The sequence below is a fragment of the Pelophylax lessonae genome, assembly GCF_965119305.1.
Source record: "Pelophylax lessonae genome assembly, chromosome: 7".
Classification (NCBI taxonomy): Eukaryota; Metazoa; Chordata; class Amphibia; order Anura; family Ranidae; genus Pelophylax; species Pelophylax lessonae.
This window is the reverse complement of record NC_138774.1, coordinates 94,862,203-94,934,291: the sequence shown is the minus strand read 5'-3', so window position 1 is coordinate 94,934,291 and position 72,089 is coordinate 94,862,203. Positions and strand designations below refer to the sequence as shown.

The following is a 72,089-nucleotide window of genomic DNA, read 5'->3' as shown; positions in this document are numbered from 1 at the left end:
AAAAACAGTATAGTGAATACAGGGGATCCTGTCTAGGAGCCTGACCTGAGGGGGGCCACCCTGGTGGAGGACGGGTGTCAGCAGGTTGAGTGAAAGGGGTACTAAGTGTGTATCCTGAATATAATTCATCCTAACAAGTCATCTGCATAGAGGCTTAACCCTAAAGTCATCTAAGTGGCAAGGTGAATCAGCAGCCTGGCTGCATGTTCAGACAGGAGTCCTCATCTATTGTGAATAGTTCAAGTTGGAGTATCCCACTCTTCCCTTCTCCCATCCCTAATTTAAAAAAAAAAACACAAAAACAACTACATCCCCTAGACTTTTCATTGACTGAGCCAGAGAGTAAAGAGTTAAATTGTGCATGCTGCTTTTGCTATCGGTAACCCAGGGGGATCCCAAGGTGAATAATCCAGCATTTCTCAAGGGGGCAGTGCTACACCTAATTGAATGAAAGTTTTTATATAGTGTCATAAACAAATGACATTTCTTTAAAAAAAGGTTGTACCTTCTATATTCTTTGTGAGAGGCAAGATGGTGGCACTGTTTGGAGAAATACTTAATAATAGACTGAAACTTAATTTTACTTATGTTTTCGTAAATTATTTATAATCTGCACAGTTTATATTTGGCAATGATTTTTTTTTTAAAATTTGGCAAAGAAAGAGCTGAAGGTAAATTAAAATGGTAGTCTACTTAAGATTTATACATTTTATGGTCATATGTTTGAGGACAACTAGCCATCAAACCTGTATAAGCTTGTTGGATATTTCATTCCAAAACCATCGATATTAATGTGAAGTTGCACCCCACCCTCTTATGGGAAGGCTTTCCATAAGATTTTGGAGTTTGTCTGTGGGGATTTATGCTCATTCTACCAAAAAAGCATTTGCAAGGTCAGGTACTGATGCTGAACAAGAAGACTTGGCTTGCAATTGACTTTGCATTTTACCTTAAAAATATTCAGTAGGATTGAGATCAAGGCTCTGTTCAGGCCACTTGAGTTTTTCCACAAAAAAACTTTTAAACCTAGTTTTGTTCACCCAAGCTCATTTTGTTGGAGGAGTATCTGCATAGTTTTGTCTAAATAGCACATTTCCATGTTGGTTTGATGCTAGAAGTTTCCTACATTTCTCTGAGATTATATTTTAGCAAGTTCTCTGCTTTGAGTTTCCAGGTCTGCACACTTCTTGTGGCCATTTAGTGGCCATCCTTCTTGTTGAATTTTTGTATATAAATTATATTATGGAGAATGTAACAGAAGGAGTTAGAACACAAAAAGGTGGGCAGGAACAACCAAAACTTCCAGGTAGACAGGAACAGAGCCAGGGACACTATCTGAAAAGTTGGTCAATTAAATGCTCTGCCTTAAAATAATAGATCCACCGGCAAGGAGGTTTTCAGTGTCAGGGTGATAATAAGAACCTGCTGCTTGATTCTCCAAGCCACATATGAAGCCAAGGACTGACTCATCCAACACATGTTCAGTTGGTTACAATATATAGCCAGGGATAAACTGTGTAGCACCCTACAGTTAGGTGCTAGGTAAAGTATAGTGGGCCTTGACTGCCTAACAGCAGGGCCAGGATTTCGGCTGGCTGTCATGTCTCTCAGGTGTGTCTGCTGAAAGGGTAGTCACCCCACTGGCTCCATGAGAGGATTCTCATTTGGCAGTGGAGGAAACCCAATCAGAGACACACTCAGGCCTGTATCTACCCCAGAAGGCAGATTCTGCCGCAGAGGATTCTGGGAGTGGGTATACGTTCTGAAGGAACGCATGACACAGCGTCTTTGGCGGGAAGCAGAGTCCCAGGAGGGAGAGCACGGCTGTGTCTCCTGTTAGAGGAAGCGGGTGTCCCGGGGGGCGGCCTGGGAATCCAAAGAGAGTGAAGCTGAGCTGCTGAGGGGATCCGGTGTGCTCAGAACCAGTGGAGAAAGAGAGGGGTCCAGTCCCAGGAAAGCCTACAAAAGTTGTGAGTACTGTGGATTGCCCCTGGGCGTCTGCCTAGAGTCAGAGAGGACAACCCCGGAGAAGGTTCTAGGGATCCAGGAGTCAGCTAACTGTTAAAAGGGATGGCTAGTCAGAGGACACTGAAGCATTAGAGGGGGTACCTAGTCAGAGGACCCTGAAGTATTAGAGGGGGTACCTGCAATTTGGGCCCTGAAGAGTCAGTGTACAGTGTGAAGTGTACAAAGTTGAGAGTTGCAGCAGCACAAGTAGTGACAAGGAGCTACCTCAGCCAGTGAAGGGTTAGAGGGAGCTGTTCAGTGACTTTTGAGCTACACTAAGTAACAGGAGTCAAGAGTTCCACAATCCTGGAGCCTCTAAACTTACAATCCAAGTTAAAAGCGAGGTTTCAGCACTAAGTCAGTCAAGCAGCATTTGAAGCGTCAGCAGGTGCTGGTCGGCATTCAGCTGGCACCAAGACAGCGTTCATGAGCATTTTTTGTATAAAGTCCCAGTTAAGCCTAGAAGAGCCAGAGGAGTATCCCACTCATTCCCTTCTCCCATCCCCTAAATACATTAAAACAACCCACCTCAGGCCCCAGGCCTGGAAATATTGCTACAACTGTAATCATTCGCTATTTGAAAATAGATTCTTCAGCTTGGTAATTGGCTTTATAAACTAGTATTTAAATGGTGACAATATTCCTTTAAACATTTTTTCCTTCATTAACTGAATGGCATGGCATTGTATAGGATGTGAACACAAGATAAAAGTGGAGGACATTTAGAGGATGTATGACCAGATAAAAAAGCTCTTTATTCTGCTTCAATCATGCTGAAAGAATGTCCCAGCTGGAATATGTGCACCAAAACCCTCACTTTATCTACACAGCACAGTTCAGATAAGCGCTGCGCTGCTTATTACAATGACATGTCAAGGAGGATTTCATGGTTAAAGAAACAGATTGCACAGCGGCGCATACAGAAGCAAACATAAAAAGCAAAAGACAAATAATGAAGTATATTAGAGCTAAACTACAGAATATAAATATGTATATACAACATACTTCATGTATCTGCTCTTCCCTCTAGTAAGAAAATTGAAATTGTTGACTGATATCACTGTACAAAGCCGTAGAGGCTTAACTGGGCCAAATTGCTGGCCCTTCCTCTCCCAGTTTTTATGTTATTGTGCAGACAGGGAATTAAAAAAAAGCTGAGAATAAATTCGGAACAGTCCCTTATATTACTGACATGGCTGCCTTTATAATTTGTATCAAAACCGAGAGCTGAAGAGTCTGGCGGGAATACATTGTTGGAACAGGAGGAAGACAAGACACTAGGGCTGATGGAGTGGTGAGTATTTTCTATTGCAGGTTGCTAGAATTTGAAACATTTTTAACAGACTGATAGGGTCACAGATCTCTCCCCCCCCCCCCCCCCCCCCCACACCAAATCATTTCTGCCACTGGATATCTTCAGTCTTCCAGGTTGAATGATGGCCAGCTTCATTCAACCGACTTCCTCTTAGCCAATGCTATCATTACCATACCCCTTTGGGGTGCATTAATACACCGACCTGGACTCAGAATACTTACACATCATTACAAGTGCTCCTAACGCTACTGCTGGAGGAGAAGAGGAAGGACCTTAAATGTCACCAAATCACTGAAAACTCTCAAAATAAAAACTTATACAATATTTTGTAAGCTAGTCTAGAATAGCAAAAGGTTTTCCTGCTATTCCACCTTTTCTACTGTTAAAACATCTCTTCCTCATGTCCCACCACCACCCTATTTTCCTGCTAAAGCAATGTGGAAAGGACCTGTCTTGGTAATGGCGCAGTCTAGCTTCACATCTATGCGGTTGATGCGTTTTTCAGTCACGTTTTGCATCGCATGCTGGGGTGGTGATGTCGCAAGGGGGCAAGCCTACCAGATGATGTCTTCTGGTAGCCCCGCCCCTTATCTATTTAAGAACTGTCAGACGGAGGATCATGCAGCCGGCGGTTAGCCTTCAACAAGGGCGGAACATTTATTTTTTTTTTTTGGTCTGGCCGTCCGGCGGGCGGCGTGATTGATGATGGATCTACATGGGGGGACATTATTTTTGGATTTTTAATAAAGGAATTGTCAAAAACTGTGTTTGTGTTTTTTTTTCTATGTGACACTTTTTTAGGTAAATGGATAGGGGTATAATATACCCCATACTCATTCACATAGGGGGGGCAGGATCTGAGGACCCCTTTGTTAAAGGGGTTTTCCAGACTCTTATAAGCCCCCTGCCCGCAGACCCCCACAAGCACAGCCCAGGGTTATGGGGAAGAGGTCCTTGTCCCCATCAACATGGAACACTATTGTGGAACACTAACTATGGACACTATTGTGACACAAAAAATTTAAATGTTAGAAATATTTCCAATGCAACACGTCACTTTAGGAAATGCCATCAGGGTTATCTTTCCTCATTTCATTTTAGAGGAATAGAATGGCTGTCTCACTGTAATGTTCTGGTACCTCTGGTACCCTTATTTCCACATTTCTCTCTTAATATTGCGTCCCATCTTGCTATCCAAATGGAACGCATACACCTTTAAGGGCAATGACGTCTTCACCGGGCGCCGCTATGAGCGGCTATTTCAATTGCCGGCTTTCTCTCACTCATTGCTCGTTCAAACCACATGTTGCCTTGTCTTGTCCAATGCTGCCGGAGCTTCAAGCTATTCCCCTTGCCTGAACAAGACCGGAACCTCGCTACCGATCCAGTATCTCGCTACCGGATTACTCCATTACTCTTGGACCTTGCTACTACTAACCCATCTAGTGATAAGTACCCCGCAGGGGATTCCTTCCTCAACCTAACTTTCACTATCTACTACTGCATACTAAAGGGACTATTACTATCTAAGCTATTTCTATCATCTGCATAGATTGCTAGCTCTTGGGACTACCATCACCTATCATTGCACTAGGTTACTCTCTCTTGCATACTTCATCTGCTGTCCCCTACCACCTGTTACTATACATGATTGCTAAAACCTATCTGCATACTATCATCACCTACCACTCTCCTGAATACTACTACTAAGTGCTCACCATTCTATTGCCTGTCTCTCACCTCTATTCTATCATATACATTCTATCACTCCAGGAACATCATATTGAGTGTATGTATATTTGCATAACAGGCTGTACACAGTGATGAAGTCCTGAGAGTTGGATATGTTGTTCAACACATTCTCTACATGACTACTGAGTGTAATAATTCTGCAGCTGCAAATCCATTCACTAACAAAAAATGCATGAGCGTTACAGATTGAACGAGCCCGAAAAAATATGGATTCAGCAGAATTACCCACTCAAGTAATGCAATTAAAACAACAAGTAGATGCATTGATACTTGCTCTTACAGAGGTAAAAAACGAAAATCAGGCTTTAAGACAGCAGGTTGGCCGTCTTGCGCAGCTCTCTGCTGCTCAGCCCCGTGAGCCTAAGATAAACCCTCCTCTAGTGTTTACTGGTGATCGGAGTAAATTTCGTGAATTTAAAAACGCATGTCGATTGCTATTCTTGTTGAAACCTCATACCTACCCCACTGACCAAATCAAAGTCTGTACCACTATTTCCTATCTGACGGGTGATCCCCGGGCCTGGGCAGACTCTCTTTTTGAGAAAGATGACCCACTTCTTAACTCCTATCCTTTATTCCTAGCGCAACTCGCTAGTTTATATGAAGACCCCAATAGGCAGAGTACTGCTGATACCCAATTGAGGGCTTTAAAACAAGGAAGGAGACCTGTTGAGGACTTCGTGGCAGATTTCAAAAGATAGTCCCTTGATTCAGGGTGGAATGACACATCCTTGCGAACGCAGTTCAGACTCGGCCTATCAGAAGCCGTTAAAGACGAGCTCGCCCGAGCGGATTTACCTGACACCTTGGATGGCCTGATACAGACCAGTATCAATATTGACAGACGACTGTGAGAAAGAAAGGCTGAGAAGATGGGATTGCCATTATCCAGTCCTTCTCGGATGTCGCCTGTTGACCCTACTCCTATGGAGGTAGGAATGATACGCCCACCTTTGACCTTTTCCGAACGTGCCAGGAGGAAAACCGAACATCTCTGCATGTACTGCGCATCCCCGGATCATTTGATAAATGGCTGTCCCCTTGTCCGCAAAAAAGAGGGTGAGTGTTCAAATGTCTTGCTAGGGGGACTAACAACTTCATTTTCTAATCCTTATCTTTTTATCCTCTCCTGCAATAGTTTGGGATGCCTTCAAGGCCTTCACCAGAGGTCATTATATTTCCGCTTTTAAGGTGGTCAAAGTGAATCAAACTGCAACCACTGTAATGTTGGAAAAAAATTAATTAGGATGGCCTAATGGTCAGATCCATCAGTTTCCAATTTTGACATGCTGCAAGCATCCAAGCGTAACCTGCATCTCCACTTAATGGAGGTTACGAGACTGGAACTCTATACTACAAAGCAACAGTTCTTTGAGCAAGGGGACAGGAATGCCAGGTTGCTGGCAATGATGTCCCATCAAGACACCCCCCTTACTCTGATCTCTGAACTTACCTATTCCACGGGTGGGGCCATCTCTTCCCTGGAGGCTATCCTGCGGGAATTTCAGTGTTTTTACCAAAACTTGTATACCACTACCTTACCATCTGGCTTATTCCCTGAAGTGCTGACATCTTTCCTATACCCGATAGCCCTTGGTTGGCTCTCTGATGAGGAATGGTCCCACTGAGTTCGTTCAATTTCCTCCAAGGAGGTCCTTGCAGTAATTCATTTCCTTTCCACAGGTAAGGCCCCACGTCCCGATGGCTTGACACTCCAATTTTATAATTATAATTGGCCCCCCTAGCGGCTTCCATATATACCCATTACCTAGAGGAAGGCACTCTTCCCTCTTCCATGGCAGAGGCACATTTCATCCTTATTTACAAACCCACTAAAGACCTAAAGATGTGTGCTTCATACAGACCTATCGCACTTCTTAAAAATGACCTAAAAATACTAACTAAACTTCTCACCATTAAACATAATCCCCTACTGCCCTCCATTATAGACTCAGACCAAACTGGATTCATGGTCCACAAATCTATGGATATCAATTTTTGTAGAATCTTTACCAATCTGCATGCAAATCACGATAACCAGGGCACCAGAGTGGTCACCTCTCTCGATATTGAGAAGGCATTTGATAAACAGCATTTCCTGTGGAAGATTCTTCAGAGGATGGGATTTCCTTTGGTATTTACCAAGTGGTTACAAACAATTTATCATTTACCAAAAGCTGCTATTCGTTTAGGGGGTCACCTTTCTCATAATTTTATGCTTTCAAGGGGTACTCGGCAGGGTTGCCCTCTCTTCCTGGTGCTTTTTGCCATAGCTTTGGAACCTGTGGCTGAGGCGCTTTGTGTCTCACCTCATATTAGAGGGTTCAGACTGGCCTGGCTGCAGGAAAGGGTAGCCCTATACGCGGACGATCTCTTGATCTTTCTGAATGACTCTGACTGGTTCAGCTAGATGGACTTGTCTTTTTTCAACCTGACCAACTATGTAACTATGTAACTATGACTCCTTCCTGCAAGGAGCATTACTTGTCCTAAATGAGTTTTCGAATGTAACAGGGCTTAAGGTCAACTGATCCAAGTCCCAGTTGCTTGCTATTGATCCAGGGGCACAAACGTGTAGCTCCACCGGTTCTCAGGCTGCAATGGGTGGATGCGCTCACTTATTTAGGGGTGCGTGTCTCAAGGGATTCTGCAGGTTTTATTCTATTGAATCTGTATCCGATTGTTAACACTGTCAAGGCAAAGTTTTAAGCATGGGAGAAACTTCCTTGTCCCTCTTAGGCGTATGAACCTTATTAAATTAAGATCCTCCCTAAATTCTACTATTAGAATTAGAGAACAACTATTTGTTCCGTAACTCCCCACAATGGATTCCCTGGATGTTTTTTTTCTTATTCAATTGAATAAGATTTTTTCTTCCTTTCTTTGGGCTTGCGCTCACCTAGATACAAATTGTCCACACTAATGCATCCCACGTCGCAGGGGGGCCTGGCATTTCCAGACTGCCATAAATATTTAATTGCAGCCCAGTTAGTCACTGCGGTTTGGTGGCTAAGTCAAGATAAGTCCAACCCTGCTATGATATTTGAAGCTGCGGTGTTACACTCTGTGGAAGCAATGTCAAACCTGCCTCTGTGGGCCCAAAGCTCCTTATGATCTGACCCCTTCCATGCTTACAACTCTTCAGGCCTAGAAAGCAGGGCTAACATATGAAAAATATTAACGGACTGCAATCTCCCCAAATGCCCCCTACGGAGTACACAAAATTTTTTAAAACTCCCTGAACCCATAATATGGGCCAAATACAACATTAAATTGATTTCGGAAGTCTCCTCAGATCTTTTAGTATACTCCTTTGACCATCTAATGTCTCAACATCATGTCTCTCACACCTCTTTAGATATTTACAGTTGTCCCATGGTTTCAGAGGTCAGCTCAGCTCCCTTCTAGTGAGACAAAATTAGTGCAACCAGACCTGGAGAGGATTTTGCGTTATGAATGTTTGGAGAAATCTACTTCTGTCATTTATGTACATCTCCTTTGGGTCTCTTCCCTGGAATTATTTATGCTCTGCCAGTGCTGGCTCCATGATAACCTGGACCTTGACTCCAAAGGTTAGGAGGACATATGAGATTTTACATTTAAAATTCTTGTCTCCCTAAGAGATTACCTCATATAATACAAGATTGTTCACAGGGCATATCTTACCCCTTACCGGTTGCATATTGGGGACCTCCCTTTCCTCGTAGTGCTGCTGCTGTGACCATGACCCGGGAGATTTTATTAATATATTTTGGTCTTGTCCTGTAATCGGTGTCTATTGGACTATTGGTAATTTCTGTGGTGAATGAAATACTAAGCATCTCCATAGTTCCATCTTCTCAAATCTGCCTGCTGGGATTGGTGGAGGAGTTGGTACCCAGGGTGGCTGAAAGAACCTGGCTGATTGGCCTCCTTTTGTGTTATGCTAGGAAATCGATTACCTTGTGTTGGAAGAGACAGGCTCCGCCCTCCCTTTTCCTTTGGAAAAAGCATGTAAATGATGTGTTACCATTCTATAAGGAAACTTATCTGCACAAAGGCTGCCCAAAAAAATATGATAGAGTCTGGGCTAAATGGTTAGCGTAACCTTCTACCGCAACGGCTCACTAAGAAGCCCACCAGGTTTCCTGTGTATTCCCTTTTAAAGCCAATCCCAAGGTATTTTCTGTGGTGAATGAAATGCTAGGCATCTCCATAATTCCAAACCAAACAACAAAATAATGCAGCGCCAAAGATAAATAAATAATGGCTAATAACACTTGATTCCCAATAATCAGGTGTAAAACAGTGATGATACCAAAAAATTGCTAACAATAGTAAACGTGCAAAAGATAAATAAATCTGTGTACATAAATAAATATTTATATAAAAATATTAAATATGTAAAAAGTCTGTAGTGAAAATAGATGTAAAACTTGTCAAATAAATAATTCTTCCGTTCCGTGCAAATATTAAATATAAAGTGCTGGTGCTCCAACCCACACACAAGTGCTCCGTGTGCTTCAATACGTGCTCAATAGCAGCTCACCTCATTCTCTGACTCATATATTCCAATGAGTCAGATAAGCTGTTACACTCAATGGTGCTTATAAGTGTAATGGGATGACCTTCTCCTCCTTCCTCCTTTGGATCTCAGGAAGTGCAGACGTGAATACCGTTTGGTATGTGAAGGCAAAAAAAGAGATACTCCTAGTGCTCTCTGAATTCCGTTTATTAAAAAAATATTGTAATAGTAATAAACTCACAGTTCCAGGCACTTAAGCAGTGTTGCTTTCACAGGCTCAAACACTGATACCCGGATACGGCATCTGTGTGCAGGCTCCGCCCCCCGTGCACGTTGCGTCACTCAATCGACTTCGTCAGCAGGGGGTTCCATAGTTCCATCTCCTCAAATCTGCCTGCTGGTATTGGTGGAGAAGTTGGTACCCAGGGTGGCTGAAAGAACCCTGATTGGCCTCCTTTTAGTTTATGCTAGGAAAACGATTACCTTGTGTTGAAAGAAACAGGCTCCGCCCTCCTTTTCACTTTGTAAAAAGCATGTAAATGATGTGTTGCTTCTCTATAAAAATACACTTCTGCACAGAGGCTGCCTGAAAAAATATGATAGATTCTGGGCTAAATGCTTGGCAGAACCTTCTATTGCAACCGCTAACTAAGAAGCCCACCAGGTTTCCCGTGTCTTCCTCTTTAAGGCCAATTTTTGGTTAACCCTTCTTGTGTCATATTTCTCAATGAGGACTTTCGCACCAATTACTTTTAAAGCATAAGCCATATCGTTGTTTCACCTTGCCACAACACCTGTGTGTTCCTTGAAGTTTTCTTGCGCTGTAATGCCTTCTGAGCCCCTGCGTGTGTCTACTGTCTGGAGTTGTGTCAAAACTGTAATTTGTAAGTTTGTGTACTTTTGTATGTTTCCATATACAAATAAACAGATTAAAAAAAATAAAAAATAATGAACAGCTTGTTAAAATTTAAAATAACAAAACCAGCTTTTGTTACAGTGGTGATTCAAGAGATTTCCCATACAGTACTTTTTTCTGCCATTAGATGTCCTCAGTTTGATCTCAACCCTGGTCATCTTGGATCTGGCACATCATGTGCCTGGACTGTGAATGGAGAAGCAGAACAGTGATAAACTAATTTCTCTGTCACTCTCTACCTATCAGCATGCTCCTTGTCAGCACATGAACGGATTGGCTTCTTGTGCTGGTTTTACCCCTCATGCTCCAGCTCTGCTATACAGGAACTGCGAAAGGCTGATAAAAGGTCATATTCAGACACTTAACACTGTTTATGTTTAAAAAAAAAATACATTTAATGATGTGTTGTTGATTACAGAGCTTCATTAATTAGAACTTTGTACGAAAAAGCTTTAGCATCACAATCATATATATAGAAAAAATACCAAAATATTTTTTGAATAACATATGTTTCTACAATAGACTAAATTAACATATTGTTTAAAAAAAAAAAAAAAAAAGAATATAAACTACTTAATTTATGGAACCCCTTGTGTTCATGAGTATAGTCTACATGGGCTTGCATATTGCAAGTCTCCACAAACTGATGCTAGTGAACTTGTCACTAGTCACAATCTATATGCTGTCAAATAGAGGGCTTTTGGTCCCCTATGTGATATCAATAAAGTTATGTAAAAAAAAAAAAGTAAAAAATGAAAGACAATAAAAATAAAACAAAAACATTTTTAATGCCTCCTATGTGACCATATATATGTGAACACAAGAATCGGAGTGCCTGTGTAGAAAAATTAAGAGGGTACTACATATGTTATATACTGATAATCAAAGAAAGTGCAGCGCTAAACCAAATCGCAAAATAGATATCCCATAAAAACATTATGAAGAAATGCCGTATATTAAATAACAACTATAATAAAATGACAGTGCAGTCCAAGAGCATAAAGTCCACAGAATAGAAAACATATACTCCAGTGCAGTGAATAATCGCAGAATAGGGTCGTGCCACCTTCCGTGGTCCAATCCTCAATGTAAAAACCTTCCACCACTTGTAAAAATGACTGCTTACCAGAACATATGGACTCAGTTACCCATACAGGTACTTGATCAACTACGTTTTGAATGTGTCCAGAAGTGGTACTAGAAGACTCCAAATGTTTCCACATGTAACAACGCGACGAATCTGCTCTACATAGATTGGTGTCAAAACAGTGCGTTGGACCATAAAGATAGAGAAACGATCATTCCCCATAAACAAGCGCTTGTAACATCATCCAGTATACAGGATCATAGTGCAATGGCCTGAATGATAAAAAAAACCAACGCGTTTCATCTTCAAAGACATCATCTGGGGTCCCTGTATGAGTAACTGAGTCCATTTGTTCTTGTAAGCAGTCATTTTTACAAGCGGTGGAAGGTTATCACATTGAGGATTGGAGCACAGAAGGTGGCACGACCCTGTTCTGCGATTATTCACTGCACTGGGATATATGTTTTCTATTCCCTTGGACTGCACTGTCATTTTATTATTGTTGTTATATATATATATTTCTCCACATTTTTTTGTTCAGTTTATTATGGAATATCTATTTTGCAATTTGGTTTAGCGCTGTACTTTCTTTGATTATCTGTTTATTGCAATGACATGTCCATTGTAGTGCAAGCAGCTAGAGATAAATTGGAATTAGAGCAGTTTCTGCACATTTCACACATGTTATAAACTGCCTTGCATGCTGGAGGGATAGCAGTAATTTTAGGGCCACTAGTCACAGTTAACTCTAAAATGATGACCTGTAAGGGCTTTAAAGTAAAAATTTGCTTTGCATTGTTTGGTATTTCTTTACTTAACACAACCTCCTCTTTTACAATGAACTTGGAGCGCCACTCAAAGCACTACAAAGCCTCCCCCCAACAGTCCAAAGCACAGATCGGGTGTTGGTGTTCAAACAAGCTCATCCAGGCTAGCCGAAGCAAATTGGAAGACGTAAGTTGGAAGCGCCACACACCTGGAACCCAGCCACTATACAAAAAGGTGAAGATACGGCTTCAACCTGAGCTTCTCCTGACTACACCCCTCTGACATGTTTGCCCCACCCATGGGGCTTAAATCATAGAGAGCCTCATCGTTTACCAAAAACTGGATAATATAATGCTTTTGTCTGCACTAAAAATAAATGTATTTTAACTGAAAATTTGCATTTGATAAATCATTAGATATTGGAACAACCACAATTTTATTTCCTGGGACTCTACTTTCAAACAATACAGTGCCTTGCGAAAGTATTCGGCCCCCTTGAACTTTGAGACCTTTTGCCACATTTCAGGTTTCAAACATAAAGATATAAAACTGTAATTTTTTGTGAAGAATCAACAAGTGGGACACAATCATGAAGTGGAACGAAATTTATTGGATATATCAAACTTTGTTAACAAATAAAAAACTGAAAAATTGGGCGTGCAAAATTATTCAGCCCCTTTACTTTCAGTGCAGCAAACTCTCTCCAGAAGTTCAGTGAGGATCTCTGAATGATCCAATGTTGACCTAAATGACTAATGATGATAAAAAGAATCCACCTGTGTGTAATTAAGTCTCCGTATAAATGCACCTGCACTGTGATAGTCTCAGATGTCCGTTTAAAGCGCAGAGAGCATCATGAAGAACAAGGAACACACCAGGCAGGTCCGAGATACATTTGTGGAGAAGTTTAAAGCCAGATTTGGATACAAAAAGATTTCCCAAGCTTTAAACATCCCAAGGAGCACTGTGCAAGAGATAATATTGAAATGGAAGGAGTATCAGACCACTGCAAATCTACGAAGACCTGGCCGTCCCTTTAAACTTTCAGCTCATACAAGGAGAAGACTGATCAGAGATGTAGCCAAGAGGCCCATGATCACTCTGGATAAACTGCAGAGATCTACAGCTGAGGTGGGAGACTGTCCATAGGACAACAATCAGTCGTATACTGCACAAATCTGGCCTTTATGGAAGAGTGGCAAGAAGAAAGCCATTTCTTAAAGATATCCATAAAAAGTGTCTTTTAAAGTTTGGCACAAGCCACCTGGGAGACACACCAAACACGTGGAAGAAGGTGCTCTGGTCAGATGAAACCAAAATCAAACTTTTTGGCAACAATGCAAAACGTTATGTTTGGCGTAAAAGCAACACAGCTCATCACCCTGAACACACCATCCCCACTGTCAAACATGGTGGTGGCAGCATCATGGTTTGGGCCTGCTTTTCTTCAGCAGGGACAGGGAAGATGGTTAAAATTGATGGGAAGATGGATGGAGCCAAATACAGGACCATTCTGGAAGAAAACCTGATGGAGTCTGCAAAAGACCTGAGACTGAGACGGAGATTTGTCTTCCAACAAGACAATGATCCAAAACATAAAGAAAAATCTACAATGGAATGGTTCACAAATAAACATATCCAGGTGTTAGAATGGCCAAGTCAAAGTCCAGTTCTGAATCCAATCGAGAATCTGTGGAAAGAACTGAAAACTGCTGTTCACAAACGCTCTCCATCCAACCTCACTGAGCTCGAGCTGTTTTGCAAGGAGGAATGTTCAAAAATTTCAGTCTTTCCATGTGCAAAACTGATAGAGACATACCCCAAGCGACTTACAGCTGTAATCGCAGGAAAAGGTGGCGCTACAAAGTATTAACTTAAGGGGGCTGAATAATTTTGTACGCCCAATTTTTCCGTTTTTTATTTGTTAAAAAAGTTTGAAATATCCAATAAATTTCGTTCCACTTCATGATTGTGTCCCACTTGTTGTTGATTCTTAACAAAAAATTACAGTTTTATATCTTTATGTTTGAAGCCTGAAATGTGGCAAAAGGTCGCAAAGTTCAAGGGGGCCGAATACTTTCGCAAGGCACTGTATATACTGTTTTGAGTTTTAACTAATATTTAAACCAAAAAATTTTTATTTTATCATGCAAAAAAAAAAAAAAAACATCTTTGGTAGAGAAAGGGTAAAAGCATTAGTTGCTCAGAGAATAGAAACTTTACTTCCCATATACTTGCATTAATATGTGTCTTTTATATCTGTCTAAAGTACAGCTTTACCAATTTTTGTAGCAATTTATTTGAGCAGGTACTACACCAAAACTACAAAAACATGCTGTATGGTATGGCATATACAGACTTACCTTAATTAGATTTTGTTTCTACAAAATATAAAAGGCAACAAAACATATAAAGCCATGGATATTTTGCTATTTTTGTTGGAAAAAAAAACATTTAGGGAAAAATGTATAAATTCGATTAAGCAATTCGGTTTTCCATGATAATTTCGTGCTTAAGGAAATAAAAATGTGTGTACTACACAATAAAAGCTTCAGATATATAAAACGTTTGTAGGAACATAATTAGTTATTTGATTGTGAGGCATTGGAATATGTTTGCATTGTTGTATGTGGCAGCTGGAGTCTTTGATGTCTCTGGTATTTGTTAAAGATATTATATATTCTAGTGATCTGTAAAGAGATATAAGAGAAATCATACGTGCAGAATATAATACACACAAAACACATAAACTGAGAATGATTTAGTCTGTGCTCCAAAATCTTAGAATGTGTTGATCTTAGGGCAGTGATCACTTAACGGTGTTGTCAAGGGGCTGTACAAGTACTTTTCAAATCTACAGGTTAGAAACCAATAAAGCCCCTTTCACACATGTGGACCATTCAGATCCGCCTGTCAGTTTTTCAGGCGGATCTGAACGGATGCCCCATGCATCTCTATGGGGCAGCAGATGTCAGCGGAGACATGTCCGATCCGATCCTGTCTGTCAATTCCGGACAGATGGAAACCCTATTTTCCATCCATTGGAGGATCGGATCGGATGAGAACGGACAGGCGGTCCGTTCTCATCCGATCTCCCCATAGAGGAGAGCGGGGATCTGACACCTCTGTCCCTGCACACAGAGTGGAGATGGAGCTGTCATCCGCCTGCTCAGCGGGGATCAGCGGATCGATCCCTCGCTGAGCAGAAAACGGAACGGACAGGATCGGACATGTGTGAAAGCGGCCTAAGGGTTATCTAAGTATTAGGGGTTAGGTTAATGTGCATTGAGGTTTTAGGGTTAGGGTCGAGGATTTAAAGGGACAGCACACCTAAACCTGATATTTCAGCTTTTGGTAGAGGCTTGACAGGTAAACCACTTGGCAATTTCCTTTTTTTCCCTCCCTTTGGGAAACTGTCTGATACATCAGCACTTGGGTTTCCAGATCTGCACGCATGCTGTCATTACTAAGTGCCGGTTCACACTGGGGCGACCTGTGAGGCGACCTGGTCGCCTCACAGGTCGCCGCAGGTCGCCTCCCATAGGGAAGCTGCGGACCCGTTCTAATAGGAGCGACACAAGTCGCTCCGACCTAGAAAAAGAGTCCGGAGCTTCTTTGGGGCGACCAGGAGGCGACCGCCATAGACTTCAATGTTATGAAGTCCGTGGCGGCCGCTCCGAGGTCGCGGCGCGCTGCTCGCACCGCGATCTCGGAGGTCGCCCCTGCAAGTAGCGTCGCGGTAATGTGAACCGGCGCTTAAAGAATCCTACTGTTCCTGTTGTAATTTATTTATTTTTTATTTATGAAGAATGCAACAGCAGGAACACAGAGAACACCTAAACCCGCAGATAGACAGGAACAGAATTTGAAAAATAGGGAGATTTTTTGGCAGAGGTTTTTTGGATATATAAAAAGACGGTAGCTGGCCAAGCCCACCAGGCTAAACCTGCAAAAAAAAAAAAGACACTTTTAAGTGGTCCAGACCCACTAAGATAAAGGCTCCATACACACTAGCTTAAAAAAAAAAAAAAAAAACTCCTAGCAGCAGCTTTTGAGCATTTTCTTTTCTGCTTCTAGAAGCAAATAGTGTTATCTTATTTGTTTATGCACACTATTTTAGTCTACAAGCATTTTTGAAGCTTCATTTTCTAGGAGCAGAAAAAAATACTTTTTTTTTTTTGCATTTTTGGGAGCATTTTGCCAGCAGAAAAAACAGTTGACAAATCCTAAACGCTCATAATTGTCCTAAACTCTGCAAAATGCTGCTAAGTGCCGGTGGTCAGTGTTTGTTTTTCTAAGCGGGAGGCTCCTGGCATCCTTAACCAGTTCTGGACCGGAAGAATTTGCCCCCTTAATGACTAGGCCATTTTTTGCGATTGGGCACTGCGTTACTTTAACAAAAAATTGCGTGGTCGTGCGATGCTGTACCAAAATAAAATTGATGTTCTTTTTTTTCCCCACAAATAGAGCTTTCTTTTGGTGGTATTTGATCACCTGTGCGATTTTTATTTTTTGCGCTAAAAACAAAAAAAGAGCGACATTTTTGAAAAAAAAAAAAAAAAATTACATTCTGCTATATAAGATATAGCATAAACATATAACATATACCAAAAAAAAAAAAAAAAAAATCAAAATATTTCATCCTCTTGGGCCAATGTGTATTCTGCTACATATTTTTGGTAAAAAAAAAAAAAATCACAATAATCGTATTTTGATTTGTTTGCGCAAAAGTTATCGCTTCTACAAACTAGGGGAAAGATTTTGGTCATTTTTATTTATTTATTTTTTTTACTAGTAATGGCGGCGATCAGCGATTTTTAGCGGGACTGCGACATTGTGGCGGACAGATCGGACCCCTAACTGACATTTTTGACACTTTTGGGGGGACCAATGGCATGACTACAGTAATCAGTGCTAAAAATATGCACTGTTACTGTAATAATGACATTGGCAGGTAAGGGGTTAACCTAGGGGTGATCAAAGGGTTACGTGTGAGCCTAGGGGAGTGTTTACTAACTGTGGGGGAGGGGGGTGGGCTTGTGAAATGATCATAGAGACCTGTGTTTCTATATAGAAGGATCACAGGCGCTCTGTGATCATTTCAGAGAGAAGAACGGTCAGCTGTGTTTACAACAGCCAACCAACCTTCTCTCTCAGCGGGGAACGATCGCGGGGTTCCCGGCGGCAATCCCGGCCGCCGCCCCCGTGCATCTGCATCCCCGACGCCCCCCAGCACCACTCGCGCGACTGACATGGGGCTACAACAATTCACGCAGGAGAGGCAGCCTGCCGCAGTAAATGGAAGGCGGACGGTCTTAATGTGGTTAAAGTAATTGTAAAGTCTTGGTTTTTTTTTTTTTTTTTAAATAACAAACATGTTATACTCTGTGCAGTTGGTTTTACACAGAGCAGCCTGGATCCTCCTCTTCTCTGGTCCCTCATTGCTACTCCTGGCCCCTCCCTCCTGTCAAGTGCCCCCACAGCAAGCGGCTTGCTATGGGGCACCTGAACCGAGCTGAGGCTCCATGTGTCTATTCAGACATTTAGACAGCTGCCATTCGACCCCGCCCCCTCTCTCTTCTGATTTGCTGACTGACTTTGATTGACAGCAGGTGGAGCCAATGTGTGGGACTTGTGGACATCGCTGGATAGAGATGGGCTCAGGTGTGTATTAGGGGGTGCTGGGGAGGCTGCTACACACAGAAGGCTTTTTATCCTAATGCATAGAATGCATTAAGATAAAAAAAAAAAACCTTCTGACTTTACAACTCCATAACAACTGATTAATTAGAAGAATGAGCACTTCTGGGCAGTTGGGTAATTCTGCTCACCAGCATCCATCCATGTTTTTGGGTGAACCAACCCTTTAAAAAGGTCAATACGTAGCAAAAATACAGTGTGATAGTGAGAATGGTTTGCATTCTTCTTCTAAAACTTACATCAAGGGGCCACTGGGCAATCAATTGAGGAGAAATAATGGAAGCAGCATCAGTGTGATTATTCCCAACGGTCCTCTGTGATCTGTGGAAAAAATAGAATCATTGTCCTGTTAGTCAATACATAATCAAAAATTAAACATGGTTTAAAGTGATTCTAAAGCCCTAAGTTTTTATTTTTTTGTTTAACTCTAATTCAATGCATTAAGGTAAAAAAAAATCCTGTGCGAGAGGATTCAACCTAGCTCCCCCCCCTTATACTTACCTGAGCTTATCTTGATCCAGCACTCGGCTATCTTCCTCCTCACTGGGCATATTTATGAAACCGGGAGTCATTGGCTCCCACTGCTGTCAATCAAATCCTGTGATGAGGGAGTGAGGGCGTGGCCAAGCTGCACCGTCTGTGTCTAAAGACGCAGGCAGGGCAGCTTGGGAGCAAGCCTGCATGAGCCTGCATGAGTGCCCCAATAGACTTTCAATGGGGGCACTCGCTAAAGAGGAGGAGCCGAGGTCACCAGTGGGGGTTTCTCAAACAGGAGGATCTGGGTTGCTCTGTAGAATACCAGTGCACAGAGCAGGTAAGTATGTCATGTTTAATATTTTAATTTAAAAAATTGTAAGCTTTACAATCACTTTAATGATTATCCCCATTCCCGCCAGTATTAACCCTAAGCTGAATTGTAAATAGATTAGCAGATGTGTGCATGTTTATGAATAGAGACATTTTGGGAGTGGATGCTGAGTGTTGAGGGTTAGAAAGCTGAGATACTTGGAGTTCAGAATGTGTACAGGGTGATCGAAACTAGTGGTGTAGGAGAGGGTGGAGCATGGAGGATGTAAATGTAGATGAGCTGCTGATGGGTCACTGTTAGTTATGACAGACTCATCTAGTAACTCAAAGCGTCTCTGTATTCAAAGTGGGCCATAAAAAGTGAATACTTGCTATATTAGAGAGAACATCTACAAATGTTGACTGAGTGTAGGCAGGTGCAGGTTGTTGTTGAACGTGGTTCCTCTATGGTTTCCTGAGTCACTGGGGCAGCGATCCAATTGGATGGTGGCAGCCAATGTGACTCTGGCGCCCATCTTGAGTGTGGCAGAGTCTATTTAAGACCCTGGCCCCTGGGTTTAGCGCGCATTCCCGTTTGGGTAGTGTAGGGACAGGTCATGTATGTCAGGGACAATATTAGTGGCAGGGAAAGGGCAAATGTTCCAGATGACTAGGGAAAGCTTAGGGCTCTGCAATCTCCTCGGACATCTTCACGTTTGGGCTCGGAACAGCCAGGCCACGCCCTGCCCTTCCAGACGGATGCGGTCAGTTCAGCTAATACCTGCTCCGCTACAATCTGTGAGTGTTCCAGATTGGACCTCCTCCCACTGGGTTTGTTGTGAACTGTTTTAGCTTTACTTCAATACAGTTATACTGTTTGGACCTGGACTGGGAGTATGTTATTGCCCCCACACCAAGCTGCACCAAGCTGCACCCACCCACATGTGCCAAAGTGGTACCCTGAAAGATTTCATTTGTTTTAAATTCCTCAATATATATAGACGTGCACTCCAGTGCTTACAGGCTGATAGTTCTATCTGTATATTATTCTACATATGTGATGTTTCACTGGACACTTGCTGATTTGAATTATTGGGGTATTAACCTTCTTGGTTTTGCACATGTGTTGCACAATAATATTTATTATTCACTTGTTTAATTAATATATATTTGTTGGGTGGGAGGATATAATTTTTTTCTCCAAACGCCTTTAGGGATAAGATATTCATATTTATATTTATAGATTTGCACACTACTTGTTTGCGCTGTGTTTTGAGTTGTTTGTGATAGTTCTATCTGCACTGTGAGATCATCTACATCACTGCTGCCTCTGCTTGCAAGCGTCACAGATTTGTTGTGCAGAAAGCTGTACCTGAGGACCTACGGTGCAAGCATCTACTTGCTTCTGCTTCATCCATTATGTGCTTACTGGATTTCTCCTGTTAATTCTTGACTATATTACCAGGCATCGGAGGGGAAAGGAGGTTGGACAACTTTAAGGCCCCTTTCAGATGTGCAGACTCCAGCAGCGGATCCGCCTGCTCAGCGGGGAATCTGACCCCGCTGAGCAGGCCGATGACAGGTCCGCGTCTACTCCCCTGATGCAGAGCAGACACAGACACAGCCTGTCCATTTCCATTCGACTGTCATCAGATCCGATCCGCCAGACGGATGGGGAACAGATCCTCCATCTGTCTGTGTGTATAGGATTGAATGTCGAGTGTCTACGAACATCCACTGCTCCATAAAGAGCAATGGACTGTCCGATTGGGTCAGCCTAAAAAACTGACAGGCGAACCTGATTGGTCCTCCCATGTGAAAGGGGCCTTATATGATGAAGGAAAGCCCTACTTCTATAAAGAGGGCAGCATTCCCACACATACGCAGTGCAGAACAAAGCACAGTAGGTCAGTAATTGGAACATAACAGTTGCTGGAAGCTTACAGACAATACTGGTGTCTACTTTTTTGACCTCTACTCTCCATGTTTTTGGGCACAGTTTACACAGTGCAGGTCCTCTTTAACAGCAAGCTTTTCCACAACATAGTAACTACCTTGTAATAGTAGCTGTGACATTATCAGTGTGCTGCAGTTTGTCTGTGCAGAGAGAAGAGCTATGGGCGGGCCCCAGCAGCCCATATGGAAGAAAAATATATTTCCAATATATTTAGGGAAAAAATGTTAGAAATATATTGAATATGGTCAAAATTGTAGCATTTCAAATATATTTCCAATATATTTTGGAAAAATAAATTAAAAATGTTTTTTTAAAATATATTTTAAATATATTTTTCTTCCAAGTGGGAGTCTCCACCCACTACAGATTGCCTGCAAAAAACTACAGGAGGGGGCGGAGACAAGACCAGCCACCCTGAACAAAGAGAGAGAGCAGCAGTGACCGGTCTTTATTACAGGAAGCTCCTGCACAATGGCCAAGTTTCATACTTGATTACTGCACAGGTCTGGTAATACACAATGTACAACTAGATTGAAGTAAGAATACGCATGCCTCTTGTATATAGACAACATTTGTTATCCTGGTATTAGATTTACTTTCCCTTTAACATTTTTTCACTTACACAGTGCAGGTTGTCCCGATCCCGAATGCCCACCATTCATTCCTCCATTAGGCAATGTAACAGTGGTGGAAGCTATGAGCTGAATGTTAACATTTGAAGAGTTTCCCCTTTTACTTAGGGATTCTTGTTCGTAATTGTCAGCATAAGAGTAATCTAAATATAGTAAAGCCTGGCCTTCTTCTGCATTTATGTCTTGGGGGAAAATAGCAATACGGCTGCCAAAAAGAATTTCTAGTCGAAGTCCGCCAGTGACTGTCGTAGAATTGTTGTATGTCTTATCATTGTAGCTTGTGTTTGCGAACACTGTGACCAGCAGCTCTGGATCAGGACAAGGGTTGATGGAAAGCTCCATGCACCTGGTTTCATTCTTCTCGGCTGTAATAGCAAACCGAAGTGGGACATCTCTGGTACTGAGCAGCGGACTTGACACAATCTGTGTGGTTTCCAGCTGGGATGGGGCCACAGAGACCTGGGTGTACACATTCATTCGCTGCACAGTCGTGGTTGTTGCGGTCTGAGCTGTGGGAAAATGTAATGACATTAACATGTTTCTTATAATGGAACTCCACTGTTGAAGTACATTTTCGGAGATGTTTACAGTATATACACAAGAGCTTCTAGCAATAAGATTATTGTGTGTCCCTCATCTGCTGCTCCTGTTGGTTGTATGTAACATGATATCAAAGTAGTCTAGAGAAAAAATATCTCACATGGATATATCCTGTGAGCATAGGGGGATTTTTCAGGCACAACATGAGGCATATCCACAATTTAATTATGTAAAATAATTAAGTTTATTTGAACAACACTTTAAAACAGATACAAAAGCATAAAAACGGTTAGGCTAAGGAAGCCCTAACCTATTAGGGGAGAAAGGAATCACCCCTATGATATGTATACTCCACAACTAGAAATTGGACAAGAGTGATAATTATGTCACCGATTGCTGATACATATCATCCGGGTGCTCTTGTCCCACCAGTGGTCAATGCGTTTCGCTATACAATAGCTTCTTCAGGACCATTCAATTGTGAGGGTACAGACACATTTATCTTAGCACAAACAAACAAACAAACAATGTGTTAGAGTCTTTATATACAAAACGATCAATATTTGTATACACTATTGTAGGTATAGTCATATGGGTTACATGGCGGTGCTTATCCTATCCCTGACATGTAAACATCTGGGGGTTGGACATAGGGGCTCAAGTAGGACCCCCCAGGGACAGGACATAGGGGACTACATGAGTCTGTACCCTCAAAATCTAATGGTCCTGAAGAAGCTGATGTATAGCGAAACGCGTTGATCGCTGGTGGGACAAGAGCACCTGGATGATATGTATCAGGAATTGGTGACATAATTATCACTGTTGTCCAGTTTCTAGTTGTGGGGTACACATATCATAGAGGTGATTCCTTTCTCCCTAATAGGTAAGGTCTTCCTTAGGCTAACCTTTTTTATAATTTTTGTATCTGTTTTAAAGTGTTATTTAAATAAACTTAATTATTTTACATAATAAAAATTGTGGAGATGTCTCATGTTGTGCCTGAAAAGTCCACCTATGCTCACAGGATATATCCATGAGAGATATCTTTTCTCTAGACTAATTAGGATGTTGGCATGCTCTAGAAAGCTGAGTTTATCCATAATATCAAAGTAAGCATCCCAGGATCCCATTTAATCTTTGCCTGGTTCCTGACACATAGCTGAAGCCATGTGCTGTGTACAGTCATAATGCTGGGGCAACAATGATGTTCAGCTACCTATTAGCAACCAATGAGAGTTGAGCTTTTCAGTTTGGAGTAATCAGGAACAAGGAGGTTATTAAGGGTTGCCACCTCATCCATTTAAACCTGAACACATATTAATTACAAAGGTTCTGTGGCTGATTAAAGCGGAGTTCCACCCCAAAAAAATATTGTACCTAAAAATACCCCCGGGACAGTCAGGGCTAGTGCATTTAAGCAATGATAGCCTCTGAACTGTCCCCTGTTTCACTTACCTGTAAGAAGAAATACTTACCTTAAAAATGTCTTGTCCAGCGCTGCCATCTCAGGTGTGGGCAGCTGAAGCCGGAGCGTCCTCTTCGGTGTCCTCTTCGGTGATGTCTGAGTCCCAGAATGCCCTGCTCCTCACTTCCGGGGCAGGCACGTCACCCCTGAACAGCTTCTGGGCATGCCCGGAGCTGTTCAGCAGGGAATGACGTGCCTGAAACGGAAGTGACGAGTGACTCCGGTGCAGGCGCATTGACTCCTGGGATCGATGACTCTCATCTCCCAGAAATCAATGCAAGTAGGAAGTGACGTCGGGCGCCGTGTCATCAGAGGGAGGAAGAGGAAGGAAGGTAAGTATATTTTCATAAAAAACAAGGTAAGTGAAAAAAAAAATGTAATTTTCCAATTCTTTTTCAGGTTTTTTAAAGCAAGCAGACTACATAGTTGAAGGTAAATCTAAAGGAAATCGAACAACAAAAGTTGTATAGTGCGTATCCAACTTAAAGCTTTTACTGTTTATAAATGGGAACTCTTGGGGTAAGGGCTTTTTACTTAGTGATCACCTGCGCTTGCCTTTCCCCTCTCGACTCACTATTGGCCTATCACCTGATCTTTCAACTTTCTGCGATGGAAAAGAGGGACAACTTTTAGAATAAAGTAGGCAAAGGTCACATTTCCAGTTCTCAGGACCGTGAATAATTAACCGCATAATGACCGCCCGCTGCAGTTTAAAGCTGGATACACACTATACAACTTTTGTTGGTAGATTTCTTTTAGATTTACCTTCAACTATGTTGTGCAAGGGCCTGCCTGATTGCATAAAAGTTGAAAGTGTTTAGGTCTGACCTCATATTATATGGTTTTGGTAAGTCTAAAGGAAAAAAAATCAAAATTATATTGTATAGTGTGTATCCAGCTTTACTGTGGCAGGCAGCCCCTCCTGCGCGAACCGACATAGATATACATTGGTCGCGCGCCTGCAGCTAGGAGGCGAACGAGCGCTGCCCGTGGCGCGCTCCCACCCCCCATTTCACAGTGGAGACTCCGATGCATGGGGCCGACGGCTCCGATTGCCGTCGGCCACCCACGATCGCTCCCCACTGAGAGAGAAGAACGGTCAGCTGTTGTAAACAAAGCTGACTGTTCTTCTCTTTGGAATGATCACAGAGCCCCTGTGATCCTTCTATATAGGATCACAGGTCTCTATGGTCATTTCAAAAGCCCAACCCCCATACAGTTAAAACCACTCCCATAGGCTTACATTTAACCCCTTGTCAACCACTGTGTTAACCCCTTCACTGCCGGTGCCATTATTACAGTAACAGTGCATATTTTTAGCACTGATTACTGTAGTAATGTCACTGATCCCCCCAAAAGTGTCAAAAAGGTCAGTTAGGGGTCCGATCTGTCCGCCGCAATGTCACAGTCCCGCTAAAAATTGCAGATCGCTGCCATTACTAGTAAAAAAAAAAAAAACAAACAATAAAAATTACATAAATCATAAATCTTTCCCGTAGTTAGTAGACGCGATAATTTTTGCGCAAACCAATTAAAATACGCTTATTGCATTTTTTTTTTACCAAAAATATGTAGCAGAAAACAAATTGGCCTAGAATGTTAAAAAATTTTTTTGTTTTTTTTCAGAACTGTCGCTCTTTTTTTTGTTTATAGCGCGAAAAATAAAAATTGCAGAGGTGATCAAATACCACCAAAAGAAAGCTCTATTTGTGGGAAAAAAAGCATTGCACGACCGCGCAATTTTCCGGTAAAGTAACGCAGTGCTGAATCGCAAAAAATGGCCTGGTCATTAAGGGGGCAAATCCTTCCGATTCAGAAGCGGTTAATACACAAAAAAATGATTGAATGAACCCACTAGTCCATGTATTACCACATTCAAAAAATAACAGAAATCCCACATCTCAAAACATTTAGTATATTTACAGATACAAAAAGCTGAATTTAGATACAAATCTTGACTTTTCCTGTAGAAGTTATAGTGACACTAAATGATATCCGTAAATAAGGAATACACATCCACTATTTAATGGCCCTGTAATCTATTTTTAATAAAATCTGTTCTTACTGTGTTTTTCTGTCTTCTTGTAATGTAATCTGTGAGCTCCCAAACCTCTCTTTTCCCCCCACACTTTTGTTTGTTTGGAATAAGCAGTACACATTAGTTTCAGTCGTGTGTTCTGCTCCATGCACACTACAAATACCATAACCCATAGCCCCTCTTGGGAGTGAACAAGAGAGGGTGGCTTCATTCCTACATACTTTGGGATCATGAAGAATGAAATGCTGAGGTTTGTTGTAGGTTTTCTTTACTTGCTTGCGGACTGTCCACCGTAGATATACTGCGGCAGGGCAGCCTAGTACGTGATACGTCAGCTGCACTTGAGAAAGGAGCGCACACGCCCTGTGAGGCTACTGCGCATGCTCGGAAACGCCTTGTGCGATTGGCTGCTGGATCTGTCATGCTGGGCTCCCCTATCTGTCGGCGCCGGATGTACTGAGGAGCAGGGCGCCCTTCTGAAGCCGCCAGCCATCCTACCTAACAGTCTTTCGGCTCACCAGGTATCTCCCTGAGGAACAGAACACCTTCCTGAAGCTGCTGGCCATCCTACTATCTGGTCTCTTGGCTCTCCAGACATCTCCCTCCTTCACCATCCCCTGCACCACCTCTTGGAGCCACAAACATCCAGCCGTGGACCCCTGTGTTCCTGCAGACCACCTAACAGATGAGCTATTTTATACTGTTTTAACCACTTGCCGACTGCCTAACGACGATTTACGACGGCAGTCAGCCCCTCACAGGCAAATCGACGTAGTACTACGTCGCTAGCCTGTGAGGCTCTGGGGAGCGAGCTTCCGCCGCCGGATGCACGCTCCCGCTCGGTCACGGACCCCCCCGCGCGTGTGCCCGGCTGACCCGATGTCTGCCACCCACTCGCGATCATCCGTTACACCGGGAGAAAGGCAGGCGGCTAATGTAAACAAAGCCGCCTGTCATTCTCCCCTGTGTAAGAATGGAGATCATACGGTTCTGCTATGTAGGACCGTTGATCACTGTTCTTACACCTCAAGCCACAACCAATCACAGTTAGAAGCACGCCCCTAGGGACACACTTAACCCCTCCCTCTAAAAAAAAGTTAACCCCTTCAATGCCAGTGTCATTTTTACAGTAACAGTGCATATGTATAGCACTGATTACTGTAGTAATGTCACTGGTACCCCCAAAAGTGTCAAAAATGTCAGTCAAGAGTCCGATCTGTCCGCCGCAATGTCGCAGTCCCGCAAAAAAAATCACAGATCGCCGCCATTACGCGTTAAAAAAAAACAACAAAAATTACAAAAATCTTTCCCTTAGTTAGTAAACGCAATAACTTTTGCGCAAACCAATCAAAATACGCTTTTTGCAATTTTTTTTACCAAAAATATGTAGCATAAAACAAATTGGCCTAAAATGTTAAAAAATTTAGATTTTTACATTTTTTTGGGGGGGGGGGGGGGGGATTTCATATAAAAAATTTGAAAAATTTTGTTATTTTTGCAAAATTTACGCTCTTTTTTTGTTTATAGCGCATGATCAAAAAATCGCACAGGTTATCAAATGCCACCAAAAGAAAGCCCTATTTGTGGGGAAAAAAAGGACATCAAATTCGTTTGGGTACAGCGTCGCACGACCGCGCAATTGTCCGTTAAAGTAACGCAGTGCCGAATCGCAAAATAGGCCCTGGTCAGGAAGGGGGTAAAATCTTCCGGGGCTTAAGTGGTTAAATGTGAGCAGTTTTCCTGTACCTGCCTTACACTTTTAATTAAACTGATAACACTTAGCGGTGCTCTGCTTTTTGTTTTTAGTACGTGATCCGTGGGCCGGGGTAGTGGGCGCCCCCGCCGCCCCGGCTGTGCTGTGATATGCTGCAATCAGCAGGTTCCTGGCTACCTGATCGCTTCGTTAATTACCAAAGAGAGCCCTGTGTATGTAACCAGACACAGGGCTCTCTTCTGACAGCACCAATGTGCTGTTTTTTTTCCTCTGCAAAACAGAAAATTGCTTAGTAAAAACAGCACACAGCACACACATTAACACATGTTGGGGCACATATTTAACCCTTTGATCGCCCTAGGTGTTAACCCCTTCCCTGCCAGTGTCATTAGTACAGTGACAGTGCGAATTTTTAGCACTGATCACTGTATTAGTGTCACTGGTTCCCAAAAAAGTGTCAAAAGTGTCAGGTAGTGTCCGATTGTCCGCCACAATCCCGCTATAAGCTGCTGATCGCCACCATTACTAGTAAAAAATAAATAAATAAAAACTCCATAAATAATTCCCATGGTTTGTAGATGCTATAACTTTTGCACAAACCAGTCATCAATCAATATACGCTTATTGGGATTTTTTTTTTACTAAAAATATGTATCAGAACACATATTGGCCAAAATTGATAAAGGAGTTTTATTTTTTTTACATTTTTTTTTATCGGATATGTTTATAATAGAAAGTAAAAAATGCCTTTTTTTTTTCAAAATTGTTGGTAATTTTTTTGTTTATAGATAAAAAATAATTTATAATAAATAATAATAAATAAAATACACAGAGGTAATCAAATACCACAAAAAAAGTTCAGATTGTTGGAAAAAAAGGACGTAAATTTTATTTGGGTACAGCATCACACGACCGCGCAATTGTCAGTTAAAGGAACGCAGTGCCATATCACAAAAAATGGTCTGGTCATAAAGGGGGGTAAATCTTCTGGAGGGCAAGTGGTTAAGGGATTTTTTAGTCAGTTAAAAATTGGATTTCCAAGGAATAAACCATGCTGATGTGTATTTATGACTAAAGTGATATTAAACCTAATAAAAATGTTACATATTTCAGCTCAGCAATCCTTAAGGCTCCTTTCACAACACCGTTCCAATCAGGTCCACCTGTCAGTTTTTCATGCGGACCTGATCAGATGGTCCATTTATCCATACTGACTGGAAGGTGTCAATGGACTTGTGTCCATTGACACCCGCCTACCTCCGATCTGATCCAGATTGCTAAAAACAAATGAAAGGGGATTGGTTCTCCTCCATGATTGGATCAGAGGTAGAACAGTACACCCGGATGCCCACAGAGCAGAGTGTGCTCTGTCCATGTCCACTCTGCATCAACTGAGCAGACACTGACCTTTCATCTACCCTAAATGTGGTGGCTGCATTACTTTTTTTTCCCCTTTATTTTCACCTGATGATGATCTGTCCAATAAACACTCCCTGTCTCAGGAAGTGACACAGTGCCATCCTCATTTTCCTAAAAATGCACAAATCAGTGACAAAACTGGTCAAATTTAAATTTTATTTTTGAGCAGCCATGTAAGGTGACATGTTGAACAAAAATCATTCCAGTTTAAAGCACGCTTTACATAAAACAGCCCAAGTTAGAAGCAAAACAGAGATGTTATAAAATCTCCATTAGCAGGATCTCCAAAAGACTCCTAAAGGAGTTATGTTGTAAATGTCCAGTGCCAAATAGTTGGGAGAATAGTTTGAGGAATAGACATCTGTCAGACTGGGGGTAGTGACTTATACTGTCATACAAATGAAATGTGTCGGGATGAGTTTTATACAATCTCCATAATTCTTACTGTGATGGAGTTGCTTTCATAAAAAGTTGTTACACTAATGTATGAGAAGATGACTATCACTAACACCAAACACAAATATTACTGGGTCCAGGAGGCTAAAGGAACTAACTAGATCACCTACACAAGAAATGCTTCTGATTTAAATTTTAATATTTGATCTCTAACAATTCTAATTCAATTTTTTGCATTATTGTGTTGGTTGCTTGATTGCAAAAACTTGCCAGATGCAAATATCACTGTATTCCAGATAGTTGGCAATAGGGCTGTGTCTGCTGAAGTATAATAAACCCCTTCAGCAGTCCTACATCACACCCCTCATACCTTTTGATTGGATGGGCGTTGGCTCAGCAACAACCTCTGGAAGGTCAACAAAAACTGCTGCAGTTTGCAACTGCACTTTTTTTACCATCAAAATTATAAAGGAATGCTAAGGGTCATTTTTGAGGGCCAGTGACTCTGCCATATCAGACTAGACTCTAACCGAATTTAAATCTGCAAAGTTTTCACTTTGAGTCCCATTTACGTGTTGATTTTGTCTATTTTGCAAAATTGTGTCTGTAAATATTTTCTTGCACTATTTTCTTGCACCATTTTCTCTTTATTAAAACAGTATTTATAAATCATTAAGTGCCGGTTCACACTATAGTGATGTCAGACATCGCATGTTGATTCGCACCGCACTTCTATGCAAATCACATGTGATGTCTGTGCGATGTGAATTCAGCCATACAGATTGCATGGCTGAATTTGCATCGCATTCGGCCCAAAGTTGTGCAGGACCCTTTTTTGGTCCACACCAGAATTGGATTGCATAGGTGTTCACACCCAGGCGATCTGATTCCTGTCTGAATTGACAGTTCGCACTTTGATATGAGAACTGATCTGGGGGTGTCAGTAACTTTGTATTGACACTCCCAGCAGTTGGCATATGGCAGTGTGAACTGTCTGTGAGTCGGGTGCGATGTGGAAACCAGCAGTGGATTCGCAGGAATCCCGCATTGCACCAATGTGAACCGGGATTAAGCACCATTTTTCTCTTCATTAAAACAGTATTTATAAATCGTTAAGCTGAATCTCTGAATGCTGTAATAAAAAAAAAATTAAAGAGCATTTGCCTCTATAGGGAACATCTGTATTTTAAACTGTTACATTCCTGTCTAGGCATGGCAGTGAGTGGCACAAACATTTATCTTAAGAGGTCAGAAATGCAGGAGCAGATGCTGTAAATAGTGTGTGTTTCTCTTAAAGTGATTGTAAAGTCTCGTGTTTTTTTTTTTTTTTAATAACAAACATGTTATACTTACCTCCTCTGTGCCGTTGGTTTTGCATAGGGCAGTCCGGATCCTCCTCTTCTCAGGTCCCTCTTCTCTGCTCCTGGCTCCTCCCTCCTGTCGAGTGCCCCCACAGAAATCAGCTTGCTATGGTGGACCCAAGCCGAGCCACAGCTCCGTGTGTCCATTCAGACACAGTGCTACCGTTCGGCCCCACCCCCTCTCTCTCCTGATTGGCTAACTGACATTGACTGACAGCAGTGGAAGCCAATGGCACCGCTGCTGTGTCTCAGCCAATCAGGAGGGAGAGTCCCGGGTGGCTGAGGGACTCATGGACATCGCTGGACACCATAGTTACAAGCTTTGAAAATCTCATGGAGCACTGTTCAATCCATCATCCATAAATGGAAATAGTATGGCACAATTGCAAACCTACTGAGACATGGCTGTCCACCTAAACTGACAGGCCAGACAAGGAGACCATTATTCAGAGAAGCAGCCAAGAGGCCCATGGTAACTCTGGAGGAGCTGCAGAGATCCACAGCTCAGGTGGGAGAATCTGTCCACAGTTTGCGAGAAGCCATGTGGGGGACACAGCAAACATGTGGAAGAAGGTGCTCTGGTCAGATGAGACCAAAATTGTACTTTTTGGCCTGAAAGCAAAACGCTATGTGTGGTGGAAAACTAACACTGCACATCACCCTGAACACACAATTCCCACCGTGAAACATGGTGGTGGCAGCATCATGTTCTGAGGATGCATTTCTTCAGCAGGGAGAGGGAAGCTGGTCAGAGTTGATGGGAAGATGGATGGAGCCAAATACAGGGCAATCTTAGAAGAAAACCTGTTAGAGTTTGCAAAAGACTTGAGACTGGGGCGCTCTACATCCAATCTGACAGAGCTTGAGCTATTTTGCAAAGAAGAATGGGCAAAAATTTCACTCACGAAATGTGCAAAGCAGGTAGAGACATACCCAACAAGACTTAGAGCTGTAATTGCAGTGAAAGGTAGTTCTACAGAGTATTGACTCGAGGGTTGGGGGATTGGTGAATTCAAATGCATGCCACACTTTTTAGATATTTAGTTGAAAACCATTTATCATTTTCCTTCCACTTCACAATTATGTGCCACTTTGTGTTGGTCTATCACAAAATCCCCATGAAATACATTTACCTTTTTGGATGTAACATGACAAAATGTGGAAAACTGCAAGCGGTATGAATACTTTTTCAAGGCAGTGTATACCAGTGAAGTTCACTGGCATAAGCAATCATAATGTGTAAAAAAATCACTATGATAACACTCTATTGCTCTGGTCACAGTGTGTTAAAAGAAAAATAAGATGAAAAAATGTAATAAAGAAAAAAATAATAAATTAAAAATAATATATTAAAACCACCACACCAGTTATATGATGAAGCTGTACTACCCTGGTGACGGGTATGTCTGAAAAAAAAAAAAAAAAAAAATAATTGTAAACAAAAACTTTTTTTTTTTTTTTTTTAATTTCTTCCTCTTATACAATACTGTCTACTGTCTTCTGTAAAACTGTCTACTTTCCAAAAAGGGGTAATTTAGGGGATATTTTTATTGTCCAGATGTTTTCAGGCCTCAAGAAATGAGACAGGCCATCAGTACATCAGGTTTGATCAATTTTCAGATACACAATATATACCATAGTTTGTGGATGATTATTTATTTTCAAAATTGTATAACAGAAACAAAGAAAAATGCATTTTTTTTTCAAAAATTTTGGCCTTTTTTTACTTATAGCAAGGAATAAAAAACCAGTAGTTATTAAATACCACCAAGACAAAAATGATAAATATTTCATATAGGTACAGTGTTGCATGACCGCACAATTGTTATTCAAAGTGTGACAGCTCTGAAAGCTAAAAATTGGCCGAGGCAGAAAGGGGACGAAAGTGCCGCAGAAAGGGGGTGAAAGTGCCCAGTATTGAAGTGGTTAACATAACAGCCAGACAACTAGCATCTCCAGAAGGAGAGGTCAGCAGTGACATCCTAAAGCATGGGCTCATAAAGTTATCTAAAATAGGCTGCAATAAATTATTTTAAATTGGAATTCAATAGGAGATAAATGGCAACAAATACTGAGAGCAGAAATAAGCTGTATGAAAATACAAACAAAATAGCTAATATAATTAGAACCTTTATAAATATCCACATCTAGAATCATGATGAAAAAAACAGTTCCAATTTAATCCAACTAATCCTATTGTTTTGCAGAAGCCTTATGATGAGATTTTACCATAGAGGAATAATAGGGTGGAGGTGGAGAATTCTACACTGTCAGGTGTTTATATTAAAATGACTTTTGTTATATGCACACATACAAATTTACATATTTTCTAAGGTGAATAAAAATATTTTAAACAAGGTTAAATGCTGCATTAATACAATACTGTATATATTGTTGACGTTATTGGTAAAATTGAAATAATTAATGAATACAAACATTTTTTAATGTTCAGTTATTCGATGTCTCTTACCAGCTACACCCAGACTTAGAAGAATGAAGACTTTCAGCCCTCGGTCCATGGTTGAAAGTGTGTCTGGGAATATCTTTTTCAGAATGTCTTAGCAGGACAATGCGATTTTCCTAAATACACATACTAACACGGACCCTCCCCCAACCTGTCCTCTAACAGAAGTCTTGCCATAATGGTCATTCTGAAAGCTTGTTTAGAAATATTCAGTGTTAAGCAACATGTTGGATGTGGCTCATTTGGCAGTTTTTATTTTGTAATATTCTGTTTTGATTTCCTGTTTTTAATCATTGTTTAACAAATCAATTGCCCAAACTAATGGGCCATACACACTATAAGATTTTCTGAAGACTTTTTCCTTTAGATTTACCAAAACCAGATAATATGAGGTCAAACCTAAACACTTTCAATTTGTATGCAATCTGGCAGGCCCTTGCACTACATAGAAAAGGTAAATCTGAAGGAAAAAGTCTTCAGAAAATCTTATAGTGTGTATGGCCCTTAAGTTTCAACTGAAAATTTGAAGATCCCCTGTGTGAACCAATGTGTCTGTTCTTATCTGTTCCTATCAGTTTAATATCTGATACGTCCCCTATCTGGGGACCATATATTAAATGGATTTTTAGAACAGGGAGATGGAAGAAGAGCTTGATCTGTCCACTCCACGCATCGACCTGGTATTGCAGTACCTCCAGGACCGGTGCACCAAAAAAAAAAAAAAAAAAAAAAGGAAGCAGTGATTGGAGTCCTTTGGATGCCATAAAAGTTCATGGCTCTAATGAGCAGTGCCCTCTGAATTCTACTGTATTAAAGTGTATTGTATTTGTACTGTCTACCCTCAAGTTGTAAAGCGCTGCATAAACTGTTGGCGCTATATAAATTCTATATAATAATAATAATGTCTATGCTTATGGGGCCCCAGTGGGCCACTGGTTTCTTTCAAGTATGCTGCTTCCTTGCATGGATAATTGCATTATAATAAGTGATAATGGTAAAGATTCCCACCCTTGTCAGTAATGTAAGTTGGAAATCTCCAGTGGTTTTCTCACTCCAGATGTAACTTGAAGTCAAGAGCACACTTACAGGCAACAGGAGCATGAGAGTGAACTGGCAAGGGGTCCAAAGCACCTTTCATCAGTTTATGTTCAGGAGTAGGGGGTGAAAATCAGTTCAACCAGTGGATAGGAAAATTTCCATGTGTTCAATAATTTGAGTCAAAACTTGAGTCAAAACTTACTGCACATACTGACTCTCCACTCTGGTCTGCCCCAATCTCTGCAGAACTGCCCGGGAAAAGTTCTGTCTCTCCATCTCTGTGATGCAAAGTCTCATGCCCCTCGTAGTCCACAGCCCATTCATCACCATTCACTGTGTTGTGCAGCTCTTCTTTAGGAACTACAGTTCTGTGTTCCTTGTGTGGCTGCATAAAAAGCTTGCTCACCTCATTGACTCACTGCTGCTGTTACCAGGAGGAGGGGAGGACTAGGTTATTCTCACAGAGCCAATCCGGTCAGCAGCTGCCGGCCCACAGCCAGCAGCGGGGAGATTGTGAGCGGGTAAGAGAATACAGCCATTGGCACCTAGTTACACACACACCTGCCAGAGAACCTTTGGTCCCCCAAAGAAGGGGCTAAGTCCAGCAATGAAAAAAAATGTTCATAACATGGTAGATGATTTGCATATACAATAGGAAGAAAAACTGGGTTAGTAGTCACATGAAAGCAAACAATTAGCATTCAAGTGGGCATAGTAGAAAGCACATTTTCTACTAAACATGTGGGGGCCTTTCACCAAGGTGTGTCAGGGGGTGGGCTAGAGTCGCTTTCTATCAAAACTGGAATGGAAATAATTGGCTTCCCTTGAGGCCTTTGTGCAGCAAAGATGGTCCCTTCTGAACTCTCACCCGGTGTGTCATAAGCAAGTCTCTTGTGTGGGCGAATGGCCCTTTTTGGTCTTAGCTCTTTTGGCTCTGATGGCCTTTCTTCTGTGGATTCTTTACCAGCTTCTGGGGGCGATTGGACAGTCTCTATGTCTGGGACACTCAGTAAGGTAAGGGTAGTCTTCCTGGCCTTCTGGTTGATAACCCTGAGGCACAAACTTTGAGACCTCACTTCTGAGAGTACTTGAGTCAATCCCTGCAGAAGAAGTGGCATCCGTAGATGTAGAGGGTCACAGTCCTTTCATGGAAACATCTTCCTCCTCACTTATGTCTCTCTTATCTTCATCTTGTGGTGAAGGTCAGGGCCGTCTTACCACATGGGCATGCTGGGAAGTTGCCCGGGGGCCCCACTTGCCCGGGGGGCCCCACCTGCCTAGCGACCCAGCCAAGCATTAGTCCTGACTCCTGTGTGCATCCCACCGCCGAACTTAGCAGGTGGCAACAGACATCCTAGGTCTCCCACAAGTGCTGTGCGATATCCTGGCTGTCTGTATCAGCTGTCAGAACTGAGCCAATGCTTCCTGTATAGTTCCGGCTCCATCCTGTCACAGGCGGAGTGATATCAAATGCTCTCCGCCTGTGAGGAGACCGAGAGACACAGGAATCATCGGCTCTGCATGCTTCCCCCAGCGCCACTCCTCACACTCTTCGCCAGCATTTTCCCCCAGCAGTACCCACAGCAGTACCAGCCAGCAGTACCCACAGCAGTACCCACCAGCAGTACCAGCCAGCAGTACCCACGTCAGTAACCACAGCAGTACCAGACAGCAGTACCCACCAGCAGTACCCACCAGCAGTACCCACCAGCAGTACCAACCAGCAGTACCTACAGCAGTACCAGCCAGCAGTAACCACCAACAGTAGCCACCAGCTGTAGCCACCAACAGTACCAGCTAGCAGTACCAGCCAGCAGTACCCACCAGCAGTACCATCAAGCAGTACCAGCTAGCAGTACCAGCAAGCAGTACCCACCAGCAGTACCAGCCATCAGTAACCCCCAGCAGTACCCACCAGCAGTACAATCCAGCAGTACCCACCAGCATTACCCACCAGCAGTACCAGCTAGCAGTACCAGCCAGCAGTAACCACCAGAAGTACCAGCCAGCAGTACCCACCAGCACTTACCTCTAGCAGTAACCACCAGCAGTACCAGCCAGAAGTACTCGCCAGCAGTACCAGCCAGCAGTATCCACCAATAATACCAGCCAGCAGTAACCACCAGCAGTACCAGCCAACAGTACCCACCAGCAGTACCAGCCAGCGGTACCCACCAGCAGTACCTGCCAGCAGTAAGTCACATGTGCTAGGGGTGCAACAAGCCCCCAGCACATAATTGTAAATATCCCATGTGCAGGGTTTCTGACTCCTACCACCATGACCATGTGGTCATGGTGGTTAGAGTGTTCCTTTATTATCTCTCAGAAGAAGTAAACCTCTATATACTGATTGCATTTAATTTGATCATCCTCTAGTTGTGTTAAATTGGTGGGGGGGAGGGGGGGCGGAGTGCCACCTCCCTGAAATAAGTTTGCCACCTCGCTAAAATTAATTTTTGCAGGTTGGTATGTCTGTGGCAAGCACCTGTCGGCCCTGCACTGCTGTGAGGCCACTTGGGCCTTAGAGAGGGAGCCCACAGCTGCAGGAATGCCTGCCCACCTCCACGGAAACAGGCACACACAGGACAGTGGAGTCACTCCGTCTGTGTGTGTGCTCACTGGACCCAGCCACCGAACTTGGAAGCTGTCATTAGCCTGGCACTGCTGTCAGGCTAATCGGCCCATGGAGAGGTGCCCACAGCAACAGGAGTGCCTGCCTGCTTCCAAGGTCCGCCGGGAGACAGGCACACACCAGGACAGCCACAACGCAAGCCGCAAGGGCGGGGGCACTGTTGTAGAAGCCTAAAGTGGAGCCTAAAGTGGAAGCCAGCATGGCAGAAAGGAAAGAAAGACAGAAAGGGTAAGTACTAACTTTTTTTTTATGTGCAGAAATTAATATTGCCTTTGTATGTTCAGAAAGCCAAAACATCTGCATGTTACTTTAGTTTTGTATACAATTGATGCCCAAATTAATAAGGATATCAGTGCATTTTATTTTTTTCACTTTTTTAAAAATTATTTTTTAATTTCTTTTTTTAGCCTTTTTTTTTTTAATGATTTAAATTAAATGATTTATTATTTATTAATTTAATGTTTAAACACTGATTTTGCTGGAGGCACCAATAAATATAGCCTTATTGATAATCTGCATTTTTATTCTTGTGGGTGATTGTGTAGGCAGGGCCCCAGTGCACTGCATTGCCTGGGGGCCTATACTGCTCTTAAGATGGCACTGTTGAAGGTTTGCGACCTGGTGACTAGAACTCATCTGGAAAAGGATGGGTTAAGAAATGGTGTCTCGGTGCTTGCAGGTACCCTGACAGCTTCACTCAGAGCCAGTGAATGATTCTGATGCCAAGTCTTCAGATGCCCTGTCCTTCTATCAGGATGGACTTGGTAAACAGGAAGAAGGAACAGCCATTATACACTTAGAGTTGGCACCATTTGTCTACAAGGAATGAGTAGGTAAAGGGGTAGCTGTTATGATGTGCTTAAAGCAGTGTAATTCAGTTATAATGAGCTTTCTAGTACAGGCCCAAGTTTTCATTAGCATTATTGTAACCAGTTTGTTCTTTCAGCTAGGAAGTAAAGTAATTTATTACTCATCAAAAATACACATTTTATTTTGTGGTTTATGGGATAAAACATTTTTCTAACAAAATCACACATTTTAAAAAAAGCTTATAGGACAGTAAGAAAATAAAATTTAAAGAGGAAGTAAAGTCACTTAAAAAAAAACGAGAAAAAAAAAGCCCTGTAAAGAGAAAGGCATAATGAGCTAGTATGCATCGCATACTACCTCATTATGAAGTACTTACCTCAAAACGAAGCCCCCGCCGTGCCACCCCCTCAGCGACAGGACGGCCGACATGTCTGGCCGTCCTGCTTCCTGGTTCGCATCCTCCGGCCATCTGATTGGCCGGAGGCGCGATTACATCACTCCCGCGTGTGCGCGCGGGAGCTGCCGTTCACGGCACTGGGCTCGGAAGGAACGGCACGGGTGTCCATTCCTTCAGTGCGCATGCGCCGATGACTTCATTGACAGTATGCACTCTAAATATCTCCTAAACGGTGCATGTTTAGGAGATATTTATAGCACCTATAGGTAAGCCTTAAAGCGGAGTTCCGGCCCCATCCGCTTGCTTATGGTCACCTGAAACAGAAATGGATAATTACGATTTTTTTTTTTTTTTACTTACCTTGTAATTGCAGGAAAATATACTCACCTTTCTTCCACTTCCTCCCTCAGCGGCCGCGGCCCGTGCCGCCACTTCCTCTTTGCAATGATTCCTGGGAGCTGAACGTCATGTTCAATGCGCCGACGTCAGTTCCGGTGCCGGCACGTCATACCTTGCTAAACAGCTTCTGGGCATGCCCAGAAGCTGTGCAGGGATGACGCTGCACCCCTGGAAGTGACAGCGGGGCCGGCGCAGTGCATCGTGGGACCGAAGAGGACGGAAGAGGACGCAGAAGAGGATCGCGCTGGCTTCAGCTGCCCACACCTGAGATGGCAGCGCTGGAGAAGAAATTTTCAAAGTAAGTATTTCTTCTAATAGGTAAGTGCGAACCGGGACAGATCAGAGGCTATCCATTGTGGAATGTACTAGCCCTGACTGTCCCGGGGGTATTTTCATTGAAATTTTTTTTTGGTGGCTGGAACTCCGCTTTAATATAGGCTTACCTATAGGTAAGAGTTTGTGAAGGGGGTTTACAACCTCTTTAAGTGCATTTGCTTTAAAAATTTTTTTAATAAAACAGTTTTACGCTATGGAGGCTCTCCTTTTCCTTCCCTTATGATATGTTTGTCACCCCTGTGGAGATTTTGTTAGTAATTGGGTTTCAAGGTATATTGTTTGATAGACGTACTAAGTACCAGGAATACCTTACCTAGGAGATCCTTTAAGTGCAGTTTGACTCTGTTAATAACGCAAGGGATCAATTACATCTGGTGAGTGCGGGCAGAGACTGCAGGCATTTCTTTGGCCCTGTACCATGTAATCACTATGACCTATTACAGCGGGCACACATGAAACACAGGCTGCAACACTGCTGCCTGTAAAGTCTCTCCTCCAGTGGCAACTCTAGGAACAATATATAGGGGGTGCACATAGGATACCACAGTCAAACTGGGGGGGGGGGGGGTAGGGACACATAATTTTCAACACTAAATCATACCACTGAAAAAAATGAAATAAGTATTGTGAGGGATTAGCTCGGTGGCGGGTGTGGATGACCCCTTTGGGGTTTGTTACACAGGGAGATAGCCGAGAAGTGGTTGCAAACAACAGTGTATGGTTTTATTCTTGCAACTTTCTTCACACAAGCATCAAAAACAGCATAATTCAAAAATAAACATAAACAAAAAAAATCCTTGCCACTGTGGGCGGCTACCTTCTCACACACAGGAACCTACCTTAGGAGTCTGTCCCCAACCTACTGTTGGGCAGACTTTGCTGATCCTACAGCAGACCATCAATAGTCCATTTATTTTCTCTTCACACAGAAAATGTCCCTTTTCTCTTCTCTACCTTTTTATTGCACTAACTTAACACTTAAAAGACAAACTTTCAAGAGTTTTCCTTTCTTACTCAGGTATTGCTTCAGACATGGGAAAGAGGCAAACTCTCAAAAGCTTTTCTTTATAGTTTAAAGCAATTTGAGAATACAGTTTATGCAGTAATAGCCCCTAGTATTGGTGCCAGTTTATGCAGTAATAGCCCCTTGTATTGGTGCCGGTTTACGCAGTAATCGCCCCTAGTATTGGTGCGAGTTTACGCAGTAATAACCCCTAGTATTGGTGCAAGTTTACACAGAAATAGCCCCTAGTATTAGTGCAAGTTTACGCAGTAATAACCCCTAGTTTTGGTGCCAGATTATGCAGTAATAGCCCCTAGTTTTGGTGCCAGTTTATGCAGTAATAGACCCTAGTATTGGGGCCAGTTTACGCAGTAATAAAGCCTAGTATTGGTGCCAGTTTACGCAGTATTAACCCCTAGTATTGGTGCCATTTTACGCAGTAATAACCCCTAGTATTGGTGCCAATTTAGGCAGTAATAACCCCTAGTATTGGTGCCGGTTTATGCAGTAATAAAGCCTAGTTTTGGTGCCAGTTTATGCAGTAATAGCCCCTAGTTTTGTTGCCAGTTTATGCAGTAATAGCCCCTAGTATTGGGGCCAGTTTACGCAGTAATAAAGCCTAGTATTGGTGCCAGTTTACACAGTAATAACCCCTAGTATTGGTGCCAGTTTAGGCAGTAATAACCCCTAGTATTGGTGCCAGTTTATGCAGTAATAAAGCCTAGTATTGATATCATGCTCTCAGCGCAGAGGAGGTAGGGAAGCATAGTGAGACCTGCCAACCATAGTGATGAAATGGTTAAAGCCAGCCGCAACAGAGGCGGTGGTCTTAACACTTTTATTAACTTCATGGAAGATCTTTATGATTTCCTCACGGGTCTCCTGATGCGCTACAGTATAGCACACCTCTTCCTCCGGGACTTCTTCCCTCCGCCACACACCATGGTGAAACTAAGTGGAAGGCTGCTACAAAGCACCTCGCCATCCGGGATTCTGCTGGCTGGTACTGCTGGTGGGTACTGCTGGCTGGTACTGCTGGTTGGTACTGCTGGTGGGTACTGCTGACTGGTACTGCTGGTGGGTACTGCTGGCTGGTACTGCTGGTGGGTACTGCTGGTGCATACTGCTGGCTGGTAGTGCTGGCAAGTACTGCTGGATGGTACTGCTGGTGGGTACTGCTGGCTGGTATTGTTGGCAGGTACAGCTCGTGGGTACTGCTGGCTGGTACTGCTGGTGGGTACTGCTGGTGGGTACTGATGGTGGGTACTGCTGGTGAGTACTGTTGGTGGGTTCTTCTGGTGGGTACTGCTGGTGGGTACTGCTGGCGGGTACCGTTGGTGGGTTCTTCTAGCAGGTACTGCTGGTGGGTACTACTGGTCGGTACCGCATGTGGGTACTGCTGGTGGGTACTGCTGGCTTGTACTGCTGGTGGGTATTGCTGGCTGGTACTGCTGGTGGGTACTTTTAGTGGGTATTTTTGGTGGTTACTGCTGTGTGACAGGATCCAGTGATATAGGAAGCATGCGGCTGCAGTAGAGAGCAGAGCCAGTGCTTCCTGTATTACTCCTCTCACAGGCGGAGTGCATTTGTTATCACTTCGCCTGTGACAGGAGTCGGTGCTATACAGGAAGCATCTGTGCTTCCTCTAGTGCCAACTCCTTTCTTCACACTGATCCTGGTGGATGGCAGGTCGGTAACCCGCAATCTGGGCTTTCAACCCACCAGCCCAGAGCAGGAGGTGGCGCCGGGATCCTGTTGGGGTGGCACATGGAGGGGGGAACCAGACATGGCTGCTTATGGGAACGGCGTTCCTGCTGTGGAAAAGTACAGGAAAGCCATTCTCATGCATTCCTGCCCAGAGTACAGTCTCACCAGGGCCACACATGTGGTATCCCCATACTTGGGAGGAGTAGCAGAATGTTTTTTGGGGTGTAATTGTAAGTCTGACTATGTTGTGTGTGAGAAATAACTTGTTATGACAACTTTGTGAAAAAAAGTATTAAACCACTTGCCATCAATTCTGACTCTTCGCTCCTACGTGTAAAAATCAACTTTGTTTTGCTAGAAAATGACTTAGAACCCTCAAACATGATACATTTTTTAGCAGAGGCCCTATAGAATTTTTTATGTCACATGGTATTTGTGCAGCGGTTTTTAAACGCAATTTTTCTGGAAAAAAAAAACACTTTCATGAATTAAAAAAAAAAAAACCTACTAAAGTTAGCCAATTTTTTTTGTATAATGTGAATGATGATGCAATGCAGAGTAAATAGATACCTACATGTCACATTCTAATGGAATGGCTGCAAACTAAAAATTCTCCACAGGCAACGCTTTAAATGCCTTTACAGGTTACCAGTTTAGAGTTGCGCAGGAGGTCTGCTGCTACAGAGAGAGGGAAACAATGTCAGTTTCTCTCTCTCTCTGTTCAGGGCAGCCATCACCACCGGCCGCATCGTCCCGGGCACCGCAATCATATGGTAGAGCCGGGGAGAGGCAGTGGTGGGAGGGGAGTTAGGACTCCCTTTCTCCACCTGCAGAAATAATTGAGTGGCTTATTTATCAAATTTATCTGGGCAAATAATTACCCTTGGATCAAACACCAAGTTCTTAAACGTAATCTCACAATGGGATCACCTTACCAAAACTGACAATACACCACTTGGCGTACCATTTGGTGAGACTGGTCAACTGGAACAGACATGATTCTAGTAAATCAGGATTAATCTAGAACAGTATTATTCAGCTATTAAGCTTGCCATGGTGCTCGCAACATATCCCAAATCAGAAAAGGCAATCATGATGAACCGCCTCCCCTCTCCTCTCCTTTTAGGTAGGTACTAGAAGAGAGAGTATAGTTTTGGGTCTTTCTGATTACCAGAGAGATTACCAGGTAGGTTTGTGTTGCTCTCTGCCTACCAGAGAGCAGGATCTATTAGTGAGGTCTGCTCATGGTGCTTAGGTGCAGATCAGCTTGTCGGCAGTGTTTCACACTGGTCCAATAGGGAGGCATATTGGACAGTGGGCGAAAACCTGACAAATGAGTGCACAGGCATATATTACAGCCCTGGTGAAGGAGGAAAGTGTCTCAGTGCATGCTGGGATACTGTATAAATGCCAAGGGCACATGTGCTCGGGGTCTTTCAGCTGGAGAGTGGGGTCCTGGAGGAAGGGAGCGGCTGCCCCTCCTCTGTAGAAGCTGCCATGGGGCCTCAGGAGAGTCAGAGAGGAGCTGAACCCAGATGTTCTGCAGAGTTGACACTGGGAAGGATCTGATTCTACCTACAGTGTGTACAGATCTGTGTCGTGGGGCCTGTCCTGTGAGGGCCCTCTTCTGCTAGAAGAGTCAGTGGACAGGTGTCAGTCAAGGGGATGCTAGAGAGTGTCCTGAAGATAATGTAGTTGCATTAAGTCTACCGTTATAGAGAGCAAGAAGACTTAATTCCTCCATACAAGTGGCAGTACGGTCAAAGCAGTGTCTGCTTCCAGAAATAACCAGATGAGGCCAAGTGAGAGTTGTCCTTATCTACTGTGAATAGTTCTAGTTGGAGTATCCCACTATTCCCTTCTCCCTTCCAAGTTCCACAATAAGTTCCTTAATAAATATAAAAACCAAATCCCCTGGACTGTTTATTGAGTAATGAGCAACTGGGAGTAACGAGGGATGTGTAAACTGTCCCTTAGTGACTGTCTGCAGGTAATCAGAGGAGACCCTAGAAGTCATCACACAGCAAGCCCTACGGGGACAGTGCTACAATAAAAAAATGCAATCTCTAACCTTCCCCTTCATTTTTGTTTCTGAAAGGCTCAAACCAGCTGGTAATTCGCCTTAAACTTCAAAGTCTATCGTTGCCTAGGATCTATGGATGAGTAGCCCTCCCTGAAATGTAAGCCTACTACAGGACATTGTGAAACAATGGGTGGCCTTCTCAGGGCCGGCGCTCCCGCTAGGCAAACTAGGCAGCCACCTAGGGGGCACTGCCGCCTAGGGGCGCACTGTTGCTTAGGGTAGGGTGACCAGTCTCCGGTTTTGCCCCCACTTTGCAGGGCCGATCCTGGGTGGATGCACCGTGATCTGGGGCGGGGGGGGGGGGCGCCCAGGGCCGGCCCTGCCATAGGTTCCTTCGGAAGGGAAGGGGGGATGAGTTTGAGCGCCGCATGATAAAACACAGCAGGGTTCTTCTGCTTACCCGGCTGTAATGGGAAGTCCCCCCTCCTGGACTGCTGCCAACCTATGATAGACAACACACTGGTGACTGTAAAAAAAGGAGGGTGAATATTGCGCTCAACAATATTACTCACAATAAGGTGCTAATGTGCATAAATATGATAACCAATATAAATGTAAAAGCCGATATAAGTCTTAAATTGCTAAAACCATTAATAGCATGAACTACAATAATGGATAAAAGCAGAAGACCAGCTAATATATAAATAAATAAATAGATAAAGTCCTTAAAGTGCTCAATTCAAAGTGATAAATGATCTCAGCAATGTGAACAGCGTGGACTTGGTGGGAATGATGGAAAGCCTTCACCTCAAAACCTTCACCCAGTGCTCTGATTAGGTACTTCTTACCAGAGGGATATGACCCCTTAATTACAGGGGGTCATAATCAACATTGATATCCATAAAGGTTCCAAGCCATCCTTATCACTGTCCTCTCATCAGAAAAGAAACATGACCAGGTACTTTATAAGAAACTCCGGTTGTAGGGGCATCCAAAATGCAAAATAGAAAGGAGACTCCAATAGTGTAATATGCCAATATAACGAAGGTTTAATGTTAAAATTGCACTTACTCAATTACACTTAAAATTCCGCCTTCTAATACAGATACAACAATCGATGGGTTTGGTGGATGGAACGCCGCTCCACGCCAGCGTTCCGCCAACCCGGAACTCGAAAGGCAGAATTTCAAGTGTAATTGAGTAAGTGCAATTTTAGCATTAAACCTTCGTTATATTGGCATATTACACTATTGGAGTCTCCTTTCTATTTTGCATTTTGGATGTCCCTACAACCGGAGTTTCCTATAAAGTACCTGGTCATGTTTCTTTTCTGAGAGGACAGTGATAAGGATGGCTTGGAACCTTTATGGATATCAATGTTGATTATGACCCCCTGTAATTAAGGGGTCATATCCCTCTGGCTACCTAATCAGAGCACTGGGTGAAGGTTTTGAGGTGAAGGCTTTCCATCATTCCCACCAAGTCCACGCTGTTCACATTGCTGAGATCATTTATCACTTTGAATTGAGCACTTTAAGGACTTTATCTATTTATTTATTTATATATTAGCTGGTCTTCTGCTTTTATCCATTATTGTAGTTCATGCTATTAATGGTTTTAGCAATTTAAGACTTATATCGGCTTTTACATTTATATTGGTTATCATATTTATGCACATTAGCACCTTATTGTGAGTAATATTGTTGAGCGCAATATTCACCCTCCTTTTTTTACATTTATCACGTTTACACGTTATTTATTGCTGCTCGCAGTGTGGAAGAGATTCCCATAATTGCACACTCACTAATTTGTTATTAACCTCACAAAGTTTATTTAGCACTTATTAGTGCAATATTGTTAAATATTATCCACTTTGCGCAGTTCTTTTTGGTTATTTCACCATTTTTTCTATAACACACTGGTGACGTCTATCATAGGAGCCAGTCCAGGACTTCACATTACAGTGGCCGAGCGGGGTAAGCAGAAGAACCCTGCTCTGTTTAATCATGCGGCGCTCTAAACCCCATACACTGGTCACTCTGCATTGATGGGGGCACCCTGGTCACTGGTCACTCTGCATTGATGGGGGCACACTGGTCACTCTGCATTGATGGGGGCACACTGGTCACTGGTCACTCTGCATTGCTGGGGGCATATTGGTCACTCTGCATTAATGGGGTGCACACTGTTCACTCTGCATTGATGGGGAACACTGGTCACTCTGCATTGATAGGGGCACACTGGTCACTGGTCACTCTGCATTGATGGGGGCACACTGGTCATTGGTCACTCTGCATTGATGGGGGCACACTGGTCACTGGTCATTTTGCATTGGTGGGGCCACACTGGTCACTGGTCACTCTTCATTGATGGGGGCACACTGGTCAGTGATCACTCTGCATTGATGGGGGCATATTGGTCACTCTGCATTATGGGGGGTGCACATTGTTCACTCTGCATTGATGGGGGCACACTGGTCACTCTGCATTGATGTGGGCACACTGGTCACTCTGCATTGATGGGGGCACACTGGTCACTCTGCATTGATGGGGGCACACTGGTCACTCTGCATTGATGGGGGCACACTGGTCACTGGTCACTCTGGATTGATGGGGGCACACTGGTCACTGGTTACTCTGCATTGATGGGGGCACTGGTCACTGGTCACTCTGCATTGATGGGGCATTGGTCACTGGTCACTCTGCATTGATGGGGCACTGGTCACTGGTCACTCTGCATTGATGGGGAATTGGTCACTGGTCACTCTGCATTGATGGGGCATTGGTCACTGGTCACTCTGCATTGATGGGGCACTGGTCACTCTGCATTGATGGGGGAACACTGGTCACTGGTCACTCTGCATTGATGGGGCACTGGTCACTGGTCACTCTGCATTGCTGAGGGCACTGGTCACGCTGCATTAATGGGCATTGGTCACTGGTCACTCTGCATTGATGGGGGCACTGGTCACTCTGCATTGACAGGGACACTGGTCCCTCTGCATTGATTGGGACACTGGTCACTGTTCACTCTGCATTGATGGGGCACTGGTCACCAGTCACTCTACATTGATGGGGGGCACTGGTCACTCTGCATTGATGGGGGCACTGGTCACTCTGCATTGATGGGGCACTGGTCAATCTGCATTGATGTGGGCACTGGTCACTCTGCATTGATGAAGGCACTGGTCACTCTGCATTGATGGGGGCACTAGTCACTGGTCACTCTGCATTGTTGGGGGCACTGGTCACTGGTCAGTCTGCATTGATGGGGCACTTGTCACTCTGCATTGATGGGGGCACTGGTCACTGGTCACTCTGCATTGATGGGGGCACTGGTCACTGGTTACTCTGCATTGATGGGGCACTGGTCACTTTGCATTGATGGGGCAGTGGTCACTCTGCATTGATGGGGCACTGGTCACTCTGCATTAATGGGGGCACTTTTCACTCTGCATTGGATGGGGGCACTGGTCACTCTGCATTAATGGAGCACTGGTCACCCCCCTCTCTGACACACTGCTCACTCCTCTCTGACACACTGCTCCCCCACCCTGACACACTGCTCCCCCCGACACACTGAGAGTGATGCAAGCATAGGGGGGAGTATGGGGAATGCATTGAGTGTGCTATTAGTATAGGGAAATAGGGAAATGTTAAAGTTTTTTTTTTATTTATTGGGGGGGGGCGCAAGTAGCTGGTCTTGCCTAGGGCGCAGAATAGTCTAGCACCGGCTCTGGGCCTTCTGTTATTGTTCCTGCTATTACTTTTCCCTGGTGGGAAACAACTATTCTTTTGCTTATTGTGTTGTGATGGTTTCCTCTTGACTCCATAAAAAATATTTGTACCAGGAATATTCGGTGGCTATGCAACTTGAGGATTCTTAGGGCTCAGCAATGATCTGGCACTGGATCATGTCCTTGCTCCCTAACAAACTCTGCACTCACCCTACCCTTGGCTCCACTTTATTGGTTGCCCGCAAAGCTTTTCGCTGCACACAAGTATCCCCTCTCCCTTCCCTTATGATTCCTATTCTGGGCAACCGCGAGTTTGATCCTGGCCTTCACAACAAACAGTTTCAATGTCTCCAGCCCAGTGGTTATTGACATAAATAACTTCTTAGGGGCCGACGGTATCCTTATTACCGCTAATCTTAGTCAACTTACCAACCCCCCCACACCCATGTATTTCTGTAGCGGCCTTTAATTACGCCACTTTCTTCGGCAGCAATCCAAATCCCCAGGCATTGCACTGAACTAGAGTCTATATCATAAATGGGAACTGATCCACCACTGTCTTTCTTCCATAAATGCTTCTCTAGTCTGACCGTGAACCAGGTATACTCCCTGCTTCCTTAAACACTAGGAAGCTGACCTGGGTACTCAGTTCACTCCCATCCAAAGAGAGAAGATTGTTCACTTTGCCCAAAAATCCACAATGGCGACTAGCGTTCAAGAAAACTAGTTACAAGATCCTTGTCAAATGGTACAGAGTCCCTACTATCCTTCATCGTTTCTACCCCCAAGTTCCCAGCTCTTGCTGTGTAGTGGTGGCACAATGTTCCATATCTTTTGAAAATGTCCGAAAAGCCTGCCGTTTTGGTGGGAGGTGACTGGTATTATCAAACAGCTTGCTGCAGTTGACCTACTTGACAACCCGGCGGCATGCCTGTTGCACCTCTCAGAGTGACCCACCCTTTTTTCTCCTGGCCCTCTCCCTCCCTACCCCCTCTCCCTTTTTCTTTGCTCCCCACTCCCTCCTGTTCCTACCCCTCATACACCCTCCCACTTACCCTTTCCCTCTCTTTGTCCTACTCTCTCCACTGTTCCTCTTCTGGCCCCCCACAACTTGGCCCTGCTAAATGACATGTTAGTCTGCCATTTCCACTGGTTTGTTTTTCCCATGTATTAGCAATTTCTCTTAAGATACTTCACCATGAATGTACCTTGGTTTTGTGCCAATAATGCTTTATCTTCTTACCTTCGTGGCATAGGTGCTGCATCCTATTTTCGTCAGTATAAATGTGGATATCTCCAGACTTTCACTCTGTTACAATATATTTAATGCTGTTCCAAGACACTGTTTCTGTTCTGTTCACAGTGTTTTTTTTTTTATAAACCTTTATATGGAAATTTGTCTGATAAATAAAGGAATTACAAAAAAAAACAGCTGCTAAATGCACAGCACTGCTGCTCTAGGTCATGGCGACGGATTGAGATCGGACTAAGGTAATTACTTAGGGGGGCTGGGGGGGGGGGGAGATGATTATGAAAAGTTTTTTTACTTTAATGCACATAATGTCAAATGGGGCACAATTTATTTGGGCCCACGTACATGGGCTTGCAGCTGCCACCTCTCTCTATTTTGCCAGGCTTACTAACATGAGATCACTTGAAAAATATTGCAGAGCTATGCCTGGAACTGTCAAAACAGGATGGAACATTTATAGGAGATGTCTGAATGCACAGTATGTTTTTGGAGCCCATCTGCCCATATGAGCCTCAACTGGTGGATGTGAGCGGCAGTGCAAGGTTTCCATTACACAGCGAGCTGTTTGGGTCAGTGTCTCTCCAAAGGCACATTTAAAAGTAAGTGGATTATTTTTGGTTTTAACCATATTTTGGAAATAAAATACTACATTATATACCACTTCCATTTGTGGGGGCTTTTTTATTCCATATATTCCATACAGGTATTCGCCTGGGCCACGCCGGGAAGAGATGCTCCCTGAGGTGCTGTAGTTGGTAATTTGTGCACCATAGGCGCTCACATAGGTCATATCCACATTTAGTGCCAACACAGGTTTTTTTGCCAACATCGTATACAACCCTTTCACTTAATCCCATGTGATCAACTTTACAGACGCCTTACGAGCCCCGTGGATTTTCTGGTGCATATACCTGATCAACATCTCTGGTTACAAACTCTTCTTTTTATCCATTATAGATGTAAAAATACCTCCCTGAAGAAGACCACTACACCTGCTTTATGGTCGAAAAGTGTCGGGGTCAATAGGTTGTAGTATCCGTTTGTAACTATGCATGTTTTTTTCTTCACTGTTGGATATCATTTTATCAATATTTTTGTAAACCAGAGCTCATACTTTTATTCTTGAAAAACCTATTTCATTTGTAAGATAAAATAATCTTTTGTAGTTTTTTAAATACTTGTCCTTTGGAATGAATTGCTGCTAAAAACCCCTGGGGTGTGCAGCCTCCGAAAAAGCTCCTAGTGCAAATCTCTTATATTCCATACATCTTGGTCATGAGAATGCTTAAAAAACATTAAAAGAGGACCAGAGGGTGGCTTTTGGATATCCCAGTATTGAATTAAAAGGGGCTCATTGGCTGCTGGTCGGCCTTATTGTTCTGGAGAGTGCAGTGGTTATTGGCACGTGGTGGAGCACAGCTTTTGGGGTGTGGAAGAAGAAAATAGTCACCTGCATATTTTTCCTTTTTTGGACTCAGAGATTGGTTAACACATTCTGGTTAATGGACTTATTGATTTATATTATATTATATAATATATTATATCACGTTAGCACTTTTATGATACATTTTGTAATACATACGTTGTAGTCAATTTATTTATTTTATTTAAAGACCATTTTTATGTCACTTCTATTATCCATTCACATGCAGGAGGCTGTGGATGCACAAATAGGATCATTTGTATTTTCAATAATTGAGTATATATGTATACAAAAACATTTATTCAACATTTTTTTCAATATTCTCCACACAGTGATGTGTGTGGGGCGATCACCCTTTAGTACCCAGTTTGGTAGGCCTTTCAAGAAGCCTATATCAACTTAGGCATGGCCCCCTGGGTGTATCAGAGGGTGGGTATAGGTCCTGCCTTACCAAATTGGTGGTAGAGAGGGTGGCTGATCATTAGTCCATTGTGTCCTGTATATGACCTCTCCTGAGCTTTCTCCCAAGGTATCATTTGTCAGTCAGTCTTTTGGGTGGCCGAATGGCTTGCCTAAGTTTGGGTTCTTGTAATTCAGCAGGTTTGGCCTCATCTACATCTGATGCCGCCTCTATATGGCCTTGGTCAGTTTCTACATCTTCGGCTGTTGATAACATTATGAGGTCCTGTGGGGCCTCTGAATGCTGACTTAGAGCTGTGAACTCTGGCAGCTATCAGATCTGTTTCTTGGGTTACAGCAGGAGTAGTGGTTTCTAAAGGGTTGATAAATTACTGGGAGTAGCTGGGCATGACCCAGCTGTCTTGGTCCACATTGGAACCAATGACAGAATATATGGAAGGTGGAGGCTCATTAAGAACCAATTTAATGAACTAGGCTGCAAGTTGAAGGGAAGGACCTCAAAGGTGATATACTCTAAAAATATTGCCTGTGCCATGCTCAACACAGGAAAGGCAGGGGGAGATTAGAGAGCTGAATACATGGCTAAAGACCTGGTGTAAGAAGGAGGGATTTGGGTCTATAGAGCACTGGGCTCACTTTTCATTGGGGTGCAACCTATATGCTAAAGATGGTTTGCACCTAAATGGAAGGGGGTCTTTTGTGCTAGGGGAGAGGTTTATGGGAAGGCTGGATGAGTTTTTAAACTAGGATTGAGGGGGAGGGTGAATTAGATTATAATGGGGCAGACAGGTCAGACAGGGGTCAGCCCCTAATGGTGGGTGGAATGGGGAAAGATGGGGAGAGAGTTATGGCAGAGAATAAGAAGGTTCCCATGTTAAAAACAACCATTGGAAATGGTACTATTTGTAGCAAAATTAAAAACATGCAAAATAAGTGTGCAAAATGGGATAATGATTTAAAGTGTTTGTTCACCAATGCCAGAAGTCTGCCAAGCAAAATAGGTGAGTTGGAAGCTCTGGTGCACGAGGAGAACTATGACTTAATTGGTATTGCTGAATCTTGGCTTCATTCTGCACATGACTGGGCTATTAATATTCCTGGCTATTCTCTCTTTTGGAAAGACAGGGTAAAACAGAGGGGTGGTGGTGTTTGTCTCTATGTGAGAAGTGATCTCAAAGTGTGTGCGAAAGATGACCTAGTTGATGGAGAGTGTGCTGAATCTGAAGCAGTATGGTTTGAAATGTACATGGGTGTGTGTAAAACAAAGATTATCATTGGAGTTTGTTATAGACCTCCCAGTATTAATGAGGAGGTGTAGACTCAGCTCCTGGCACAGATAGAAAGGGCTGCAAGGGCTGGGACAGTGTTAATAATGGGGGATTTTAACTACCCAGACATTGACTGGAGTAATGGCATTGCTGGAACAGTTAAATGGCAAATTTATAAACCTATTACAAGACAATTTTATGGTGCAGTTTATTGAGGCCCCCACTAGAAATGGTGCTCTGTTGGACCTGGTAATCTCAAACCATGCAGAGCTTATTAACAATGTTCATATAAAAGAACATCTGGGTAGCAGTGACCATAACATGATTTCATTTAATGTAAGCTGTAAGCAAAAAACGCATACAGGAAATACAAAAACACTTAACTTTAAGAGCGCAAATTTTCCAAGGATGAGTGCTGCTCTCCAGGATTTAGACTGGGAGGGACATATTGGCAATTGGCATTGATGAGCATAGAACAGAAATGGGAATTTTTCAAAAAGACTTTATGCAAACTCACTGCAAAGTATATTCCCATGGGTAATAAGTTTAAAAGGCTAAAAATAAAACCTATGTGGCTCACTGCAAAAGTTAAAAAAGCTATAGATAAAAAGAAAAGAGCTTTTAAAAAATATAAAAATGAGGGAACACTATCATTGTTTAATTGTTACAAAGAATATAACAGAATATGTAAAAAGGAAATCAGGGACGCAAAAATTCGAAATGAACGACAGATTGCAAAAGATAGTAGGACAAACCCCCAAAAATTCTTCAAATATATTAACAGTAAAAAGGTTAGGTCTGAGCATGTAGGCCCTTTACAAAACAATGAGGAGTGGGTGACTGGGGACAAAGAGAAGGCAAATTTATTAAATACTTTCTTTAGCTCTGTATATACAAAGGAGCATGGGGGAGCTCATGCCCATAATGAGGATGGTATTGACACAGCCCCAAATGATCCACAATGGCTCAAAAGTGATATGGTCCAGAAATATTTAGACAGAATAAGGGTGGATAAAGCGCCTGGACCAGATGGCATCCACCCACGCATCCTAAAATAATTGAGCGCGGTAATTTCTAAGCCTTAGTTTCCAATTTTTAGGGACTCGTTAAGGACTGGAATAGTACCACTGGATTGGCGTAGGGCCAATGTAGTGCCTATATTTAAAGAGGGATCAAAGTCTTTGCCAAGTAACTATAGACATGTTAGTTTAACTTCTATAGTCAGGAAGATATTGGAGAGTTTAATAAAAGACCACATAGATGAGTTCTTGCTGGAAAAAAATATTTTAAGCAACAGACAGCATGGATTCATGAAAGACAGAAGTTGTCAAACAAACCTGATTTCTTTTTATGAGGAGATAAGTAAAACCTTGGACAGAGGACGTAAGTAAAATCTTGGCTGTGGACGTAGTATACTTGGATTTTGCAAAAGCGTTTGACACACTTCCCTACACACGGCTAATGTGTAAGGTAAAGTCTACTGGCTTGGAAAGATTGATTTGTAATTGTATAGAAAATTGGCTAAAAGATAGAATTCAGAGAGTAGTGGTTAATGATTCTTACTCTGAATGGTCTAAAGTTATCAGTGGTGTACCCCAAGGTTCTGAGTTGGGACCCTTACTTTTTATTAAATGATACAGGGTCTGGGATTAAAAGTAGCATTTCAGTCTTTGCAGATGACACCAAGCTTTGCAGTGGAGTAACTTCTTTACAGGATGTCGCCAACTTACAAGCTGACGTCAATGCACTGTTTCATTGGGCAACTATGTGGCAAAAGAGGTTTAATGTTGATAAATGTAAAGTTATGCACTTGGGGGCAAAGAATATGCATGCATCATACATACTAGGTGGAGTAGAACTAGGGGAATCCATAGCGGAGAAGGATCTGGGTGTTCTGGTAGATCATAAGCTTAATAATAGCATGCAATGCCAAGCTGCTGTTTCCAAAGCAAGCAAAGTCCTTTCTTGTATTAACAGAGGCATGGACTCTAGAGATAGAGAGATATCATTTTGCCCCTGTACAGAGTACAGACCTCATCTGGAATATGCAGTTCAGTTTTGGGCACCAGTTCTTAAAAAGGATATCGGAGAACTGGAGAAAGTGCAGAGAAGGGCAACCAAACTGATAAGAGGCATGGAGGACCTCAGCTATGAGAAAAGATTAGAGGAACTGAATTTATTCTCTCTTGAGAAGAGGAGATTAAGGGGGGATGTGATCAACATGTATGAATACATAAGGGGTCCATATAGTGAACTTGGTGTTGAGTTGTTCACTTTAAGGTCAACACAGAGGACAAGGGGGCACTCTTTACGTCTAGAGGAAAACAGATTTTGTCTCCAAATACGGAAAGGTTTCTTCACCGTAAGAGCTGTGAAAATGTGGAATGGACTCCCTCCAGAGGTGGTTCTGGCTAGCTCACTGGATTGCTTTAAAAAAGGCCTGGATTCTTTCCTAGGTGTACATAATATAAATGGGTACAAACATTTTTTTTTTAGGTAAAGTTGATCCAGGGAATATCTGATTGCCTCTCGGGGATCAGGAAGGATTTTTTCCCCCCTGCTGTAGCAAATTGGATCATGCTTTCCTGGGTTCTTTTTTCGCCTTCCTCTGGATCAACTGCGGGTATAGGATTGGGAATATGGGATTGTATGGTTGGGTTTTCAATACTGTTTTTTTTTTATTTAACCAGATGGACTTGTGTCTTTTTTCAACCTGACTAACAATGTAATCTAAGTACATCTATTATGATTGATTTTAAGCTTTTCCATTTGTTTAGACATTTATTTGGGTGGGTAGGGTTACACCAAACTTAAAAAAAATGTATGCCATATACAGACTATAAAAAGGCTGAAGATTTTTAAAAAAACTATATTTTATTGTATTTGCAGGAAAAAACGAACATACAGGGAAAAAACGTATAACTGCAATTAAGCAATTGCAATTTTCCAACACAATTTCCTATTTTAGAAGAAGAATAAAATGTTTATAATATACAAGAAACTCTTCAGACTCACAAAACTTTAGTACGATTATAAACAATTATTTTGATATTTGATTAGGATTTGATTGCACTGCTCTGTGTGGCGGCTGAAATCTTTGCTGCCTCTGGTACTTGTTAATGATGGATAGTACAAATATTTTAATGAGCTGTAAAGAGATATCAGAGAAATTAGGTTAGTGGAATATAGTATACACAAAACACATAAACTGAGAACTATTTAGTCTATACTCCCAAAATCTTGGTGCTTGTTGATCTTGGTCCAAGGATCATGAGTTTCACTGAAGATGTTATGGGGCTGTGATATTTTTAGCATTTACAGGCTAAAAATGAATCAATATGGATTAAATTTGCATTAGGGGTTAGGTTAAAAGAATAACTCCACTTTCGTGGGGGAAAAAATTGTAAATAAATAAAAAATATTATAGCTTATATAATTGCGACACAAGTCATGTTGTAATCAAATGTTATTAAAAATGACCTTTTCTTTTCAATCTGCAGTTCTGTAATTTTCTGTAAAATGAAATGCAATATGGCTACACAGAATGTTTACAGAACAACCCCCAGAAACATTTCATGCTTGTGTGATTGGCTTACATATTGTCCCAGAATCCCCTGCAACAAAAATGTAATTTTTGGTGAGATACATCCAATAGGAAATTATGTCTAAAGGAATGCAGGCCCAGCAGCTTTCCTCATTAGTGCCCTGCAGGTGCGGCAGCTGATTGATAATTATGAAACCACTCCCATTAAATTTACTTTCCCACATGGACACAGAGAAACACACAGGGATTTCCTTAGAATAACAAAATGTAGGAATCTGCAACAAAGTTTGTTACAATCCTTGTAATGTACATAGATCACTGAAGAGGGGAATGTTTTTTTTCTCAACAAAAGTGGAGTTACTGTTTAATGTAGCAATAGGGTTTGGATCCATTTGACAGTTTCTTATTTCTCTCTCTTTTTGGGAAACTATCTGTGAGATAAATTCTGGGTCTGAAAACATGCTGTCGTCATTATAAGGGGCTCCCACTCTCCCTCTTGGAATGTATTTATTGTATATTTTTGGGAAATTGTAACAAGAAGGGCACAAAGAGAACACAAAATCTCCCCAGGTGGACAGGAAATACATTTCATAAATATGGCAGGGAGATTTTGCAGCTGACCCAGCCCGCCACCAGGCAACACCTGCAACAAAAACGTAGTTAACTGGGATAACTTGAGGCTGCTTAGGAGAAGTTTGGTGGTAGAAGTTGTCGCCAAGCCTTGCAGCACTACTAACCCCCATAGATCTGTGGCAAGAATGAGAAATTTGAGCAGTTGGTTATCCTTGTTCACTTTTGTGTGGACCAACCTTTTAAATGAGTCTGTACATAACAAAATATAGTGTGCTGGGGAGAATGATTTGCATTCTTCTTCTGAAACTTACATTAATGGGCCACTGGGCAATTAGCTGGGGAGAAATGGTGGAAGCAGCACCAGTGCAATTATTCCCAAGAGTGCTCTGTGATCTGTGAAAAAAGACAGAATTATTGTCCTGTTAGCCAACACATAATCAAGTTTTAAGGGCTGGAGAGCTAAGAGGCTCACAGTTCAGAATGTGTACAGGGTAATCGAAACAGAAGGCATCAGAAAGGATGGAGCATGGAGGACAGCAGGACTGCAGTAGAAGTGGGCTTTGAGACAAGGTTGGATGCTAAATTATGCTGGAGAAGGAGAGGAGGCAATGAGATTGCATCATGGAATAGAAAATAGAGGGCTGAAAGAGTTCAGTAATTAGAATAGGCAATGTCAATATACTGTTAATAAGCTGTTAATAGGTTACTGTTAAGCCCGGTAGACATATGCAATTCATTTAGGTCCAGATCTAAATTCGGACAAATTTATGGTTATTCAGCGATTCTGATGTATCCAAATACCCATATAACAATAGTAACATATTTTGTTAAAATTCGTTTTTGTTTATTCATTTTCTAACAGATACCAAATTTTCAGATCCATTTTAATTAGAATCGGTCAAAAATATATCGACCAATCTGAATTCTGTGTTAAGAATAGCTGGTTGTTAAGGAACCGCCACGTCCTTAACAACTGATGACATATCAGCTGTCAGTAGGTTTCCCCACTGACAGTTGAATGTAATCAAAAGAATGCCGGCAATAAAAAATAAAGAAAAAAACCCAGCATGGGGTCTTCCCTATCCATACTAGGACCTCTGGGTCTGGTATGGATTTTTAGAGTAATACTATGGATTTTTTGGGATTTTAAGGGGAATGATGGATTTTATGGATTTTAAGGGGAATACTACGCCAAAATTAAAGAAAAAAAACAGCGTGGGGTCCACTTAAAATCCATACCATACCTTTATCTGAGCATGCAGCCCAGCAAGTCAGGGAAGGGGGGGGGGGGGGCGAGCGAGTGCCCTGCCCCCCAAAGCTCCTTGTTCTGTTGATGGGGACAAGGGCTTCTTCCCCACAACCCTGGCCAGTGATAATGAAGGGCAGGGAGCTTATTGGAATCTGGAAGCCCCCATTAACAAGGGGGCTCCCAGATCCTGGCCTCCTCTATGTGAATGAGTAGAGGGTACATTGTACCCCTACTCATTCATCAAAAAAAGCGTCAAACGAAATAAAAAAATATGTTGACAATTCCTTTATTAAAAAAACAAAAACCAAAAACAAAGTCAAAGTAAATCCAGTGTCAATCACGATGAACGCCGCTTCAGCCGACCCGGAAAAAATAAAAAGAAGCTCTGCACCCGGCCAAGGCTCCCACTGTCTGACAGCTCCACCGCCAGACCCGAAGGGCCTGGTATGGGTGGAAAGGGGGGGGGGGGAGGGTTCTGACATGATAAAGAAAGGCCCTGCCTCTACAAACTTGGCAGCCTCCGACAGACATACAATGCAGAAGTCACAGCAAATCAGTAATGGGATATATCAGTTGCAGGAAGCCGTTTGCTATGTTTTTGGGCACAGCTTACACAGTCCAAGTCCTTTTTAACAGCAAACTCTTCCACAACCTAAACTACTTACAGCGGTCAAAAACAAGGTAAGCTAAAAATGCAGGGCAATACAACTTTAATGCTGTTCTTGTAGCTACTTATACTTACCTTTCTCCTTTTTCTTACCTTTTCTTACCTCTACTTACTCTCCGTTAATTTTTATGTGAAAATGCAAAGATAAGGTCCGTGTAAGGTCCAAGCCACAACCTGGAGCTTACATAGGCCTAAGTACTTGCTATCTTAGCATTTCATGGCCTCCAAAACCGTGATAGGTAGGGAGGAGTGAAATCAACAATTTACGCCCTTAGAAAGCCTGAAGGTGGTGATTGGATTTTGGGGTCCTGTACGTGGCTAGGCTGCCAAAAAGTCTCACACATGTGGTATCTCCGTACTCAGGAGAAGCAGCAGAATGTATTTTGGGTAATCTCCCCGAAACTTGTGGCAAAATTTTACCAAAAGGTGTGGCAAAACATAAAATATTCAATGGACTCACTATGACTCTCAGCAAATAGCTTGGAGTGTCTACTTTGCAAAAAGGGGTAATTTTGGGGGTGTTTAAACTGTCCTGGCATTTTATGCTCAATCTTAACCACACATCACCCACTCTTCTAACCACTTGAAGACCAAGCCTTTTCTGTGACTTTTTGTTTACATGAAAAAATATTATTTTTTTTTTTTACTAGAAAATTACTTTGAACCCCCAAGGCCCTACAGAACAAAATGATGGGTGTTGCAATTTTTTTTGTCACACAGTATTTGAGCAGAGATTTTCCAAATGCAATTTTTGCAAACAAAAAAAAAACCTTTTTTTAAATGTAATGCCCAAATACACTATATATTTCCTAGTTGTTTGGTAAAATTTAAAAGATGATCTTATGCTGAGTACATAGATACCAAACATGACATGCTTTAAAATTGCGTACGCCAGTGAAGTGGCAACAAACTACGTACATTTCTAAAAATCTTTAAAAGTCTTTACAGGTTACCACTTTAGACTTACAGAGGAGGCCTACTGCAAGAATTACTGCCCTCGACCTGATGTTCGCGGCGATACCTCACATGCATGCTGCAATTGCTGTTTACATATGGCACTAGGCTGACACTTGCGTGCGCCTTTCCGCGCAAACACGGGGGTACAGGGGTGCTTGAATTTTTCTTTTTTTATTATTTATTTTGCTTAAATATCCCCTATGATAGCAATCTGTAGTGACAGGTACTCTTTTTTAAAAAAATGGGGTCTATTAGACTCTAGATCTCTCCTCTGCCCTTAAAGCATCTGTCCACACCAAGATTGGTGTGATAGGATGCATTCCCAATTTACCAATGGCGCTGTTTATATCTGGCAAATCCGAAGTCATGAAATGCTCGTAGCTTCTGGTATCTTAGGCCATAGAGATGATTGGAGACATTCTCATCTCCAATCAGCTCTATGGTCAGCTGACGGAACCACCGGCTGCAGTCTCGGGTTACCCGGTGGGACAGGAGAGCCCAAGAAAACCATGGAAGGTGTCAGGAGGGGGGGGGGGGGAGTCCCCTCCCACTGCTTGTAAAAGCAGTCTAACGGCTAATTAGCCAATAGGATTGGTTTTGCATGGAAGCTGACCACTGGCTGTAAAAAACAATACTAAGGTGATGCCTAAATCTGCAAGCATCATCCTGTGTGAACCACCATGCGATCCGATTCTGCTGCGGACCAAAAAAAGGGTCCTGTGTGAGTTCAATGCGATTGCGGTGCAAATTCAGCCATACAATCTGTATGGCTGAATTTGCACCGCACAGACATTGCATGTGATTTTAGGGGCAGTGCGCTCCGAATCACATGCAATATCTGTCATCGCAATAGTATGAACCGGCACTAACACTTTTGCTGTCATAGCTGTTTTTATGCTTTAAAAAAAAAAAAAAAAGAAAAAATTAGCCCTGAAGATTACACAAACCCATACCTCCCAACTTATTGAGATGAGAATGAGGGACATCTATTAGCAAACTTATGTAGGCATAGGACACACACCCTGCCACACCCCCTTGAAGGTGAATTATAAAAAAAATGATTAGTTAAACCCACACATTTTTTTTTTTTTTTTTTTTTTTACCACTACTATTCCTTTATATTGGTTTTTGAAATGTAAAAATGCAGCAATTTATAAATTGGATGAAAGGTTTAGCACTGGGAAACACTTTTTGAAAGATAAAAAGTGCATTTTATATACAACTATATCACTAATGGGGAACCTTGGCACCCCAGATGTTTTGGAATCACATTCCCATGATGCTCATGCACTCTGCAGTGTAGTTGAGCATCATGGGAAATGTAGTTCCGAAACTTTTGGGGTGCCAAGGTTCTCCATCACTGAACTATATAGATTTCACCAAAATGAGGGACAAATAAGGAGGAAAGAGGGACAGAGGGACTTTGTTCAAAATCAGGGACAGTCCCTCAAAATCAGAGACAGTTGGAAGCTATCCGCAAACCCATTATATACTGTATTTTCTGAATGCTTTCTATACTTTCCCATTCAATGTCTTTTTACTTACACAGTGCAGGTTGTCCATTCCCAGATCCACTAGTCAATGTAACAGTGGTGGCAGTGGCAGTTACTAACTGAAAATTTACATTTGAAGTGTTTCCACTTAATGATAGGGAACTTCGTGAGCCAGTATAATAGTAATCTAGATATAGTAAAGCCTGGTCTCCTGCTGCATTCAAGTTCTGTGTGGCAATATTAATTCCGTTGGTAATATTAATTGACAGTTGAACTCCACCAGTGACTGTCTTAGAATAGCTGTAGGTCGTAGAATTGTAGTTTGTGCTTGACAACACTGTGACCAGAAGCTTTGGTTGAGGACAAGGGTTGATGGAAAGTGCCGTGCACGCGGTTGCATTGCTCTCGGCTGTGATGGCAATCCTAATCGGGACGGCTTGTGTAAAGGACAGCGTCCGTGACACAATCTGTGTGGTTTGAAGCTGGGAAGGGTCTACAGAGACCTGGGTGTTTACATTGTTTTGGAGCTGAAATGTGGTTGTTGCAGTCTGAGCTGTGGAGAAAATGTAATGACTTTAATATGTTTCTTAAAGTATAACATCACTTTTGCAATAAATACTCACAATGGTTACAATATATACACAAGAGTTTCTAGCAATAAGATCATTGTGTCCCTCTTCTGCTACTCCTGATAGATTTCCTTCTACTTCCTGATAAAATCTCTGGGTTGTTCTGTATAAACTGTGTCAAAGGAGGCATCCCAGAATCCTTTTTAATCTGCATACTTCCTAGGTTTGCTTGTGATTGACTGCCAGGGTATAGTCAGGGTCGGATTTACATCTCAGGAGACTATAGGCAGAGAATTCTGAAACCCCCCCCAAAAAAAAAAAAAAAAACACAGCACCTATCAACACACTCACCCCTAAACGTTAATTTCTTCTGTAAGGTAAAATTCTCCCCAAACAAAAATACAAAATTCCCCATCCTGGCACATAGCTCAATTCCCCACAAATCACCGGTTCTAGCACACATCCTCTTTCCTTCCAAATCCCCCGTCCTAGCACACATCCTCTTTTCTTCCAAGTCCCTCCCTCCTCGCATTACCTATTCCCCCAAATCCCCCCTCCTAGAACAAATCCTCTCCCCCAAATACCCCCTCCTAGCTTAAATCTTCCCCCCAAATCCCCACTCCTATCGTAAACCCTCCCCCAAATCCCCACTCCAAACATAAATCCTCCCCCTTATTTTCCTCCTCCTAGTGTAAGTCCTCCCTGGGAAATCCCCCCTCCTAGCACAAATCCCCTCAAATCCCTTCTCTTAGCACAACCCCCTCCAAGTTATCCTTCCCAGCACAAACCCTCTCCCACAAATCCCCACTTCTAGCACAAATCCTAAATCCCCCCTCCTAGCTTAATTCCTCCCCCCAAATCCCAAGTCCTAGTGTAAGTACTCCCTTCAAATTCCCCTTACTAGTACAAATCCTCTCCCCCAAATCCCCCTCCTAGCCCAAATCCTCTCCCACATATCCCCACTCCTAGCACAAATTCTCTCCCCCAAATACCCCCTCCTAGCCTAAATCCTCCCCCCAAATCTTCACTCCTAATGTAAACCCTCCCCCAAGTCCCTACTCCTGACGTAAAGCCTCCCCCCAAATCCCCCCTCTCAGTACAAATCCTCTCCCCCCAAATCCCCCCCTCTCAGTACAAATCCTCTCCCCCCAAATCCCCCTCCTATTAAAAATCTTCACCCCAAATCCCCACTCCTAGCACAAATCCTCTCAAATCCATCCTCTTAGCACAACCCCCTCCAAATTGTCCTTCCCAGCACAAATCTCCCCCCCTCCACATTCTCCCCTCCTAGCACAAATCTTCCACAATTCTGCCCCCTAACACATAAGTCCCCCCCCCCCTCCATTACCTTTACCTACCTAGCACAAACATCCCCCTCTCCAATCTTACATGAGCAGTGAGTAGGTGTGTGCTCTCTGTGCCCCCCAAAGCCAACCCCCCCCATGAACAATATACCCACGCCCGCTGCCAGTCTTGACAGGAGAAGTGTCAGCGAGAAGAGAGCTGTGATAACAGCGCTCCTCCATACAGCAGATAACACAGGATCCTCTTAGATCAGATGATACACGGCTTGATTACCCATCCCCTACCTACTCCAAGGCCTGCTCGTCTCCAGGAATGTGGGTAGGGGGCGGTAAACAAGCCGTGTACTGTGGGATCTAAGAGGATTCTGTGTAATCTGCTGCATGGAGGCGCGCTCTACTGACAGGAGTTAGGAGAGCACAGAAAGTCCACACCTCCTCCCAGCTCTCTTTTTGCTGACAATTCTGTCCAGACTTGCTGAGGGGGGGGGGGGGGGGTACAACTGAAATCTGGCGGGGCACAACCCATCCCATCCCAGCATCCCACTAGATCTGGCCATGTACAGTTTTGGTAAAATATAAAAGATGAGGTTGTGCCGGGCAAATAGATATCCAACATGTCAAGCCTTACAATTGCTTGCCTGTGAAACAGCTACAAGCTTTGGTACCGAAAACTTTGCATGGGCGACACTGTAAAAGTCCTTACACATAATCAGTTTAGATTTAACTGTGGATATTGGCCCTAGAATTATTTCTGCACTCTGGCCAATATGTAACATGTGTAACCTTTAGAGCCCATTCACATCAGCGCGACTTGTCAGGCGACTTGTCAGCCTGACAAGTCGCGCTCCCTCGCGGTCCATTGACCTCTACAGGACCCGTTCTAATAGGAGCGACACAAGTCGCTCCGACTTAGAAAAAGGGTCCTGTACTATTTTGGGGCGACCTTGGAGCGACTTGCATATACTTCCATTATGTGAAGTCCCTGCAAGTCGCTCCGAAGTCGTGGTGCAATGTAATGCACAAGTCGCCCCCGAAGTAGTAAGGAGTCATGTCGCGCTAATGTGAACCGGCTCTTAAGTGCCTACTGTAAACAGATATGTGTAAAAACATTTACTGTATTTATAACACGCAACTTCATTTTAAGAGGGAAGTTTCAGGAAAAAAGCTTACATTTTAAATAAAGAACTTTGAAGCAAATTAAGGGTCAGTGCCCATCAATGCAGCCTGATCAGTACCCATCTGCGGTCTCACCATTGCCCATCAATGCAGCCTGATCAGTGCCCATAAATGCAGTCTGATTCATGCCCATCTGGAGCTTCACCATTGCCCATCAATGCAGTCTGATTAGTGCCCATCTGAAGCCTTGCTATTGCCCATGAATTCAGCCTGATCAATGCCCATCTGCAGCCTCACCTTTGCAGCCTGATCAGTGCCCATCTTCAGCCTCACCATTGCAGCCTGATTAGTGCCCATCTGCAGTCTCATCGTTGCAGCCTGATCAGTGCCCATCTGCAGCCTCACCATTGCAGCCTGATCAGTGCCCATCTGCAGCCCCACCATTGCAGCCTGATCAGTGCCCACCTGCAGCCTCACCATTGCAGCCTGATCAATGCCCATCTGCAGCCTCACCATTGCAGCCTGATCAGTGCATATCTGCAGCCTCACCATTGCAGCCTGATCAGTGCCCATCTGCAGCCTTGCAATTGCCCATCATTGCAGCCTGATCAGTATCCATCTGCTGCCTCGCCATTGCCCATCCTTGCAGCCTGATCAGTGCCCATCTGCAGCCTTGCCATTGCCCATCATTGCAGCCTGATCAGTGCTGGATTACACAGAGGGATCTCCTTTTTACTTGGCGTTCGCAGTCACACACAGTCCTGCCTCCTGGAACGGCTCCTATGATAGACAGAACCCTGGTCCAATGCCAGGACATGTGACGTGCTATCCTAGGAGCCAGTCCAGGAGGTGGGACTGTGAGCGCCAAGTAAACAGGGGATCCCGGCTATGGATAATCGGCGCTTGGCCCCCCTTTCCTTCCGAAGCAGCCAGGTAAAATATCAGCATACAACACGCACACATAATTTGCCCTTTATTTTCAGGGGGAAAAAGTGCATGTTATACGCCAATAAATACGTCAGCTCATCAATATTCATGCCCCAATAAATATTAAAGTGGTTCTAAAGGCAGAATTTTTTTTTTTTACCATAATGCTTTCTATACATTAGGATAAAAATCTTCTGCGTGAAAATCCACACCAGCCCCCCTTCTACTTACCTGAGCCTGATCTTAATCCAGCGACATGTACGAGAGTAGAGGCTCTGTAGGTTATCTCTCTTCTCATTGGCTCAGACACAGCAGTGGGAGCCATTGAGCAGGAACCAAGACACACACAGCCCCAGCTTGGGAGCAAGCATACACAAGTGCCCTATAGAAAGCGGTTTGCTATGGGGGCACTCCGCAAGGGGGAGATGCCAGGAGCACCACAGGGGACCCGAAAAGAGGGGGATCGGGCTGCTTTGTGCAAAACACAAAATTACACAGGTAAGTATGAAATGTTTGTTATTAAAAAAAATATATTTTTTTAAATGTCCCAAAATCAATAACTGCACAAAACTTGTAATATAGATACATGTGATCCAATATAACCATTAAGAATAATAAAGTGCAAAATAAATAATTGATGATAGCCCAAATTGTCTATCCCTAGTCCCTAGTCATATCCTTAATAGTGTCCCAAAAAATGTACTTCTCCGCAAGTTGCACCAGCCGAGACTGCTCCCCAGCTTCCACATACGCTCTCATATCTATGCAAACATACACATCGGGGGCACCTACATATGAAGATGGTGATTGCGCAGCTAGAGTACAGCAAAATATGCAATATCCATGGTTAACTCTAAACTGATAACTAATAATGTGTAAGGGCTTTTAGAGTGTTGCCTATGAAAACTTTTGGGTACAACTTTATTTTAAGGCTTGACATGATGAATATCAATTTACCGGGCACAACCTTATCTTTTATATTTTACCAAAACATGGGTCATATATTGCATTTGTAACACAGAAAGGGTCAAGAAATAATATTTCCACAGCACATTTTCACTTTAAATCATTTAGTATACTTACTTGGACATGAAGTGGATTTTTTGCGACACTACTGATTGCCGTCAGTGACCATAAATGGACAATTTGCACCATCATTGATTATGCACTTTATTATTCTTAATAGTTATTTTGGTTTACTTTTATCAATATTTCAAATTTTATGCAATTCATGTTTTTGTGAAATTTAAAGGAAATCTGCGGTCACAGCATACACTTTCATTTTATAAAATCAGCATTGTAATAACAATACAAACAATAGCTATCATTCCGATATAGACTTACTTGAAAAATCTCCTTTCATGTTTTGACTGCTGCCTGTCTGCTGGCCATCTCTTCCCACAACATCCTAGATTCCCTGCATGCTTTGCAGCTTCTACTCTTATTCTCAATTTTCTAAGGACCACATATACCATGATCTTATGCTACCTACATGCCTTGAATCCTAAAACTCCTCCATTCAGCACCTCTGCAGTTCAGAAGGCAGGTTCTGTAAAATTGTGACACAGCATTGCTTACTTATATGGCATAGTGAATAAGTGTCAGAGAATTGCAGGAGGTAAATGTGGGGGAATTTTCACAAAGTAAGTTTCCAAAGGCAAGATCATTCTGAGTAATAGGACTAGGCTAGAAAAAATTGAAATACAATGTAGAAATGAGTATAGGATTTTACATTGTGACCATAGATACACTTTCAGGTTTAGGTGAATGCGGCATAGGCTTCCCTGAAGAGATGAGTTTTCAGGATATATAGAACTAATTATCACTAGAGGGATCACCAGCAGGAGGAAGGAAGTCCTGATATATAGTTACATAGTTTCTGAGGTTAAAAAAAGACATCAGTCCATCCAGTTCAACCTATGATGTGTGCGTGTGTTTGTTGTTAACCGTACATTGTATACCCCTGTATGTTGTGGTCTTTAAGGTGCCCATCTAATAGTTTTTTTAAACTATCGATGCTCCTTGCTGATACGACAGTTTGCGGAAGAGAATTCCACATCCTTACTGCTCTTACAGTGAAGAACCCCCTACGTATTTTAAGGTTAAACCACCTTTCCTCTAGTTTTAGTGAGTGGCCACGTGTCTTATTGTATTCCCTTTCTCTGAATAGTTTGTTCCTTATGCTAGGGTCGCCAGTACAGTATTTGTACATTGATATCATATCCCCCCTCAATCATCTCTTCTCCAGAGAGAATAAGTTCAGTGCTTGTAGTCTTTCCTCATAGCAGATGTCCTCCATTCCCCTAATTATTTTTGTTGCCCTTCTCTGGACTCTCTCCAGTTCCAGCACATCCTTCCTGAGGACCGGTGCCCAGAACTGGACAGCATACTCCAGATGTGGCCGGACCAGAGTCTTGTAGAGAGGGAGAGAGGGAGAATCATCTCTTTATTTCTGGAGTGAATCCCCTTTTTTATGCATCCCAGTATTCTGTTGGCTTTGCTTGCAGCAGGTTGTCATTGCATGCCACTGCCAAGCCTGTTGTCTACCAGTACCCCCAGGTCATTTTCCATCCTAGACTCACCCAGAGGTCCCCCCCCCTAGTGAGTAGCTTGCTTTCTGGTTTCTGGCACCCAAGTGCATTACTTTACATTTTTCAACATTAAACCTTATCTGCCATGTAGTTGCCCACCCCATTATTTTGTTCAGGTCCACTTGTAAGGTTTCCATATCCTGCATAGAAGATATTGGCATGCTTAGTTTAGTATCATCCGCAAATACTGAGATTGTACTAGATATCCCCTCCTCTAAATCATTTATGAATAAATTAAACAGGATTGGCCCCAGGACAGAACCTTGGGGGACCCCACTTTCCACATCTGCCGAATCCGAGTACTCCCCATTAATCACCACCCTTTGCACTCTCCCCTGGAGCCAGTTCTCTATCCAGGTACTCACCTTATGTCCCATACCTACCTTCCTTAGTTTGAACAGTAAGCATTTGTGGGGAACGGTGTCAAAGGCCTTTGCAAAGTCCAGATACACCACATCCACAGGCTTACCTTTATCTAAGTGGCAGCTCACTTCATCATAGAAGGTTAATAGATTGGTTTGGCAAGAACGATTTTTCATGAATCCATGCTGATTACTACTAATAATACCATTTTCATTACTAAAGTCTTGTATGTGGTTCCTTAACATCCCCTCCAAAATCTTGCAGACTACTGATGTTAGGCTGACCGGCCTATAGTTACCCGGGATATATCTCAGGCCCTTTTTTAAATATTGGTACCACATTGGATTTTTTCCAATCAGCTGGCACGGTACCCGTCAGTAAACATTCCTTAAAGATCAAAAATAATGGTCTGGCAATCACCTGGCTGAGCTCTTTAAGAACCCTCGGGTGCAAGCCATCTGGTCCCCGGGATTTATTTATGTTAAGCTTCTCTAGTTTAGTTCTAAGTTTATCTGCTGTTAGCCATGGCGGTACTTCCTGAGGTGTGTTGTTTAGTTTGGCCTTACAAGCTGGGTTAGTGTAGCCCCCCCAATTCTTTTGTGAAGACTGAAGAGAAGAAATTATTTAACACTACCGCCTTTTCTCTGTCCTCTGTGGCCAAATCTTCTTTGTCGTCTTTTATGGGGCCAATGTGTTCTGGCCTTGCTTTCTTACTGTTTATATACTTAAAGAATTTCTTGGGGTTCTTTTTACTCTCTTCCGCTATATGTCTCTCGTGTTCTATTTTAGCCGCCTTGATTTCGTCTTTACGTTTCTTATTACACTTTTTGTAATGCTTGAATGCTGCCAATGACCTTGTATTTTTTGAAGGCCTTTTCTTTAGCATTTATATGCATTTTTATGTTGGAGTTTAGCCACCCAGGGTTTAGTTTTGCTCTTTTAAATTTATTTCCCTTTGGAATGCACTTGCCAATTTCTTTGTTAAGTATGCTCTTGAAGCACTCCCATTTTTCCTCTGTGTTCTTTGTTCCCATGGTTCTATCCAATTTGATATTTTCTAGCAGAGAGCGCAGTTTTGGGAAATTGGCTCTTTTAAAATTCAAGGTTCTTATATTACCCTTATGTTTCCTATTACTATGATTAATATGAAACGAATTGACCTATGGTCACTGTTTCCTAAGTTGCCCCGTATTTCTATATACGTAAGCAGGTCTGTATTGTTGGTAATCAGTAGGTTAAGTACCGCATTGTTTCTTACAGTAGATCTTTAGTTAGAACTCACTGTGTCTAGTTCTGGAGACTTTACTTACATAAAGATAATACCAAGATAAAAAAAATGTGAAACACTAGCACTACTCTTAATAAATGTACAACTCTCCATCCAAAATGTGCCAGTAAATACCTTAAAATACCCCTTCAGTGCCTATATGTACAAAATTTAATTAATTACTAACAATGCCCTTTAAATTTTAAAGTGTCACTAAAAGCAAAACTTTTTTTTTTCAATTTTTGGATAGAGTGGAGAGGAAAGCGTTTTGCCTTTAATGACACTTGAACTTTTATTTTTCCCTTTAGCTCATCCAGTCAGTTATTACCTTTTGTAACACTTGAGCCTTTCTATTAGATTGTGAGCTCTCAAGAGCACAGTCCTCATTACTGTTTTGCATTGAATTAAATTGTATTGCAACTGCACTGTCTACCTTTATAATCTAAGGCACTGTGCAAACTTTTGGCGCTATATAAATCTTGTGTAATAGTAATAATAATGAATAAAATAGTGGAATCAGGACATCCTTCCTCCTGCAAGTGATCCTACTAGTGATACATTTCAGAATTTGCTTTTCCCACTGCCAGGCCACACTGTACACTTACAGTGCAGTCACCCAAAATAAAATCCCCAAATCTTTTTTCCCCTATGGTTCTCGCCAACACTGTACCCCCAACTTTGTAATGTATCAGAGCATTCTTTTTCCCTAAGTGCATTATTTTGTTGAACTGCAGTTTCCATTGCTTTAACCAAACTTCTAGCAATGACTAATCATGTTCCATGAAGATCAACCCTATTGCACACCCGTTGGTGTTATCTACTAAAACTGGACAGAGCAAAATCTGTTGCAGCTCCCCATCGAAACCAATCAGCTTGCATGTGTTATTGTCAAAGCTTAATTGAACAAGCTGATGTTGAAAGCTGACTGGTTACCATACACAGTTGTACCAGATTCTGAGTGCTCCAGTTTTAGTAAATCTCCCCTCCTTAGTGTCATAGGTTAAAAAGACTACTCTAATGGTCTTCTTCTGTACCTAAGAAAATTGTTCTCATGTAATCCAGCTAAACAAGCAGCATGGTGTTCTTGTTTCTTATTGTTTTACAGTGACCCTAAGGTGGGATTGTACCCTGGAGGAAATATAGGGTAAATGTGAGGACGACATTTAAAGTAGAGAATTCTACACTGTCATGTAATTATGGTACAATGACTTCTGTAATATTCATAAATTAAAAAATATATATTTTATAATGTTCCATTATTCCATGTCTCTTACCAGCTACACCCAAACTCAGGAGAATGAAAACTGTCAGCCCTCGGTCCATTGTTGAAGGTGCGTCTGGGATTACCCTCTTCAGAATGGTTTAGCAGCACATTGACATCCCCTTAGGCTTAAATACACATACAAACATGGACCCTCCCCCAACTTGTCCTCAAATGTTTGTCAAAGAGCTTGCTCAGAAATGTTTGGTGCTAAGCAACATATATGACATCTTGGTCAGATCCATGTGCATTATTCTGTTTTCCTTTACTGTTTTATCATAGATAAGAAAATCAATTGCCCAAACTAAATTTAAAAACAAATATTGCCCAATTTCCTAGGTGAATCAATAGGCTCATCATACCCCCTTGAAGTGAACCAGGAAAAGGGATGCCATGGACTCAATACATAGTTACAAAACTGCACCATTACAGTAATGCAACTACATAATTTGCTTAGTAAGGAAGTGCGTTGCTTCCTTGCTTGGATAATTACTTAATAAGGAGTGAAAAAGGTAAAGACATTTTTCTTACTCTAAGTAAACGAAGGGCTCCTGTGCTATCACGTGAAAGATGTGATAAAAGATAGCTGCAGCTGCCTGTTCAGCCATACCAAAGCTGAATAAATAAATGGAGTGAAATAAAAAATGAAGCTGAGCTTATCAAAGAGATAATTTAATAAAGGTGTACCGTGAATGAATAAGTGAGATAGACAGTGTGTGGAAAATAAGTTAATACAATCCTCAAAATAAATAGATAAAATCACTTCTAAAGGATATTATAATACATATGTGATGATAAACTAATACATCAACATAAATCCAATAGGTGACACAATAATAGAAAACATGTTATGCACATGGTAGTATAAGGTGCTTAAATAGATGAAAAAGGCCATTCATGTGAATCATGTGCCAGAAAATGTGAATAATCACAAGCTGTGGTTAGTAAACAAATACATAAGTGACATAAGTGACTCCAGCACCGAATGATAAAGCAATAAATCAAAACACTCAAAACACTCTTCTGGGTCACTGGTGTAAAACATCCTTACCTTACTGCTGTAAGGTAACAGCATATAAAAGATCTTAGGCAGTCTTGGAGTACAGCCAGGGTGGGAGCTGTAGCGTACTGAAATCCTCCAAATAAAGCAGAGTACAGAGAAGAGAGACTCTTTTGGTGTAGTATTTTCCAAAACGTATTAGAATAAAAAAGTAGTAACTGACATTTTAGTAAAGGATAATGGGCAGGTTGCATCCACTACGCAATAGCTCTATGCCTCAAACCATCCGTCTTCAGAGGTACATGGAGCGTAAGAGTGAACTGGTAAGGGTCCATAGGACCAGTTCACTTCCAGGAGAAGGGGTAACAAATCAGTTAACTCAGTGGATAGGAAAATCTCTATGTGTTCGACAAATCTTTCCAATCAGGGTTGTCTTGATTCTCTTATATCTATTTATATGTTTATAAGAAAATAATATGAATATTTCACAGGACTACATTACATATGCCCCTAAGATCCCCTCCAGTCCTTCACAAAGTGCATATTTTGCTGTCTTGTGAAACATGTGATTGGCACCTCTTTGTGTTGGTGTGCTCTGTCCAATTGTCCATATTAATCCTGAAGGTATTGGGAGCAGTGAGAAAAGAGGAGCAACTATGGGAAGGGTGCAGTGGGCTAGGGTGAACAAGGGAAGGCTGCAGTATAGTGAGGTGACCAAGGCAAAGGTGCAGTCAGGTAGGGCACAGAAGGTAAGAGGGCAGTAAGATGGGAAAATCAAAGAAAGTGGCAGTATAGTAGATGAACCAAAGGGGGGGGTACAATAATGTGAGGCAACCAAGTTAAAAGTACAGTAGGGTAGGGCGGCCAGGAGTGAAGCAAAACAAGAGGACCAAGAGAAGGGTGCAGTTAGGTGGAGGCCCAAAAAGAGGGGGGTGCATGTACGGTAAGTGAAAGTGACAAAGGTAGAGCTTCAGTCAGGCGGGGCCTGAGGAAGGGTGCACTCAAGTGGGGCAACCAAGGTAATGGTGCAGTAAGGTGGGAAAACTAAGGAAAGTAATACATCCAATAAAGGGCACAGTAAGGTGGGACAGCTAGGGGAAGGTGCAGTAAACAATGAAGGAAGGCCTGCTGGAGAGGAAAATTGGATCTGAATTGGGGAACAAGTGCTGTGACATCACCTCCCCCCAAAAACCTTTACTGGGGTCAAGGTTTAAGCAGAGAGATATGGAAAGAAAAGGGTAGTTTAAGAAACAAAGGCAGGCAAAGTGTTTAGCAGACTGGACTGATCTTTGCAGTTAAACCTTATCCCTGGGTTGGAGAGGCAGTGCTCTAAGATGAACCAATCTGTAATTTTTTTGTGTCAGAGGCCAGAGTGCTGGAGTTGTCTTACACCACATTTGGTTAAGGTTCTTCTGCATGGGAAAGAGTGTGGGAATCTCTAAGAAGCAAGATATACACAAAGGAAGACATTGATGCTTGCCCTAGAGACAATGAAAAAGGAAAACCCCTTATTGCTAGCGTTAAGATGGGTATTTTGAGCAGATTATGCTCAAAGCAGGAGGGACACCTGGGCTATCATTTTGGTGAGCAAACACTAGGGCTGGAAGATATTATTCTAGGGATTGGTTGATTCTCTTGATTTGTCTGTTCTGCAGTTAGGAGGCGGAGGGGGCTCATTACCATGTGTGTTGATTATGAAAAATGAAGCAATGCTCAATAATGTGCCTATAGCATTTATGACGTGCTTTTTGAAATGTTTGTTTTTTAAGCATTGAAAAAGTTTTGAGAATGCTTGATAAATGCCCATTAGAGTGTTGCGTTTCTAGCAGGAAAGGGAAAGGGATGTAGAGCAAATGATCTACTCTGAGGTGCAGTTAGTTGGTGTGATAGTAGGCATTTTGTGTGATATCTATGCAAGATGGATTTGTATACTTTGATCTTAT

The 72,089-nt window shown here is 42.6% G+C and overlaps 1 protein-coding gene across 2 annotated transcripts; it reads right to left on the bottom strand.

Moving 5' to 3' along the window:
• Nucleotides 1–14,504: 14,504 nt before the first annotated feature.
• On the bottom strand, nucleotides 14,505–69,238 carry LOC309560370 (uncharacterized protein). Of its 2 annotated transcripts, none has more exons than XM_082264001.1 (4): nucleotides 69,160–69,238; nucleotides 59,801–60,301; nucleotides 18,289–18,370; nucleotides 14,505–15,039 (listed from the first exon to the last, which is right to left on the bottom strand). In XM_082264001.1, the coding sequence occupies exons 1-3, from the start codon at nucleotides 69,206–69,208 to the stop codon at nucleotides 18,309–18,311; spliced, it is 612 nt and encodes a 203-aa protein (XP_082120127.1). In that variant the 5' UTR covers nucleotides 69,209–69,238; the 3' UTR covers nucleotides 14,505–15,039; nucleotides 18,289–18,308. The 2 variants fall into 2 exon arrangements, with proteins under 2 accessions (XP_082120127.1, XP_082120126.1); XM_082264000.1 differs by lacking the exons at nucleotides 59,801–60,301; nucleotides 69,160–69,238 and adding exons at nucleotides 21,415–21,933; nucleotides 32,828–32,987.
• Between the last annotated feature and the right edge of the window lie 2,851 nt (nucleotides 69,239–72,089).

What these genes read in the sequence shown, in the direction of transcription:
- LOC309560370 (XM_082264000.1), bottom strand. Translation starts at nt 32,876, where the DNA reads ATGGACCGAGGGCTGAAAGTCTTCATTCTTCTAAGTCTGGGTGTAGCT. An exon ending in TCTAAGTCTGGGTGTAGCTG is followed by an intron (nt 21,934 to 32,827) that starts GTAAGAGACATC and finishes ATTTTCCCACAG; the next exon opens with CTCAGACCGCAACAACCACG. An exon ending in ATCGGGACAACCTGCACTGT is followed by an intron (nt 18,371 to 21,414) that starts GTAAGTGAAAAA and finishes TTTTTTCCACAG; the next exon opens with ATCACAGAGGACCGTTGGGA.